Source organism: Schistocerca americana, chromosome 8, assembly GCF_021461395.2.
Source record: "Schistocerca americana isolate TAMUIC-IGC-003095 chromosome 8, iqSchAmer2.1, whole genome shotgun sequence".
Lineage (NCBI taxonomy): Eukaryota > Metazoa > Arthropoda > Insecta > Orthoptera > Acrididae > Schistocerca > Schistocerca americana.
This window is the reverse complement of record NC_060126.1, coordinates 396,100,370-396,172,458: the sequence shown is the minus strand read 5'-3', so window position 1 is coordinate 396,172,458 and position 72,089 is coordinate 396,100,370. Positions and strand designations below refer to the sequence as shown.

Here is a 72,089-nt window from a genome sequence, read left to right as displayed (position 1 = left end):
ATTTTTATGACTATCTGAGCAATCCTGCATGATAATCTATTATTGATACTTTGAATGTGTGTGAAATCTTATGGGACTTAACTGCTAAGGTCATCAGTCCCTAAGCTTACACACTACTTAACCTAAATTATCCTAAGGACAAACACACACACCCATGCCCGAGGGAGGACTCGAACCTCTGCCGGGACCAGCCGCACACTCCACGACTGCAGCTTATTGATACTTTATCAATATGATCTTATTCATTAGGTATCCAATATCATGTACTCTTCCATATGGTTCCCCTGAATGGTACAGAATGTACTCTGGGTTTAGTGTTATAGGCTGTTCCCTTTTAAGACGTACTTCACTCAAATCAACAACAAATGTCTGCGCCTGCCTACTCTTGGATGACCTGTCGCAGGCAGCAAGAAAACCGCTACTGCTCTTGCTGTCGCAGAGGTTTTTTCCTCTTGGCTCTTGTTTGGAACTTTTTTCCCCTCTGCCCTTCAAACTGCTGCCCTCCGTTCAACCCAATCCGTCTCCAGATGAGCTCGTATTGATGCTTAATCATAACCAGACGTACGCGAACATCGCAGTACTCCCATCCTGCGTGACCTCACTTAGTGAAAACTAACCAAAGTGCAGAGAGTGAGCTTGGAGGGGCTCCATTCTATATTTAAAAAATAAAAACAAGCGTTACAACGGGTGGACTGTTTTCCGTGTCCCCCGACACACTTTATATCCCCTCCACTGCCAGTGCTGCCACCTGCCGTTTGTGAGTGGTTATTGTACGCTGTCGTTGATCATTGGCGGTGATCACATTAATGTTCGAAGGTTTTTGTAGTTTATCTTCGTATTTAATCTCTATTCAGAGCATGTATCACAATTCAGGACATGTCAGTCCTGTCTTACAGACGTCGAGGTGACCTCTATCAGATGGGCGAGAGGTAAGGAAAGAGAAGAGCGGCCTCTTCGTCGGCAAACCATCAGTAGCGAATTCCTTGTGGCAAACATCAACTGTCTCATTGTCAGCATTGTAAGTGTACAATGCTACTAGTTCAGCCTGGAGCGTCGACGGCAGCTGACGTACCTAAAAGCTGCTGCGACTTCTCCTGCTGAGGGGGATGACACAGTACACCTGTGTTCCGGTAGTCACTCCAGAGGGAATCTTAATGATGTTTCGAGCCATGTTCTTCGTGCAAAAAATAATTTTCGAATCTGTTCTTTAACCTTTCTTAAGATCGTTGACTTCAGAAGCTAGAAGTGTTTTAGTTAATCTTATTAATACAGTGCATACTGTTATTTTTTTGAAGGCAAAACACATTTCATTGCTTCAAACATTTTATCCCAGCTGCTGCGTAATTTAGAAGGCTGTCGCTTAACTGGGTCTTTACTTCCTCCACACAGGAGTGACCGATCGCAACAGCTCGTTGCTAGGTCACGCGATGTGTGAATACATCGCACGTATGTCGGCAAATGACAGATAACAATGACTGATCACTGTATTCGCTCGCAATTCCCAGACTGAAGAATCACATCACGAATCGGCCACGTGTGACAATCTAGCTCTATGTCCGCGACTCCTTTGTCTAGGTAGTAAGCGTGCTTACGTAATATTGTTTCGTTTCGCTGTACCGAAAGAGTAAGGATATGATGTTAGAAGTTACTTTTTTTATTGTGGAAGATGCGTGCCGAATTGGCACTTACATTAGGAAGGAATACAAATCTAAAAACACTGATTGTCCTACAGTTTGAATGGAGCCGCATTTTGAATCTTGTACAGTACATGTAGAAATTAATGGGTAGTTGTCCGCCACCGTTAGCTGAGTGGTCAACGCAGCGGAATGCCACGCCAAGGGGCCCGGGTTCGAGATTTTCTCCGCTCAGGGACTGGGTGTTGTGTTGTCCTCGTCATCATTTCATCCCCATCTCCGACGCGCAAGTCACCCAATGTGGCGTCGAATGCAATAAGTACTTGCCCTCGGCGGCCGAACTTCCCGAATGGGTGACTCCCGGCCCACAATACCGTACGCTCATTCAAAAATGCTTCAAATGGCTCTGAGCACTATGGGACTTAACATCTTAGGTCATCAGTCCCATAGAACTTAGAACTACTTACACCTAACTAACCTATGGACATCACACACATCCATGCCCGAGGCAGGATTCGAACCTGCGACCGTAGCAGTCCCACTGTTCCGGACTGCAGCGCCTAGAACCGCACGGCAACTGCGGCCGGCCATACGCTCATTTCCAATGGGAAGTACATAATAGTAATCACAATGTACAGGGCTCGAGTTGGTTATTTAGATTCGTTTATGAACCAGTTGGATGTATTATTAAAATTTCTAAACAAAATGAAGTAATACTAAATGGACATTTTAACTTAGATGTACACATAATGCAGTCAGTTCCACAAAAAAGTGTACCCCGTAATTTTAAATGTAACGTCCGCAGCGACAGCTCTGGTAGTGGTCTCGGATCTGTAATCAATGCGCTTTTTCACAGTGTATAGATAAACAGTGTGAGAGTTGAATGTTGTGCTTTGTCGGTTGCAGTTCAAAATGTCTGAAGCGTCACGAGACAACGTTCCTCGTATATCATCCAAAGGGACCAAAGCTTTCATATGGAGCTGCTGATAAAATTCTTAGAAAGTCAAAGAAAACGATATTTAGAGATTGGAAACGTGGATGATTTACCGGAGAGAGATCTAAGATGCGAAACTATAATCGATCATGACGGCGATTGGATTAACTATTAGGTAATTGCGCAATTAGTAATAACATGTATTTTCATGTAAGCATATATTTATAACAGTGTGTTTTATTTGATGCAGATAACAGCGTACATTTTTTTGTGGAGCTGACTGTACTTCTTTTACAGCTATTGTGTACATAAGTCCTTTGATATCTGATAATATATAACTGCCCTTCATACAACAACAATAGTTATGAAAAACCCGGAAATTCTGCTATTGATAACATTTCTGTTGACTCATCGAGATCGCAAAATCATTGTGCAAATACTTATAGTTTTTTATTTGTTTATTTAATCGTATGGCTGGGGCCCCCCCGTCGGGCAGGCCGTTCGCCGGTTGCCGGTCTTTCAATGTGACGCAACTTCGGCGACCTGCTGTTGATGAGGATGATAGGATGATGATGAGGACAGCACAGCACCCAGTCCCTGGGTGGAGAAAACTCTCCGACCCAGCCGGGGATCGAACCCGGGCACAGAGGACTGACATCCGTCACGCTGACCATTCAGCTACCGGGGGCGGACAGCATCCCAAAGCCCCCTATATGACGAAGGATGACAACGACAGGTGACTCTTCAGCATCGCACAGAATTAAAGGTGAGACTAGAAATCGAACACTGTGAAGAAGTTATGAAAACTGTTGTCAACAATCGAATACAGTTCGAAAAAATCATTTACACTGGTAACAAAAATATTAGATAAAGCTTACCTCCACCATTCACGACATAAGACGAGTCCCACTTATAAAGAGGCAAATCATGAGATCAAAAATTATTTTACTATTTTTGCAGCGAATTTTTGAACAGTTTTCATTTATGTGAGCGTGTTTGTGTGTGTGACTGTACGTGTTTAACTACCATTTACAAACAGCTTCAGAATAAATATGAGCGAATCATGGAGCCATTAACGAAATTTACGGAGAAACTACGTTTTTTGTCTAGTATAAAATGATCAGATTCAATCTACCTGTTCACCTTTGTTAAATTAAGGTTTCGTCATAAATACTAGATTCAAATTGTAAATTCATCTTATTTCTCATCTGTTGTTAAATGTACCTCCACGTGAAAACTTTGTTTGGCCACTTTCTTAGTTAACGTGAGTATTTCTATATGGCAAAAATGTAATGTATCCCTGTGTAAACACTCTTCCGTTTGTGTATCTTTTGTACAAATAATATCTATGTAAGTCGCACATCGTGTTTATGTGTGTTTGCGACATTCAGTTGTCACCCTTTTCTCTAATCCTGACTTTATTGTAGTTCTTTCTTGTTTTCATTTGTGTTAACCATAGAACGGATCCGTGTTGTTAAGCGGACAGCGTGCTATCAGAATTAAAAGTTCGGAAAGCGACAAAGGCTAGGAGATCGAATGCGGATCTCTTGCTCTCCATAAAGCATCCCAATGACCCGCCCTATGACGAAGAATGACAACGGCAGGCGACTCTTCAGCATCGCGCGGAATAAAATTTAAGGTGAGACTAGAAACGGAACACTGTGAAGAAGTTATGAAAACTGTTGTCAACAATCGAATACAGTTTGAAAAAATCATTTACGTTCGTAACTAAAACATTAGATAAAGCTTACCTCCACCATTCACGACATAAGACGAGTCCCACTTACAAAGAGGCAAATCATGAGATCAAAATTTATTTTATTATTTTTGCAGCGAATTTTTGAATAGTTTTCTTAGCTGCCGTATTACCCATCATCGCGAAAAATCGCGAGTGTGTGTAAATAACTTACTAACTTGTATACTTCGACTCAAACAGAGAGAAGACAATGTTTCTGGCAGCCTCTAACGCACAGCAGAAAGCATACAGGAAACCGCGGTTGTAGTTACTACGGACGCAAATGACGTTGATGATTTGACGACTGTGACGTAGTGATAATCGGTACGGACAGCAGCGTGCCTGTGAATCAGAGCAATGGAATGAGGTGCTCTTCTATAAATAAAGCCAGACGGTCTGCTCGTCGCCTTTATAAGAATAGCAGCGCTGACTCGAAGCCTCACCTCCCGCTTTCTACGGAGTGCCACCTGGACGACAGCGGGTTGATACCGTTTATACTGCCGAAAATGAGCTCAGATTCATGGAACTTAAACTACAAGACTAAGAAATCGAAAAGGAACTGACGACTTCAACATGTACACTACTGGCCGTTAAAATTGCTACACCACGAAGATGACGTGCTACAGACGCGAAATTTAACCGACAGGAAGAAGATGCTGTGATATGCAAACGATTAGCTTTTCAGAGCATTCACACAAGGTTAGCACTGGTAGCGAGTGTGTGCTGACATGAGGAAAGTTTCCAACCGATTTCTCATACACAAACAGCAGTTGACCGGCGTTGCCTGGTGAAACGTTGTTGTGTTGCCTCGTGTAAGGAGGAGAAATGCGTACCATCACGTTTCCGACTTTGATAAATGTAGGGTTGTAGCCTATCGCGATTGCGGTTTATCGTATCGCGACATTGCTGCTCGCGTTGGTCGAGATCCAATGACTGTTAGCAGAATATGGAATCGGTGGGTTCAGGAGGGTAATACGGATCACCGTGCAGGATCCCAACGGCTTCGTATCACTAGTAGTCGAGATGACAGGCATCTTATCCGCATGGCTGTAACGGATCGTGCAGCCACGTCTCGATCCCTGAGTCAACAGAAGGGGACGTTTGCAAGACGACAACCACCTGCACGAACAGTTCGACGACGTTTGCAGCAACATGGACTATCAGCTCGGAGACCATGGCTGCGTTTACCCTTGGCGCTGCATCACAGACAGGAGCGCCTGTGATGGTGTACTCAACGACGAACCTGTGTGCACGAATGGCAAAACGTCATTTTTTCGGATGAATCCAGGTTCTGTTTACAGCATCATGATGGTAGCATCCGTGTTTGGCGACATCGCGGTGAACGCACATTGGAAGCGTGTTTTCGTCATCACCATACTGTCGTATCACCCGGGGTGATGGTATGGGGTGCCACTGCTTACCCGTCTCGGTCACCTCTTGTTCGCATTGACGGCACTTTGATCAGTGGACGTTACATTTTAGATGTGCTACGACCCGTGGCTCTACCCTTCATTTGAACCCTGCGAAACCCTACATTTCAGCAGGATAATGCACGACCGCATGTTGCAGGTCCTGTGCGGGCCTTTCTGGATAGAGAAAATGTTCGACTGCTGCCCTGGCCAGCACATTCTCCAGATCTCTCACCAACTGAAAACGTCTGGTCAATGGTGGCCGAGCAACAGGCTCGTCACAATACGCCAGTCACTACTCTTGATGAACTGAGGTATCTTGTTGAAGCTGCATGGGCAGCTGTACCTGTACACGCCATCCAAGCTCTGTTTGATTCAATGCCCAGGCGTATCAAGGCCGTTATTACGGCCAGAGATGGTTGTTCTGGATACTGATTTCTCAGGATCTATGCACCCAAATTGCGTGAAAATATAATCACATGCCAGTTCTAGTATAATATATTTGTCCAATGAATACCCGTTTATCATCTGCATTTCTTCTTGGTGTAGCAATTTTAATGGCCAGTAGTGTATTTGTGTAATACAGACTGGGGTGTTGTCCGGAACACACCCATCAGCGAAAAATTTAATGTATTCTGTAACAAAGAGTGCCATTTTTTAAATTTTTTTGCTCGTATAACTGAATGTGCGAAATTCAACTGTCCAACTGGCTCTGCTGCCAAACTTAGCAGCCCATTTTCTATAGCAGAAATTGACGACACAGTGTCGTTCGAAACAGTGGTTGAAATTGCGTGGTAAATCGCTCATGTGTAACTTTATTGAAACGAGAGACCGATTCAGCGATATATTGCTAACGTGTAGGACCCTTAATTGTGCAAAGATTAGCTGCACTTCAACTGTCGTTTGCTTTCTTTCGATGCGAATGTACGTGCGTTGTATGTGAAAGATGGTGATTTTCAGTGCGCTGTCATTTAGTTATGACGTTATGTAATGCATAATACCTATTTCTTCGTCCATAACTATTTCGACCCTAATTGCATTAAAACTATTACCAACGTATCAAAAATAATAAAAAATAACCTGGATGCAATCAAAAAATCTGCAAGGGCAACCTACTTTCAGAAGGGTTCTGCTGATTAGCATTTGCTTCACAACTTACGATTCGTGCGGTGGTGCATGTACAAAAAAGCGAAGAAATAAAGAATTCTTAAGCAACTCACTCACCGATCAGTCTCCTGCTGCTGCTCTGGAGATAAAAATGCTTGTTTCTACAGAGATTTGGCAAAGCCACAGCCACTGGAAAAATATCTGACAAGAAAAGCCGAAAATCTCAATGAGTTTATCAACAATGTTATTTGGCCATGACTTCCAAAACGTATTTTTGGAAATTAGACCATTTTTAATGACGGAAATAAAGAAAATAAAAAAGTTTTGGCTGAACTAATAGTAAATGTCGTCCAGAATACAGGAAATTTCGTACGCCTTTTGGCAGACAATAAACAGCAAAATCAAAGCTCAAATCTACGAGGGGCGATCAATAAGTAATGTAACACTTTTTTCTGAAAGCAGGTTGGTGTTATTCAGGATTCCAATACACCATATTATTGCGTAATCTTTCGGTCACAAAAGCCTGTTTTTCGACATAATCTCAGTTCAGTGTGACGGCTTGATGCTACATTACTGGAAGGGCCCACTCTACTGGTAGACGTCGTGGACAACGTCTTGCTACACGAGCAACCTCCCCATCATCTACATCTGCATCTACCTCTACATTTATACTCTAGCTAGCCACCAAGCGGTGTGTGGCGGAGGGCACAATTCGCACCAAGTCATATTTCCCTCCTTCTGTTCCACTCGCGGATCGCACGAGGGAAAAACGACTGTCTGAACGCCTCAGTACGGTCTCTAACTTCCCTTATCTTTGAATGGTGATAATTGCGCGGTTTGAAAGTTGGTGGAAATAATATATGCTCTACATCCTCGGCGAAGATCCACGTACTGTTTCGCGCCGAGTGCATCCTTCATTGGGCCAAACAGATGGAAAACGATGGTACGTAATCCGGGAACGCAACTGGTGGACTTGTATGTCGGCGCTACCAACAGAGACGTCTAATTGCGCAACGCGGTCTGTGAGTGTGATCAGTCGATCACCTCGAATGAGAACGTTTGCACGTTCCAACACTGCAGGAGTCAAACCCAGTGTGCGGCCTGCCGGCACTCTGGAGATCGGACAGTTTTGCACTACCGTGTCGCGGTGATAACAAACGTTTCCCCCCAACGACTCACCGTGCTTTTGTGCACTGTCAGGTTTTTGTTCACTGCCAAGTCTCCGTAGACATTCTGCGAGCGCCTATGAATATCTGCGATGTTCTGGTTTTCCCCCAAAAGAAACTCACTGACACCGCTCTGCTATGGATCACTTCCGTTACAGACGCCACTTGGAAGGGTGCGTATAGCGCCATCACCAATTAGGACTTCATGAAACTGTAGGGGCTGAAGCGGGAATATCCCACGATGTTCCACAACAAATACCACATTTTTTCAACCGAAATTGGCCGAGAATAATGTATTGCGTTACTTATTGAATTACCCTCGTAGTAATATGATCCGAGAGGCAATATCCCTGAAGAGAAGAAGTTGATTGAGGGGAGGTTTACTATATTTTGGTTCAAAAAATCTAGTTTTTTTTAAATTGCATTTTTGGATCTATAACTGTGTTTAGAATCCACCCCTGAAACGGTTTTTCCGAATACGGAACGGAAATGTTTGTTATTCGCGGTTGAACAAAAAAATCCACCTGCCTGAAACTGACCTTTTCTACGCACCAGTTTTTTTTTATTTTTGGGAATTTCAACTTTGCAGCCGCGGAAAATTATTCTATGTGCTTGCCTATGACTAAAACTGATAAAGTGATCAAGGAGCTTACGACGTACGACGGCTCGGCGTTCCAACGGCATTCCAATTCGGTGGAACAGATGAAGAAGGCAATTTGGGCAACGTGCTTCCACAAGTGTTCGACGGATGACCACCCACAACACCAAAGTTGTCCAGCTGGGGAAACTAGTTGGTGCAAGTGGCGCATTGCAGAGGCTACCGGACATCTGGACGAATATCAACACGACCAGCCGCTATCCAAAGAAGTTCAAAACGTGATTCATCCGATCTACGAGGCCCTTTCGGAGGACGAATTATTGTATCGGTACTTGGGAGGAAACACACAAAATTCAAATGAAAGTTTGAATGCGTGTGTTTGGAAGGTAGCCCCCATACATTTGCATTCTGGCGCGAAGACTGTGGAAATTGGGACTTTCCTGGCAGTGAGTAGCTTCAACGAAGGGTATTCAGCAATTCGGAAGACCATGACAACGATGAACGTCACCCTGGGACTCTATTCGACGCAGTTCACCAAACATTCGGACGACCATCGGATTCAAGCGGCCGAAAACCTCTTGTCACCGGCCGTACGAGCGGCTCTGGAGCAGCGCAGTATGGCCCAGATCGAGCAGAACGCCCTCTATGAGGAAGAACTAGTTTATGGACCCGGAATAGCAGATTGAACGTACGTTGCATAATATTGCATTTATATGTAGTCAAAACTTCAAACGCGTATTTCTCGACATGACCTTTTTTTTTTTATCGCGCGGTATGGTAACTAACGTCAACTCAATTTTGATTTCAGACGAGCCAGCTGACCTGTGACATACCGCGCGTGGAGGTCTACATTCGACGGAACTTCCGCCTTTGCTCTTCGGCATTTCCGGTCGAAAAAATTCCAGTTTGTATAGGAAATATCAATAAACATTTTGACCAAATTTGACATTGATATCTATAACACATCCGGAGAAAACAATTCTCAAAGAACATGCTTTTTTCGGACCAAGGGTAGTAAATCTCCCCTTAAATTTCGACAGCACTGCAGATGATAATAATTAAAGTACTTGCGCATTTTAGCCGTTTCTGGCAATTTTAACTACATTTTATTGGTTCTTTCTGTGTGTAGCTTTTGGAAAAATGCATAGTTTTGTATTAAATGACTCTTCTTCTAGAAAACGTTTTGAGCTAGGCATTTGAATATTTATATCACGCTCACATTATCATGATATAACGGATGTACAATAATAAATTCAGTTCCTCTAGCTCCCTTGTACGACACCAAAGATTAACAAAAAAAATAGCTAAAACATTAAAGCTTGTTTAAAACATTAATATCACATTTTCTAGCATGTATTGTTAACATACATAGATCAGAAAAAACAATAAGCTTTCCTGAGAATTATATAGATGTTTCGAACCTCTAAGTCTAAAAGTTCCTGATGCACGAGAAGCGTTTGACAGGTCCGTGCAAAAATAAAAACTATTTACGTGTTTGGGGTAAACCGTTTTTATTCTTCGACATAGTCTCCGTTTAGATTTATACACTTCGTCCAGTGCTGTTCTAATTTGTTGATCCCTTCCGAATAACAGGAATTGTCCAAGTATGCAAAACAGCTATTAGTTGCTATTGTTACAATCACCTCCTCGTTTGAATAAAATCTTTCTCGCGTCAGCCATTTCTTCAAATTGGGGAACAAATAGTAGTCCGAGGGAGCCAAGTCTGGAGAATAGGGAGGTTGTGAAACGAATTGGAATCCTATTTCCATTAATTTTGTGACCACAACTGCTGAGGTGTGTGCTGGTGCATTGTCGTGATGGAAAATGACTTTTTTGCGGCCCAATCGCCGGTGTTTTTCTTGCAGCTCGGTTTTCAAACGGTCCAATAACGATGAATAATATTCACCTGTAATAGTTTTACCCTTTCCCAGATAGCCGATGAGGATTATCCCTTACGAATTCCAAAAGCACTATAACCGTTCCGGCCGAAGGAATTGTCTTCGCCTTTTTCGGTGCAGATTCTCCCTTGGCAACCCATTGTTTAGATTGTTGTTTGGTCTCAGGAGTATAGTAATGTCTCCATGTTTCATTTTCATCCACAGTGACGAAACAAAGCTTAAAGTCCTGGGGATTCTATCTGAACAGCTGTAAACCATCCTTGCAACATTTCACACGATTCCGTTTTTGGTCAAGCATGAGCAATCGCAGAACCCATATTGCGGAAAGCTTTCTCATGTCCAAATGTTTATGCAAAATATTATGTACCGCTTCATTCGAGATGCCCACAGCACTAGCAATCTAACACACCTTAACTCTTCCGTCATCCATCACCGTATCATGGATTTTATCAACGATTTCTGGAGTTGTAACGTCCACAGGGCGTCCAGAACGTTCAGCATCACTTGTGCTCATATGGCCACTCCGAAAATTTTGAAACCACTTATAAACTGTTCTAATCGAAGGTGCAGAGTCACCGTAATGTTTATCATGCTTCTCTTTAGTCTCCTGAGGCGTTTTGCCTTTCATAAACTAATGTTTAATCACCACACGAAATTCTTCTTTGTCCATTTTTTGACAATCACTCGACTTCCTTGATTCACACGAATGTCAAACACAAAGAAATAGACCAATATGGCTGAAATTTGGTGTGCGTTCTTTCCAAAGATGCTACTAACTAAACATGGCCTCGATACCACTTTTCATTCTCTACTCAGAGGGGGCAGAGCGGGCTGTTTTAGGGCTTGCTATTTGCCCTTTCCAGCCATAGGTTTTAACAATTTTATATTTAACATTTATTACATTTTTCTTGCTACATAGAGCAAGTTTTCTTTAGATCGTTAACAATTAACAATGATATTTTTAGGTAATATTACAATACAGTTTGTTCTTTTTAACTAATTTTACAATGTAATTTGTTCTTTACCATTGATAGTTCATATTTATACATAGTTTAACAATACAGGTAATATCTTAATGTTACTATACAGATATTTTACAGATTTAATTTTTACATAGGAAGCTAGGTGGGGAACATAACATAGGAAACTGGGGTCATCAAGAGGAATAGTAAGAACAATAACAGTAATAAGAAAATTTTCTTCATTGTTATTAATTAGAGTGCAGAGCGAGGGAGAGGGAGAGGAAGGGAGTCGGGATTTTATTTGGTATGTCTTGGTGGTTCCTTTTTGTGGGCCATGTTCTTGTGTGTATGGTAGTGTTTGTGATTTACTCGTGTGTTCTTTCGTCTAGGTGCGGCAGGATGGTGGTATTTGTTGTGAGTGGTGACAGGATGGGAGCGAGATCGGGGTATGTCTTTGCTGTGTTGTGTGGGATTGTGTTGGAGGGTGTTGTGTATTTAAATTTAAGTTTTCTGTGTGTTTTTGGTTGACTGTGATAATACCTTCCATGTCTAGTCTTTCGTTTAGGATATGATTTCCGTATCGGGCTCTCAGTGTGGCTAGTCTGATTTGTAGTGGCTCCATTCTGGTTGCCTCATAGACTTCGTCGCTGGGTGTCATATATGGTAGCCTTGCGATACTGCGTAGGAGTCTGCGTTCTGTGCTAAACAGTCTTTTCGCGATCGGTGCATGTATGCCTCCCAGGGGGGCTGCTGCATACTCTAAAACTGGACGAATGAACTTTTTGTATGTGTGTAGTGCGGTTTGAGTGTTACCGCCATGGAAGCGTCCCTGCACCTGTCGTATTAGGTTTTGTCTGATTCGGATTTTGTTAAGGAGGTGCGTCAGGATGAAGGCCACTTTGGACATCTGTTGTGACGTGAATGCGATGCAGCTCTGTACTGTGTTCCAGACGCATGTTCATACGACTTTTTTCCTCCATTTACCGTCAGGATTCCGTTCCCGCAGTTTGTCAGTTTTAGTAACGTTAAACGTGTATATAAAGGGCAGTGAAATGAAAACGAGGCAGATTGAAAAACAGTAAGTAAACTGTTTTATCTCCACAGCCGTTACTACGCTTCCCCAACTGTAAGACAAGACGATCAGTACCTTCCTAGAAAACTGTTTACGATTGCCTGCGGAACCATGAGCCTACCGAGGCGAGCAGCTCTTAGTCCGAAGCAAATGGACGCCGAAGAATGTCTTTCTTCAGAACTCAAAAAATATGGAAATCGCGTGGGGAGAGATCCAGATTGTATGGAGGATGCGTAACGGATTTCCAGCGAAAATTCTGTAGCTTAGTGGAAATAACAGGCACGCGAGCCCTGGGAATGTCATGATGACCTTTTTCTTCGACTGTAAAGGCCCGCTACTCATTGACGATCTTGATCACGGAGCCACAATTAACGCATAGCGGTACGTGGGTACTTTGCAAAACTGTAAGCGCGCCAATTCCAAACGCCCAGGAATGTTGACGGACGGCATCGTTCTGTTGCAGGATAATCCTCGTGCACACATGTTGCCAGTGTTGTTTCGACTACGCTGCACAAGTTTCGCTTGGAAGCCGTTACACATCCTCTATACAGTCCCGATCTCTCCCTATGCGTTTCCAATATTTTTGGATCACCGAAGAAAGACATTCAGGTGCGTCGATTTGCTTCAGGTGAAGAGGTGCGCGCTTGGATACGATCATAGTTCCAAAGACAACCACAAACATGAAACATCCAGGCAGATTAAAACCGTGTGCAGGACCGACACTCGAACTCGGGACCTTTGCCTTTCACGGGCAAGTGCTCTACCATCTGAGCTACCCAAGCACGACTCACGCTCCGTCCTCACGGCTTTACTTCTGCCAGTACCTCGTCTCCTACCATATCAGCGCACACTCCGCTGCAGAGTGAAAATCTCATTCTGGAAACATCCCCCAAGACTGCGACTAAGCCATGTCTCCGCAATAGCCTTTCTTTCAGGAGTACTAGTTCTGCAAGGTTAGCAGGAGAGCTTCTGTAAAGTTTGCAAAGTAGGAGACGAGGTACTGGCAGAAGTAAAGCTGTGAGGACGGGGCGTGAGTCGTGCTTCGGTAGCTCAGATGGATGTCGGCACGGTAGCTCGGCGTGTTCGCTGCTCTCTGTAATAATAAAAAAAAACTGAGTTAATCGATCAACAACGAACTAAAACGGATTTCTTACGACGTCCGCCCCGAGCAGATGCAACGAACAAAATAGAAAACATGACATAAAAAAAAGATGGTAGAGCACTTGCCCGCGAAAGGCAAAGGTCCCGAGTTCGAGCGTCGGTCCTGCACACGGTTTTAATCTGCCAGGAAGTTTCATATCAGCGCACACTCCGCTGCAGAGTGAAAATCTCATTCTGGAACCGCAAGCATTTTCCCATGAAGCCATTCACCGTCTTGTCTCAGAGTGGGCTAAATGTATGTTATGGCGGTTACTTCTGAAATAACAAATATTTTACTTATTTTTTCAATCTGCCTCGTTTTCATTTGACTGCCTCTTACGATAATTGCGCTATATTTTGATTGCAGAGAAGTTCCAGTATTTTTCTTTTATTATTCTCATATTGTTAAGAAGAAAACAACTTTCTGGGAGTCCCTGTTTCATAACGTTCAATCACTACACTGAAGTGCCAAAGAAACTGACATAGGCATGCATATTCAAATACAGAGATATGTAAACAGGCAGTATACGGCACTTTCGTCGGCAACACGTATATAAAATAACAAGTGTCTGGCGCAGTTGTTAGATCGGTTACTGCTGCTACAATAGCAGGTTATCAAGATTTAAGTGAGTTTTAGCGTGGTGTTATAGTCGGCGCACCAGCGAAGGGACACAGCCTCTCCAAGGTAGCGATGAAATAGGGATTTTCCCGTACAGCCATTTCACGAGTGTACCGTGAATACCAGGAATCCGGTAAAACATCAGATCTCCAACATTGTTGCCGCCGGAAAAATTCCTGCAAGAATGGGACCAACGACGACTGAAGAGAATCGTTCAACGTGACGGAAGCGCAACCCTTCTGCAATTTGCTGCGGATTTCAGTGCTGGGCCATCAACAAGTGTCAACGTGCGAATCATTCAACGAATCATCATCGATATGGGCTTTCGGAGCCGAAAGCCCACTCTTGTACCCTTGATGACTGCGCCGCACAAAGCTTTACGCCTCGCCTGGGCCCGTCAACACCGACATTGCGCTGTTGATGACTGGAAACGTGTTGCCTGGTCGGATAAGTCTCGTTTCAAATTGTATCGAGCGCATGGACGTGTGCGGGTATGGAGACAACCTTATGAATCCATGGACTCTGCATGTCAGCAGGGAACTGTTCAAGCTGGTGGAGGCTCTGTAATGGTGTGGGGCGTGTGGAGTAATATGGGACACCTGATAGTCTAGATACGACTCTGACAGGTGACACGTACGTCAGCATCCTTTCTGATCACCTGCACCCATTTATGTCCATTTTGTATTCCGACGGCCTTTCGCAGTTCCAGCAGGGCAATTCAACACTCCGCACGTCCAAATTGCTACAGAGTGGCTCCAGGAACACTCTTCCGAGTTTAAACACTTCCGCTGGCCACCAAACTCCCCAGACACGAACGTTATTGAGCATACCTGGAACGCCTTGCAATATGCTGTTCAGAAGAGATCTCAACCTCCTCGTACTCTTATGGTTTTATGAACAGCCATGCAGGATTCATGGTGTAAGTTCTCTAGCACTACTTCAGACTTTAAACGAGTGGGTGCCACGTCGTGTTGCGGCACTTCTGCGTGATCGCGAGGGCGCTACCCGATATTAGGTAGGTGTACCAGTTCCTTTAGCTCTTCAGTGTATTTCGTTCTACTCACGGTTTTTTAATCTTATGATTCCACATGCCTCGTCCTAGAGTTGTACTTGGTTTGCCTGCATACACCAGCTGTCTACGCACAGGTCACGAAATTCCCGTAAATTAACGGTCGATGATTCGTGGGTGCGGAAGTGTTTCAGACGAATGTAGTGGTCAAGACAACGTGAGTACACTATCATGCTCCTCAAACCAATGTAGCACAATTCTGCCCTTGTGACTCAGACAGTTATCCTGCCGGAAGATACCATCGCAGTAAGGAAATATAGCATGCATGAAGGGATGTAGGTGATCCATTTGATGGTCACATAGTCCACAGCTGTCAGGGTTTTTTCGACTACTACCACGGGTCCTTCGGAAGCCCAGGTAAATGTCCCTCACACTAGAGTAGTGTACCCACTAGTCTGTATATGTAGAGTGGTGTATGTTTCGAGCAGCCGGTCACCTGAATAATGGAGTATATGGACACGAGCATCAACCTACTTTAAGAAGTAACGTGAGTCGTTCGACTGGATGACACGGTTCAATCTCGATGATCCCGTGCCTACAGGAACCGCAACTGGCGATGTCATTGGGTCAACATTAGAACACGTAGGGTTCGTCGCTGCGGAGGCCTCTGTTCAACAGTTTTCACTGAACGATATGTTCCGAAATTCTTGTGCCTCCGCCACCATTGTATTTTGTCATCAGATCTGCCACAGATCGCCTACTCTGCCTTACAAAGGGAGGAAGCCTCCGATGTCCGTGTTCACTGAGTACCCAACACACTGAATCACGCTCGAGATTCCACTATCCTTCTGTCGCTTTGCATACATGTTCACGACAGTAGGATCCGAACAGCCGATCAGCTTTACCACTTCCGTGATGCTCATTCCTATGCGCCAAACCATAACAATCTGCCCTTTGTAAAAGTCGCTTATATCAAAGGATTTTCCCAATTTTTTGCTCCGTATCGTCGCTAGGATCCTTATTCATTTCTGCTCCGCGTACATACTTTCTTTACCGCGTCGTGCGTCTGCAACGTCATCACGGGGCACTCAGTCTGGCAGTGGGCAGGGGTCACGATGTTTTGGTTCATCGCTATGGTTCTGAGGTCCAGAGCTTCATTAGGGGCTTCCAATACAAAGAATATGAAGATCTATCCAATGACCGCGATGCCTCAACGGAAGTAAATCCACATCAACGTCGCAGTGTATGTGAGGACGTGACACACGACCATAACGTGAGAATTCACCAAACGAAGAACCATTGACCAGATGCATATCTAGAAAGATACAGTCTTTCCTGAAACAGCAGCTCGTTGCCTTGCGAGGAGGTTGAGCAATGCCTTGTGGTTAGAGTAGCGCTCTACCAACACTATGGTTGGGTAATTTTGGTACAGTAAATAAATGAAGTAGTAAATGGTGCGATTACCGATAATACTGGTAGCATTTATAGGGAAGGAAAAATAACAATGTGTTAGAGGAAACTCGGAGCCATCGACATCTCTTTGTTGTATTGCTTGTTTTGCATATAATTAAAACCGCACATCGTTCAGTGTTAGCCCATTGGTATTTTATATTCTTAACTGTGCTGTGTCTACTATCGCCAGAACGAATACTCTTGAAGAAAATTGGTTCTGGTGTCGTGACGGTGAAATTAATCACTTGGTATCCGGACACATCTATCCATCCATTGGCGACAGCATTTGAGCATTTAATCTCATTTATGACAACAGTGTGAACACGTTGATATTTAGCATTGAACAACGTGGTACCCTTAGCATGGTGGTTAGATGGCTCTTAGTCAGGGTCCGCAGCTCGTGGTCTTGCGGTCGCGTTCTCGCTTCCCGAGCACGGGGTCACGGGTGCGCTTCCCGGTGGGGTCAGGGATTTTCACCTGCTTCGAGATTACTGGGTGTTTGTGTTGTCCTCATCATTTCATCATCATTCACGTAAGTGGCGCGATTGTACTGAGTAAAGGTTGGGAATTTGTACGGGCGCTGATAACCGTGCAGTTGAGCGCCCAACAAACCAAATATTATCATCATCATCTTAGCCAGGACAAAATAAACGAAAAGCTCTGCACCAGTACTGGGGCGCTGCCACCAATAACAAGGCTCTTGAAGCATAAACCGATCTACTGACGACTTCGTTTACGACTATAAGAAATTGTTGAAGGAGTGCCCGATGAAACTGATGATGTTGCGTCCGAGAGACTATATTGCTCATTAGATGAGGTCGCAGACACTGTAGACATCGACGTCTCATCAGTTATTCCAGAAGTAGTGCCGGCCGCTGTGGCCGAGCGGTTCTAGGCGCTTCAGTCCGGAACCGCGCTGCTGCTACAGTCGCAGGTTCGAATCCTGCTTCAGGCAAGGATGTGTGTGATGTCCTTAGGTTAGTTAGATTTAAATAGTTCTAATTCTAGGAGACTGATGACCTCAGATGTTAAGTCCCATATTGCTTAGAGGCATTTGAACCGTTTTTTGAAACACACCGCCGCTTTCTGCAGATAGACAAATTACCAGAATCTCAGCAGCAAACTATTTTGTACCGATTGAGAAACATATTGCACTGAAAGCTAATCCCTGTAAAAGGGGTCTACAGATCACGAATGGGATTAAGTGCCACCGTTTGGAGTCTCCCGTGCGTGTGTCTATCGTCAGGGCAGCAGTACGAACGACAAACCCCACCCACAATGTCCTAGTTACAGATCACATTACTAAATTAGACCGACCACCGACCGCATATTGGCCTCCTCTGATCTCGCGGACCCCAAATCATTCTGTTGATCGGGAAATTCCAGACTTGCTTCCTGTCTCTGTCTTTCTCAAGAGGCCACTCGCTGTTTCTCTGTGTGAACAAACATCCCGAAACGTGCAGACAGGGGTTTGCGTCTCTTCTCAGAATACAATGTTCCTATTGGCTAATGCTGGAGGCAAAGGGAGAACTGACGCCATTTCGATATCAAAATAGAGTGAAATAAACCATTTGCACTACCATATCAAATTAACTGTTCAACAATTTACAGGAGTCTTAAAGATTGCTTAAAACACTCACCTGCGCCTTAGAATGATGCTTCGAAATAAAACATATTTTCGACATTTGAGTGCCACACATAAACATTACTCAAAGCAAGTAATGAAATTTGCTTCAAAAATAGATCGCAGTGCTAAATATATATGAGGTCTTGTATGCACCAACGTTTGAGAGCACAAACACCACCCTCCACCACAGCGTTCCACATAACATATCTGGTGACAAAATATTCTACCGATCACACAAACTAGCGATCGCGAGGCGCGCGCCGTTCGCCTGCCCGTACCGAATGCATGCGTCCACTCAGTATAACTACTGGAAACAATAAATTGATCAATCGGGAATTTGATTCCGCGACTGGGGTTTTAAAAGCTTCTCTATAATACATTCCGAAGGAGGGGGAGGAGGAAGGTCCTACTATGTGATGCAATGGAGACAACAGCAAATACCAGTCAAGACAGAGTCCACTGCGATGTACTGAGAAGCACTGAACATGACACAGTTAAACGACGATACAGTCTGTAGCAGTAGTTGTCATGGCTAGATGTCGGAGACTGCTGAAACACTCGCACATTCAGATCACTCATGTCCCGAGGTCCATTGCAGTTCGTCACGGCCATGGCGAGCATCCGTGTATGATTGGAGTGGTAGGAACTCCGATGTTATCAATACGTCCAGTGCAAACATCTCCTCTCATGCAACACACGCATGTCTACTTCTGTAGCGTTCACCCAGCACACTGGTCACTTCGCGAGCCCTCGCTGACATGGACAAGATCAGACAGGTTGGCGTACTCTTTGTACACCTCACAGGCTGAGCTAATCCGTTACTTCCGGTTGCCGTCTTCTAGTGACCCCCGCTGCAGCCAGTCACAGTGCATTGCAAAACAAGCAGCTGCAGCTTGGATGCATGTAGTAGTTCTAATCAATTCCGCTCCAATAGACCCCGCAGTTTAAAAAAATCCACTTTACCCAATACAAGGCAGCAAAGTTGTCGATCATACAGCTCGAATTTCTCACGTGAAATGTAGATTTCCCCCTTTTATACAAGTCATTTTCGACAACAGAAAAATTCGGGGCATACACGCTTTTTCACATCGCTGAAGTATCTGTACTTGTGAAAATTATGTAACAGTATGGTATAGACTACATTTCCTCTACATATTTTCTCATCAGGTAGGAAAAAATTTTTTCTTATCTGTCACGTCACGCATCACAGGACTAGAATATTAAACTCATTTTTGGCTCATGATGGAGTGCTAAAACTACCACTGTCACTGGACGTATCCTCACTTTCGGTCTCTCTCTTAAGGTAATCAAATGTCTTGTAACATACAAAGTCTCTAAGGTAACAGCACAGAGGAGCTGTAAATGTTAAGGTCTATTCTACGTATCACTTTATAAATTCGGCAATAGACCTACTACGACGGTCGTCTCTTCCTGTGTAGTTGAGAGATTCAAATATCGTTAAAACATATTGCTGTGACGAAAAAAAAAAAAAAAAGTCAAGAATCATATCCTTGGTGTCCTAGCCATCGCCTCCCCCGCCAGGCGAAATGTCACTGATATTAAATTGATAGGCTAATTAACTGAATTGATCGTGAGTGTCACTTTCATGGCAAATAATTTTTCATTTTCAGTCGGATGAGATTCATCAGGTAGTTCAAATGGGAATCCCCACAGGGATGACGTTCTTTTCGGGGAACTGACATTTAAAGATGGCCACAGAAGGATTTTATCGCCAGCAACATACATTTCACATAAGGACCACGCTATCAAAAACATGATCACAACGACTATGTTACCATCACCCTGCTTAAAAAGCAGTCTTGGATCTACAGGCACACACAAGAGTCACTAATAGCGTTATGCTTTCTCGTAGAAATGCTGTCTGAGGTTTGGAATCAAGTCTCTCCCTTCAACCACATACTAGCTTCTGATCCTATGGAAAAGTCTTTTAATCATTACAGCCACTGGTGAATCATATTCGTACTACACTCGTACCTCGAAACGTGTCACCTCTTTAGAACCCATCTACTACTGCTAAACTCCAGTGTGGCTTTAGACAGTCCCTCTGAATCTTGTAACTCTTCTTCAGTCTGTGCCCCACCCTCCCTGCAGCTTCCTCCATGTGATCATCCCAATTTAAGTCGGAACTGAACACAAGACGGATAGCGCTATGTCTACCACCTTCTGCACTCTGTGGAGAAACAGGTTGAGCTGAGTTAATGCGACAGGACCGTCTCTTTTAACCACTGGTGGAAATGGGGACATTTTTTCATAGCTCTGCCAACTCTGAACGATCTGTAAGGCCGGTGCCAAAATGAAGCTCTCTCCTTTATCACGAGGTAGTACAAAAGACACGGGGAACAGAAAGAAGAAAAAGCATTTTGCTACTGCATGGCCATGTGTCAGCAAACTACTTGCAGACACTACAGTCCGAAGGAGATCTGTGTCCCTCAGGGTCCGATCACATCTGTCACCTAAAAATTCTCTCTATCATCGTTATTTTGTACCATACAACAGAGAAAAACTATGAACAATAAAAGCTCCGCTGACTTCATCTGATAGAGAACTTGATAAGATTTTACCACATCTGTCTTTTCCAATATATCAAAAACAAATTATGTCTGTGTGCTGGCGATGAGCATATCTGATGATCCTATTAAATATACAGGTATAGATTCATTGGAGCAGGTGGCTACTGATCAAAGTCGCTTACACAGACCAGTGTAAAATTTCATGGCCTGTACTGTAGGAGGACTATATCCCACAGACTATCAGTCGCAAGAGATAGTCTCTGTTTTGTTGGCTCATATATCGTTCTTTCTGCTGTGAAACGTCCAAGCGGTGTATTATTACACCTTTGTACACTGCCATACATTTTGTTTTTTCCACCATAACTTCGAAGTCTGTGTCAGGTTCGTCTGGAACCGCGAGACCGCTGCGGTCGCAGGTTCGTATCCTACCTCGGGCATGGATGTGTGTGATGTCCTTATGTTAGTTAGGTTTAAGTACTTCTAAGTTCTAGGGGACTGATGACCTTAGCAGTTAAGTCCCATAGTGCTCAGAGCCATTCTGTGTCAGGTTCTAAATTGACGTTAACGTGTTTCGATCCATTGGCTCTGACTGGAAGTTGGACATCACATAGTGTAAATGATGTTGTTGCTGCTCCCACAACACACAGATAGGATGATTTTAAAAGAAAAACAGTCATAACGTAAGGAAACTACCAACCGAGGTGGCACAGTGGTTAGTACACTGGACCCGCATTTCAGAGGACGACGGTTCAATCCCGCGTCCGGCCATCCTGATTTAGGCTTTCCGTGATTTCCCTAAATCGCTCCAGGAAAATGCTGGAATGGTTCCTTTGAAAGGGCGTGGCCGACTTCCTTCCCCATCAAAATGGTTCAAATGGCTCTGAGCACTATGGGACTCAACTGCTGTGGTCATCAGTCCCCTAGAACTTAGAACTACTTAAACCTAACTAACCTAAGGACATCACACACATCCATGCCCGAAGCAGGATTCGAACCTGCGACCGTATCAGCAGCGCGGCTCCGGACTGGAGCGCCTAGAACCGCACGGCCACCGCGGCCGGCCCTTCCCCATCCTTCCCTAATCTGATGAGACCTATAACCTCACTGTTTGGTCGTCTTCGCCAAACAACCCAACCCGTAAGGAAACAGGAAGAGATTTGTGGCATTGTGGAGTGTTTCCAAACAGCTGTTCAAAGGTGATTGAGAGCCTCTACATTTAAATTCATCTTTCACAGAGAAGGGTAGCAGATGGCTTGGTGTTCCATTTCGATTGATGGTTCAAATGGCTCTGAGCACTATGGGACTCAACTGCTGAGGTCATTAGTCCCCTAGAACTTAGAACTAGTTAAACCTAACTAACCTAAGGACATCACAAACATCCATGCCCGAGGCAGGATTCGAACCTGCGACCGTAGCGGTCGTGCGGTTCCAGACTGCAGCGCCTTTAACCGCACGGCCACTTCGGCCGGCCATTTCGATTGATCCCTTATATTTTAATCATGTACGCGATCACTGTTTCGGTGCTGGCCATCCCCGGGAATTGTTGCCCCTCCACCAAGATTCTTTCTCCACCTTAAACAAGTGATGTCAGTCAGTCATTATTGGTAATCTACAGTGTACTAGTGTACGGATGTGGTGGAAAAGACACCGTCAATGTACTGTAATAAGCACCACAGTTGATAGTGCAATCAGTTTTACCAAGCGATGACACGGCAGCATGCTTCCCAATTCCTGTATCATCGATAAACTGCCCCTCCACTACTTTGCGAGTACCATATACTACATTGCGAATGTAGATAGATGATTGTGCAGTACATCCATTCATTGTTGATTCTCGAACATGTACACCGAAGTATACCAGTCTGTGATCTACATGTTCTAGCACTTTGATCATTGGGCGTAATTTAAGATTGGCACTCGTAAGTGCCCATCTTACCCTATTTGGGTGGGTGTCACAGAGGACTCTTGCATTCTTAAGATAAAGTTGCAGATGGAAAGGTCTCCTCGCACTGTCTTCGACCAACGATTAATGCAACGCTGTAGCCGATTTAATTTGCAGCTGACCAGAAGCAGACCGTTACATTCCATGTCTCGTGAAGGAACAGAGTGAGTTCAGTCCCTAACTGCCTCTCAGCGAAAATTGTTTCGCACCAACCTTACTCACGGCACCGACCAAAGTGCACATGATCTCTCCAGATGCGTACATGTTGAGGTGGTTGCCAGTGTATAGATGACAGTGTTGTGACGATGTAGCAGACGGTTATGAGGAAGAACCGTGTGGTTTATGTTGTGACTTGGCAAGACAGCCAAGCCACTATGAGGTAGCCGAAAGGCACGCGTTTAAGCTCACGCAGGCTGGCGTGAGGTCTGGAACAGTTAAAGGAGTTGAGTCTAGTAAAAGAAGTACGTAGCTTCTGGAATACTTAACTTTAATCCACAATTGGTAAACATCGGTCTGACGGTACATGCATCACAAGATAAATAGCAAATGATAATGGCGCCTTGCTAGGTCGTAGCAAATGACGTAGCTGAAGGCTATGCTAACTATCGTCTCGGCAAATGAGAGCGTAATTTGTCAGTGAACCATCGCTAGCAAAGTCGGCTGTACAACTGGGGCGAGTGCTAGGAAGACTCTCTAGACCTGCCGTGTGGCGGCGCTCGGTCTGCGATCACTGATAGTGGCGACACGCGGGTCCGACGTATACTAACGGACCGCGGCCGATTTGAAGGCTACCACCTAGCAAGTGTGGTGTCTGGCGGTGACACCACAGTTTATGCATGATGGAACTACAGGCGGACGTAATTTAAGCATATAACGTAAATCACCTGTGCTATCAATTCAGATGTATTGTTCTAGTGTCTGTGGTCAGTGCCAAGAAGTTACTGGCGAGAGAAAAATGATATTGAAACATAAACACATGCATTCCCAAAGCTACACGGTTCTGCGTTTAAAACACGATAAACTAGAGTGGTGCGGCTTCCAACCTATTAGTAACGTGGAATGCAACGCTGTTAATATTCCAATGTAAGAAATATATCCCGAGGGTATGACATACACTCTTCATCCAAGTTTCTGTACTGTAAACTATGGTGACAAACTGTAAAGTAATAAAAACCACTACCTTGCACATCAAAGAAAACATCAATTCTATGTGGCACAAACACTGCATAGGGTTCAAATGGCTCTGGGCACTATGGGACTTCACTTCTGAGGTCATCAGTCCCCTAGAACTTAGAACTACTTAAACCTAACTAACCTAAGGACATCACACACATCCATGCCCAAGGCAGGATTCGAACCTGCGACCGCACTGCATAGGGTTCCAGAGGTGTATGGCACCTGTTGTTAATGAAGTTTGTGCCCGATTACCGTTTGGAAATAATGTTATGCTCACAACAGCCCTATAAAGTGATCGTCGACAGCCGAAATTGCATATGAAGAAACAGTGCCATCTTACAACGATGATCAGTAGTCAGAAGAGATGTAACAATTTTATCGCAGTTTACCACCACCGCTGGTAACTTTCCTCTTGCACACAGAACTCCTGGTCCTATGTTAGGGTGTTTTGCTCATGTATCCTCTCTCCACTATTAAGGTGTGTATATGCAGCATCAGACAACTCCACTCCTCCAGAACACAGAATTTCATTGATTTTGCTCGGTACTCTGTTCATGGTATTTGTCTCGTCGTGGTATTTGTCTCTAATTCTATGCATTCTCAGTCAGTTTCTGTAATTTTACTAGGTTTTCGCGATTTTACATATTTCATGCTATTTCTGTCAGTTTTTACGTATCTGTCATCATTTTTCGTGGTTACACCGGGTTTCCGTCATGTTGCTGACATACCCATGTGCCGTTTGATTTTCTACGAGAATATCTGCGCTTCTTACGCACCAGCCTACTAAAACATCCTGACTTGCCCTCTCCCCGATGATCCACTTGCATGCATCTACGATAGAATGAACATGAAAAGTATAGTAACAGTCGTTTCGTACTTATACGAAACTGAAGTCTCGATTTACGTCCAGGATGTGGCAGAGAAATGGGCTATTTCACATACATCTTTGTTTGTCTAGAGGAGGGTGCCGAATCAGGTTTTCCATCGATGGACATGTTTCATCACACTTGAGTTGGAAGTCCTCTGACGACTGTGGGTTGGAGAGGTCTGCTGTTAAAGATCGCAGATAGATAGTGCTCCAAGTAATTTGCTACACAATTCTATGTATGTATATTATAGCAGCATTCTCTGCTGAAGCAGCCACTTCAGCTGCTTGTATACTTTCATGTCTGATTAACACACTGCCTGCGACGAAGCCGCCAGTGGGCGCAGCACAGCCATAATTCTTGTTAATAAACCTACTCCCTGTGTGAAGTGTTACATCTTATTGACAAACCTGCTATTGGAACTGGTACTTGCTTCTCGTTTTTGCATGATATGATGAACGTTTTGTCACCTCAGAATCTTCAACGTCCTCGAGTTGTGGACCTGACGACCAACATAAATCTCAAAAACTGGTTCAAATGGCTCTGAGCACTATGGGACTCAACTGCTGTGGTCATAAGTCCCCTAGAACTTAGAACTACTTAAACCTAACTAACCTAAGGACATCACACACATCCATGCCCGAGGCAGGATTCGAACCTGCGACCGTAGCGGTCGTGCGGTTCCAGACTGTAGCGCCTTTAACCGCTCGGCCACTCCGGCCGGCATAAATCTCAGATTTCCACACTGATTAGAAATACAAATTAAAAATTTTTTGTTACTGACATCCATTATGAAAACAATTTTTTACGGCTTTTGCATGCACCCTATAGTGATTTTCAAGGTACAGTTGTTAATACATACAAATATTTCACTAATGTTTCCAAATGCCTAAACTAAGTTTCTAGCTTGTGCCACTGTGTGAAGGTATTTCTGTCTACAGTTCATACTTCTACGTGTATTCTTATCTCCAATACAGTGAATCAGCTGTTCAGCCACTAGTGAAAACGACATTCCCTGATGAAGACACGTTTTTGTTCCTGAAACGTTTGGTCACAGTGCTATTACAATTTTGTAACAAAAAAATGTAATTTCTGTAAGATAATGCTTCAAAAGCTATAGAGGTATATTCCACCTGTACTGCTCATGTAGTGTTTTCATCGTCAAGATGACATAAATTTTCGTATTTTTGTGCAACTGTTGCTCCCAATGTCAACGTAAAGAAAGATCTGACAAGAAGCGAAAGATGGAGATGTACTTGAAAAGGGCATCTACTAAAGTAACTGTGGAACATGAAGTATGATTTGTAGAAACCGGCTCCGGCTGTGACACCCTACAAACACAGTTCCTTCTAAATTTTAAAGGGTTAGTTATCATTTGGAGCTTGTCTCCCAAAATTACAACAAACGTGAAGGCTAAAGAATTATATGTGATAGCAAAATTCTGTTGTCAATGAACTTCACTTTCTAGGCACTTTTGGTTCCATTTCCTGATAATTTTGGCGATACTCTGAAACGGTTTAACAGGTTAAGTCCCTTGTTTCTTGCAGAACAAAATTAATTCTGTCTAGAATCAATGCGAAATCGCTGTTTGAACATTGATTGTTTTTTATTAGTGTAATTAGCTTCATACATTTACATTGCAATACAGGATTTGCTTAAGCACACATATATGAAAACCAAAAAAAAGCACCGTCTGTAGAGCTATGAAAGCCCAACAATACGACCGGCCGCCGTGTCATCCTCAGCTCTTAGGCATCACCAGATGTTGATACAGAGGGATGTGTGTTCACCACACTGCTCTCTCACAGACATTGTCAGTTTTCGTGACCAGTGTTGTTACTTATCAATCAAGTAGCTCCTCAATTGGCCTCACAAGGGCTGGGTGACCCCACTTCCCAGCAGCATTCAGCAGACCCATCCAAGTGCTAGCCAAGCCTGACAGCAGTTAACTTCAGTGATCTGATGGGAACTGGTGTTACCACTGTGGTAAGGCCACTGGTGCGTGTATATAAAGCTACAGTTAAATGAACTAACATGATAACAATCTATATCTTTAAATGACACGTGATAAAAAGTTTGAGATCATTTTATTGCAACTTTAATACATTACAGTCTATATCAATGTACAGATAATAACCAACATACATATAACAACATTTTCAGTCTTTTTCATCTATAAAACAACTATTTTTCATATAATTTATGAAATTCAGGAACTAAAAGCAGTGTGCAAAATGTAAGTGCATTAGAATCATCATTTTAGCCAATATGGCGAAAGGATATGCAATTTGAGATTTCTAGTAGCTGTTACATTTTCAAAATACACTTTCAAAAAAGATAACATAATGCATTACTAAATGAATTTTTCACTTAGTTTCATTAAAAACTCATATTTTATGCATGATCGATTTCACACTTTATCCATCCTCTGAAATTATCTGATTCCCAATCACCTAAAGGTGATTGGGAATTAGAAGTTCAGATAGAGGGGGGGGGGGGGCGGGGGCGGTCGCATAATTTAATGACCTATAGTAGTAAATCTTCTATTTCGTAAGTTGAAAATAATACTGCATAACATACTGGAGATGAACTTCCCTGACGTGAGTGGACAGATGTAGCGGGAAATCTGATATTTGGATGAATGCAGCTCTGTGTCACTATTAAGATTGATCATTTAACTTCATCTTCATTTCAAAGAGAAGATTGTCGATTCTGTTCATTGCAATATCTCTACTCCTTTCGTCCATCTTTTTTAACTTTGTTGCAATCAGTTGGCCATACAGGTCGCATTCGTCTGCCTCACCAACATACCTTTCATACTGTGTGGCATAAGCAGCATCGTTTCTCTCTTTGCATTCCTCTGTTTCATATTTTCTTTTCTTCGCTTGTGGTACATAGTCAGAAGTGCTAACTCGTGATGTGTACCAATGATCTGTTTAGAGAAAAACGAAATATATTGTCAGCCTTATCAGTTTTCTTACTTTACTAGTCTCTTTCACTCAAAACATAGCCCAATTAAAACATCTTACCTCTGTTCTCATTTCCTATAAACACAGTGTTTCCTTCCTCAATGACATCTTCTTCACTAACGGTTTCTTGGACACTTTCAACACTTTGCTCAGTTATAAATTCCTGAAACAAGCACAGACCACTTCATCATAAATTAAATTCACTACCTGTTGCAGGTTCCACACAGTGGACATCACAAAAGCAGTTCAGAATTCTGGAAGTGTGTAAAATAGTTACTCCAATCATCCACCAATGGAAAAGATGTTACTACACATCGACATCTTCCTACAAATACAGTTGGGAACTTGGACCACATGCATGTAGCAGCAGTCAATTTTTCTATGTGACAAAGAGGAAATCCCTTCATAAACAAATAATTAACAGTGTAGCACTCGCACAGACATGACTGTTCCCAAATATTTATAAGAATGCTCTTGGAGACTGCTATGTGTTATTCCTATGTATTTTGACTTCTAGCCATCCTCAGCACAATCTCTGCATCTAGTTAGGCACATCTCTGGTGTAATATACAGGCAGTACAGCACAAAGCCTATCTTCGATGAAAGCTTTTGATGAAGTTTTGCATTGAACTATCACAATTAGATGGTACTAATTTTATTTGAAGTTTTTGGATTGGAGGTGTATTATGTAGATAATTCATCACACCATTATGGTTTGGCAACCATTCACCCATCTTCAGATGGTCAACTGAAATATATGGCTAGATGTAGGCATCATCGAGTTGATACTTCTTACACCAGAAAAACTTCAAGGATCATTATTAATACTTTTAATTCGTTTATATTGAGGAACTGATCCATAATAGTGGCAAACATAACAGCACAATGAATTTGAAGGTGCTTGGGTTTTATGAGACATTACATTATATATATTTTGCATGAAAAAATTCCGAAGTCAGCCTGTGGGGAACTGATAAGGCTGAACAGTTAATGGATTGCAATTGATAAATAGGAAGATGCTTTAATATAAGAAATCAAAATTAATACTGGAAAAATTTTTGGTGTTGTTTTGTTCTCTAAATTGAGAACCCTCAGGTTCTAATTGTTCATTATCTCTTCTTTGATTAATTTATATGATGCTTGTATTTTCAAAAAATCTGTAATTGCAAGAACAGTAATGAAGATTAGATACTTTTTTAATCACATAAATCCAAAATCATGAGACCTCCTGAATGAGGAACATTAAGAATAACGAAATATAGAATACATATTTCACAGAAGAATTAAAATACTTCAGTATCAGATTACTGTACTTATGATGTGCAAAAATCAAATATAATGAACTCAGATTATACCTAATATTAATAATGTATGTGTTACTTAGTTATTTTAAAAATCCACTGATTTATTTCATTATCAGTTTGTCACCCACAAATATTCCACACTCCTTGTAATCTGTACTTTATTAGTGGATAAACTTTTACAACTTCCAGTAAGTTACAGAAAATGTGTGTTGCTGAATACGTGATGCCATTCTGAACAACAGTAAATTACTTCAAGTCCATATGTAGAAAGTCTATATTTTATTCAGCATCAAGACGCATGCTTTGCATCCATCATGACTGACTTATTGTCGGTATACAACAAATAATTTGCCCACAGGCACCTTCATTAACTAATTTTTATTTTCTAGTGCAATGTATTACAAATTACGAGATCAAATCATTATCATATTCAACATAATCCATAGGATAAATGAGCAAAATAACTAAAACTCATCAATTACTACAAGCCATTGGATAGTCTTCTGTCGGACTTCTTAATTCACTCCATATGTTATCTATATTACATGCTTTTGAATCCACACAGTGGTAACTTAACTTGAGATGTTGTCCCAAAATAGGATACAGCGCTATATCACAGGATAAAAGTATATTTTCTAGTTTTATACTCTGAATGTCTGACAACATAACAACATTCAGATTTGGGAATTCAGTAGTTCTGTAGTATGCTCTTCCCATCCGAATTTATTATTACTCTGTAATCTTAAGAAGCTTGTCTTCATATAAAGAAGAACGAGAAAGAAACAAACATTTACAATTTGCATAGTTTTTAAATTAGTTGATTTCTGTTATTTCACAAATGCTCTTTTCGACAATGGCACATTTTTATGTTTATTTTTATATGTATGTATTAAGTAATTCGATAGAGGAAGACAGTACTTGAAGTATAAAAAATTTTCTCTTTAAACTTCGCTAGCTAGCAGAAGCCACTAAACACTCTTAGACCTCACTGCACCAATGTCGATCAAAAGTTAATCATGGCTAAGTCAACATTTAATCCTGGTCAACGCAAAATTCGACTGCACCTGCCACAGTTAAAATTACACAAGGGAGCTGATCACAATTACAAGTGACTGAGGTCAGAGGAACGTTTATCTTCAACTGATCATGGTCAGAATAAAGAAAACCCATACTGCACCAAGCTGGCGACGCGTTTTGATGTTTTAGATGGCACTGAAGTCGAAAAATTTAATCTTGATCATATAAGTTGTCGCAGAAACTATATTGGTGGGCTTGTGAAAAGGGGAAATCATTTTGAAGATTATGGGGACAGGAAATTTGAATAAAGATTTTGTTACTTTTGAATGCTTTACGGGAACAGCAGTGATCAATGTCTTATAAATATTTACTATTAAAAACAATCTTGATCACGATTTATTTCTCAAGGTGACCAGTTTCGACCACTACTGTGGTCATCTTCAGACCATTGAGTAGGAACCTCTTTCTGTTGGAGAATCACTAGTGTGGTCATCTTCAGACCATTGAGTAGGAACCTCTTTCTGTTGGAGAATAGTGATTCTCCAACAGAAAGAGGTTCTTACTCAATGGTCTGAAGATGACCACAGCAGTGGTCGAAACCGGTCACCTTGAGAAACAAATCGTGATCAAGACTGTTTTTAATAGTAAATAAAGATTTTGTTGTTCAGGAGAAACAATGTGGTGATTATTAGACCAAATCAACGAGAGCTTAGAATTTCCTGCTTATCGTAATAACCCCATCTCACCAATTAACAGACATCTAATGACATTACAGGCATATGCAAATGGTGCATCTAATATAGTTTTGATACAGTTTGTCATAGTTAATATCGAACAGCGACATTTGAAGATACGGTCTTTACACAATGTGTAACAAAATGCAGATGTAACTGGTTTGTTGAAACCATACTGTAACCGAAAGCGTCGAGTGCTGGGAAGAGAGAACCAGCAGGTTTGCATCCATCTTCTTTCATTTTTGTTTCACCTTCTGCTTTCTAAAAGATTTTGAGTCTTTCTTCTTTATTTAATAGAAGCATTACACGCAATAGTCGATATTATTTATTATAAGTAATGTATTTGCTACAATTCTTGTTGCAAAGGCCATCCTCAGGAATGTTACGCCAGTGCACAGAAATCTTAACGTAGCTGTGAATCTATGTTAGCAAATAAACAATTTACAGATTGGAAATTTTTGCTATGACACTTCGTTTAAAATGTATATCCGAATCTCTTAAGTTTAAGAACCACCTCACATTTCTATCTTGTTAGTAAATATCTTTTTCAGTGATGATAAGGAGCTTCGAAAAAAAGTCTTCCATTCTAAATAAATTACGAAACTAATCTCGATCCAGAAATTATATGATGAAGCACGTTTCTTCAGAGTTGTGGTAGTCAATATCACATATACGAGTATTATTCATGTGCAAAATTTTATTAGTCACTATACTTTAACTATATTCAATTTAAACCCGAAAATGGGATGAAGATTCAACTAATTTAATACCGGAAATGGGATGAAGATTCAACTGAGTGAACGAGTAACTTGCACTAGTATAGACGTCAGATCTTTGTACAGCTTTAGCCTCTGTTCCAGCCATCGACAAGTCCAGAATCTTCTGAACACTACACCTACCTTCTTTTGGCAATATAAAATTTTCGCTTCACAGCCGACCAACTCTAAAAGGATATCATTTTCAAATTTTGAGAAATGATTGTTTAAACTTCCGAGCATGGAAATCCCATTACATGCAGCACCTGACACCAGATGGCTGGCACGAAGGTCGGCCTCAAATGTTTTACAACATCCTCAAATCATGAGGCCGTATTCCATGTGGAAGGTTTCGTTAATCGGCACAACTGCCATTACTGGGCGGCACAAGAGCCCGGAGTTACGGTGAAGAAGATGCATTCTCATCCAAAAGTGACCATGTGGTGTGGAATAACGGCTACAAATATCATCGGCGCACATCTTCTCCGTGACTCAATAAACAGGGATCGCTACCTTCAAATGCTTCAGGATTAAGTTTGGCGAAAATGTCGACGAAATTATCTTCATGCAAGACGGTGCACCGCTTCACAATCCAAACTTCGTGTGGAACCGGTTGATTGTGAAGATCCCAGGACATTGGCTACAGAGACATGGACCTCATGAATGGCCTGAAAGATGCCCAGATCGGAAACGCTGTGACCTTTTTTATGGGGCTGAGCAAAAGAGGAGATGTACCAGACGAAAGCTCGCACAGTGAACGAATTGGAAGCACGGATTCGGGAAGTTCTTATCAACATCCAACACAACTTCCTCCAGAAACCTGCATTTCATTCCAGATCGTTTTTCGAGACTGGTCGACCAACAGGTTCCTACATCGAAATTTAATGGACTTTTAACGTATGCAGTCATATTCCCATATGAAGGGCTTATTTCAATAGTGGTACAAGTCCATTTATGTTCATTTTGAGATACAGAGTCCTAAAGTTAAATGAGCGCTGAAAAATCTGCAGTTGAGATACCAGAAATATTCAAGCATATGGCTTCTTGCTAGAGATGAACCTTTCTTTCTGTTTGTTTGGATCATTAATTTCAGAAGTATTATAGGCAGAAAAGTGGAGGTAATGGATTTGTACCACTATTGAAATAAGCCCTTCATATAACAGTGTACATGCTGTATTAATTTGAAATAAATAGCTCTGCGAGGATAAAAGTTATATGTCAATTTCAATGCCTAATTACTTCCCGTCTACCCTGTATTAACAGAGACATTAAAAACAAGAAGAATCTACAATATATGTATATCTGTCTGTTCCACGATTCAGTCCGCTAGTCGTTTGAAGATATTCGTATGTAAACCTTGGTGCGGCTCCACATTTCTTCAGCAAAAACATTCTGATGTATTTTTGCGAGCGACACTAAATGACCTCGACCAGGAAGTATATGGTGTTTCGCAGAGTGTGTGTGTTCTAAAAGTTTTGGGAGAGATGTCATGATCACGCGATCAACTTATAAGCATACAGCAAGCTAGAGTTCGAGCCGGCATTAACCTTTTCGCTGGTACAAATGTGCTCTCTGCATTCAGTGCTGAGGATGGCCTTTGTTATGACTGCACTGCTCGTGAAATTCTGGTGCCTCTCCTGGAAGACGGCGTCCGGCTAATACGAAACACTTATCATCCGATTTTTCCAAAACTATTGCGTGAAAAATTTTTATTTTTGCACATCTTACAGTTTGATATCTTGACTCGATAAAGAACTGAATTTCTTTTCGTTATCTGTCATACTTACCGCACACCATCAAATTAAGTAAAACATTGCATGTAATTTTAAACAGTTTGCGGAGGTAGAAATGCACTGCATGAATTATTATTTGTATGGTTGATTTTAGCTCGTACATTGCGGTGAGTGAAATGTAGAGAAGATATGGAAACTTCATTTAAAATTAAGAGCAGAATGATACCTCATGTCGTTCTCGAGCTACTGGGCTTTACACCAGACAGACTGTCGTGTCTAATACACCCATTCACATCCTTGTTGTATTGCGAGGCATGTGGTCATAACAATCGCCATTTCTTATCAGCGATTCAGGATATTGAAACAAGGTTTTGTACAAATGATAACAAGCAACGAGCCACATATGTTGTATAATAAATATTCGAAACTTTTTTATTCTTCAAGATATGGAAGTAACTCATCCGCAGCAATGAGAAGTTGGCAGCGCAGGACTCAAACAGACGTCCACAGTGTCGTATGGAAACCCAAGCGGTGCGTGTACGCACGTGCGCAGCAGCGAAGAGTGATTAAAACAGTATCAAAAAATTTGTGACGTCAGCAGAATTAGCGAGCGTTTCTGTCTGATAGTTGTTCGGGCATACACAATTTTAACCATGGACTGGCTTCAAAGTTCTTGTGAAATTGTGCTGGCTAATTTTTTTACGGAACATATGTTTAAGGTAGCTTTCATGCTAATTATATACCGCGTCTACTAATCCAACCTGGTAATGGTCTCAGGCAGACTAACAAATCTCGTTAACCAATTTTTTTATGTAACACAACACCAAAATCCTAATCATTTCCTGGGACATGGTGTGTAAGCGATAAATAATTGTACATAAGATTAATCGTGATGGGGCTTTGACGCACTTACAGGTATAATGTTATCAGTTGTTAAGTTAGAGCAGCGTCAAACACAAATCGAAAACAACATAAACCAACTAATCATGTTAAGTGATTTCTTTTTTACCCTTAGAGTCAATATGTATTCTCATTTTTTGGAGTCATGACCGGAAATGACACATCTTGATCACATGATCAACTTATAAGCTACTGTTACTCGCCAACGGACAATCTGCAGAACTACATACACAACGTGTCTCTCCTAAGAGTCATCTGGTGCATTTTCTCTGGTGATTCGGCAGATATTTTGAATTTCGTTCTTGTAATGAGTAACTGGAGTCATCCCAAACAAACACTGTTCATCGTGTCTTTCGCGCGATGCCCAGTGTCGATGAAGAGCGACGGTTGTTTCCCATTCCAAACAAAATGATTTTTAAAGAGTAATTTTACGAGCCCTTTTTGATCACTTAGCCAGTGATATAAGATATCTGACAGACGGCAAAGTAAAATTTGGTAAGAAACTGAGAAAGTTTGTCCTTGACAACTCCTTCTATTCTATTAGTGTAACGTGTAAAAGGTGGTGGATAGGGATTACTAACTCACATCTGTATTTTTTTTCTTTTCGTAAAAAAACGTAAGTCCTCAGAATGTAGCCGTATGACAAATTATCTTGCGATTTGAATGTAAAATGATACATTCCACAACATTACCATCTACTATGCAAAATGATCCAGTCATCCAGATGAACACCATAGAATTCTGCCAAGATATAGTCTACAATACAACTATCAGTAGTGCTGTTTGGTAGTTTGTGTAATCGATCTCGACACAAAATAATTAAAACTATAGACATACAGAGTATAGTTTTATAACCCACTATCGGCCCTGATCAGCTGGAATGTGTGTACTTCCCACATGTCAGCCATTCTCACTTTAATTCTCCGGAAGATGCTGGGTTAGGTTCCACGTCAGTCTGTCTTTGTATATGTGTAGGACAAACTAATACATAAGAAACTATCAGCATCGACTGCGGTAATGAAACCAACCTTTGCCTAGGTTTCAGCCCAAATAATTGAGCCTCCTACAGAAGATATACCTGAATCTATAATATGGCTAAGAGGGCATGGTCTAGAAATAAAACTAAAACAGCCTGAGTAGGCGTAGTCACATTTTAAAAATGCGGTACATGAGTACTAGACCATGCCTTGTTAGACAAATTATGGATTCAGGTATATCTTCTGGAGGAGGCTAATTATCTGGGCTGAAACCTAGGTAAAAGTTGGTTTCATTACCGCAATCGAGGCTGATAGTTTCTTATGTACTAGATTATCGCGATTGCTGACTGCTGCAATATTGAAAGTGTAGGACAAAGAGTGGAATGCGTTTTAGCATAGCAATATGATCAGAATAGCTACTTTGTAAATCTGAACACTATTTGATATGCTGTGACGTGGATACCCCACAACCATGGGTAGAGTGTGGGAGTTGATCCAGCAACCACAAGGAACAAAATTTCTTTTTTTTTTGTGTGCAATGTGCTACTCTGGGCAACAAAAATGCATATTCAGCGCTATGTGTTTATTAATGTACCAAGCCAGTGGTATGTATTTATTAACGTATCAAGCTAGCGGTATGTGTTTATTAATGTACCACGCCAGCGATATGTATTTATCAGTGTACCAAGCCCCATGCCCACAAGACATCTGAGATGTCAATCCCAAGCAAACATAACAGTCCAGCTCTGACCTGTATGGAAAAATGTGATAACGTTACCCTAACATGAGCGGTTGTCATACTGAACTGATGACTCCGATATCATCTTAGGTAGAACTAAGACGTGTATATTGACAAAATAATATGGACAATCTAGACTTGCGCCTTCCATATGCTTATACAATCACTGAAGCAGTTAATGTCTCAGAATACATTATTTTATGTGAGTACATTAACAACATAAGTTTGTGTAATCGACTTCCACGTCAGATAAGAATTAAAACTGTAGACAGTCAGATAATAGTTTGCAGCGGATCCCCATCTGTCAAAGACAGTCTAGTCATGTGCAGTAACCGCACTACAAACTGTAGCGTGTTATAGACGGAACTTAAAATGTGTTTAAGGAACCTTTTTAATAATAATATGACACTCATTGCTAATACGTGTATCGTCCACGCCAGTGATGGTCCGTGTCTTTTGCTCAACAGCCAGTACTGACGTGGTGGGGCAGCACCTAAGCGGCATATACATCGATCTTACTTTTATTTGGTAACCTACGTAAATTAGTACGTTAATGAGCCCCCATCAGCCGAGCTATAGCAAAGGCGCGAAAAGTTGGCCATTGGCCAAGTACTGATAGTTAAAAGTCGGCACGATTCGAAACACTTCGTGTCGCCTACTCTCCGTTTCATGTTGCTGCCATCCTCCACAACGCCTAATTCCTTGACGAAGTGCTCCTGTCTATGGGAGCAGATGATTAACTGATCTATAACAGTAATGTACTTATATTTGAATGAGTTACACAATATGAGACATGATGACAGATGTTCACTAAATATTTTGAATGTCGTTTTTCTCCTACTTATTGCTTCGTACTACGACAGCCTTAATTTAATTTCATATTCCTTGTAATTCTGTCAGAGACAGCAAAGGACTTGGAAGAGCAGTTGAATGGAATGGACAGTGTCTTGAAAGGAGGATATAAGATGAACATCAACAAAAGCAAAACAAGGATAATGGAATGTAGTCTAATTAAGTCGGGTGATGCTGAGGGAATTAGATTAGGAAATGAGGCACTTAAAGTAGTAAAGGAGTTTTGCTATTTGGGAAGCAAAATAACTGATGATGGTCGAAGTAGAGAGGATATAAAATGTAGGCTGGCAATGGCAAGGAAAGCGTTTCTGAAGAAGAGAAATTTGTTAACATCTAGTATTGATTTAAGTGTCAGGAAGTCATTTCTGAAAGTATTCGTATGGAGTGTAGCCATGTATGGAAGTGAAACATGGACGATAAATAGTTTGGACAAGAAGAGAATAGAAGCTTTCGAAATGTGGTGCTACAGAAGAATGCTGAAGATTAGATGGGTAGATCACATAACTAATGAGGAAGTATTGAATAGGATTGGGGAGAAGAGAAGTTTGTGGCACAACTTGACCAGAAGAAGGGATTGGTTGGTAGGACATGTTCTGAGGCATCAAGGGATCACCAATTTAGTATTGGAGGGCAGCGTGGAGGGTAAAAATCGTAGAGGGAGACCAAGAGATGAATACACTAAGCAGATTCAGAAGGATGTAGGTTGCAGTAGGTACTGGGAGATGAAAAAGCTTGCACAGGATAGAGTAGCATGGAGAGCTGCATCAAACCAGTCTCAGGACTGAAGACCACAACAACAACAACATTCCTTGTTACAAATACACTATGTGATCAGAAGTATCCGGACACCCGGCTGAAAAAGACAAGTTCGTGGCGCCCTCCACCGGTAATGCTGGAATTCAATATAGTGTTGGCCCACCCTTAGCCTTGATGACAGCTTCCACTCTCGCAGGCATACTTTCAATCAGGTGTTGGAAAGTTTCTTGGGGAATGGCAGCCCATTCTTCAAGGAGTGCTGCACTGAGGAGAGGTATCGATGTCAGTCGGTGAGGCTTGGCACGAAATCGGCGTTCCGAAACATCCCAAAGGTGTTCTATAGAATTCAGGTCAGGACTCTATGCAGGCCCGTCCATTACAGGAATGCTATTGTTGTGTAACCACTCGACCACAGGCCGTACATTATGAACGGGTGCTCGATCGTGTTTAAAGATGCAGTCGCCATCCCTGAATTTCTCTTCAACAGTGGGAAGCAAGTAGGTGCTTAAAACATCAATGTAGGCCTGCGCTGTGATAGTGCCACGCAAAACAAAAAGGAGTGCAAGACTCCTCCATGAAAAACACGGTTCTAGGCGCTTCAGTCCGGAACGGCGCTGCTGCTACGATCGCAGGTTCGAATGCTGCCTCGGGCATGTATGTATGTGATGTCCTTGGGGTAGTTAGGTTTAAGTACTTCTAAGTCTAGGGGACTGATCACCTCAGATGTTAAGTTCCATAGTGCTTAGAGCCATTTAAAAAAAAAAAAAAAAAAAAAAAAACACGACCACACCGTAACACCACCGCTTCCGAATTTTATTGTTGGCACTAGACACGCTGGCAGATGACGTTCACCGGGCATTTGCCACACCCACATACCGCCATCGGATAGCCAACCGAGGCGTTATTTGGCATTTACCGGCGTGAAGTGTGGCTTACGAGCAGTCGCTCGACCATTAAATCCAAGTTTTCTCACGTCCCGCCTAACTGTCATAGTTCGTGCATTGGATTGTGATGCAGTTTGCAATTCCTGTGTGATGGTCTGGATAGATGTCTACCTATTACACATTGCGACACTCTTCAACTGTCGGCGGTCTCTGTCAGTCAACACACGAGCTCGGCCTGTACGCTTTTGTGCTGTACGCGTCCCTTCACGTTTCCACTTCAGTATCACATCGGAAACAGGGATAAAAACGTTGCAGTCAGTGAGACTGGAACTGCAAACCATAACAGACGCTTTTCCACAGGTCAGCACGTTACCACAGAGCTGGTGAAGAGGTATGGGTCTGAGCTTCCTGTTACGACGGCAATAGTGCCTAGAACTCGTAAACCGCTATTTAAAGGTCGAGATTAGTTGCGATTTCCACCTGCAACGACTTTCCTGGGCTGAAAACCGTAAATTTACAATCTTTTGTTACCCTTCAAGCGATAATAACTCAGATTATTCAATGGAAATGACAGGTAAAATCAAGTGAACTTTGAGGCTTAATTCCGTGCACACCAGGAAGTAACTCGTCGATCACAGAGTTGCCAAACATACGTTGCCTTGTTGCCAAATCTCAGTTACAGTACCAGCAGGAAGAAGACGAACCGATGTGATCCTACAGCGGGCTGGGAAGTGACCATAGCTGGTGTCTCCAAGTCGCGGCTGCTACGGCCTGGAATACGTAATGCGTCTGACTCGCTTACTGTAACTAGGTTTAGGGACTGGAGCGTAGTTACTAATAATACTCAGAACTGACTGAAAACTAAGCATCATAAATCAGTAACTCTCATTGTTGTTTTTACATTTCTTTAGTAAGTGTACTCAAAACTAAGAAACTCATTCACAGGCGTTTTCGTGCCTCGCCGATAGTCGAGCACAACAAGCAAATAAAAATAAAAAAGAATGTTTATATGTGTGTGTGTGTGTGTGTGTGTGTGTGTGTGTGAGAGAGAGAGAGAGAGAGAGAGAGAGAGAGAGAGAGAGATAAAAAAGAATGAGAGTGTAAAAAATTGTTGTAAAGAAATTGAATCATGGTATTTAAAGAAATCTTTCATTGTAATGACACGTTCCACATCATTACGAAATGTCGTATTCATGATCTATGGAACAAGAAGTAATCTAATGTAATGTAATCTAATCTAATCACATCATACTGATGACTAGCCATAAAGAGTCATGAATTACCGAAATTTTTGCCAATACCAGTAACCAAATCTAAACTTGAAAATAAAAGACGACAAGTTTTGTAATAAACCGTAACTCCTATCAAGACTCTTTCGTCCCTGTTATCTAACCACGAAAGATGTCTGATATACCTCCATTCTGAAGTAACAAAGTGTGCATGCATTTAAAGATGAAGTGCATGATGTGAAGTTCTGTGACGGAGATACAAACCCAACACGTAATCGGGTTGTTAACTAAGAAAAATCAAATGTTACGTATCGGTTTTTCTTACGAGCCGCTAGGTGTCTGAACCTAAAATAAGGATACAAACTTTTGTACCTAAGGGACAATCGAACTGCACACCTACCGTGCATCCACGAACGTAGCTTAAGTATCAGTTTCTTACTCACGAACAGTAAGATGTGTGCGTGTTTGACCAGAAATAACGACACCTGTTGCGATTGTTGACAACACATGAACAGATATTAAAAATGCCCGTTAATTTTCACTAGCAGGTGGGTGTGCACTTGATAGAGCTGGAAATGAAATTATGAATATTTTTGTACTGGATCAGGATTCGGACCCACATATTTACCTTTGGAGGAGACCTAGAGAAGACTGCAGTCTTGGGAAAAGGAACGAAATGATTGAACTATACTGTTCCGAGAGATTCAGATCCTCGAAAGGGGAGATACGAATGCGAATCACAGTCCAGCACCAAATTTTTCAACGTCTCTAGTTCAATCAAGTACAAGTAAACTAAGAGCCCTGTCCCTTTAAATGGCTATCGGTTCATCAAATAAAATAAAATTTGCTAATGTAAGTAAGTTTACTGGCGACTGTATTTCTGTTTACAATGACTTCCACTATGTCATTTCCCAACGTAAAGCGGCTCTGCCCAGTTGGTAATGAAGGAACGTGATGCTTAATGCTGATTCTGGATTATAACGTCTTTCTCTTGAGGTTACCAGAGGTAAAATAAATCTGTTTGTGCCTCTTAAAAGCAGATGTTACGCATTGCTCCTGTGATAGTTCGTTCCACCAGACCATTGTGGCCACATTTCCCAGCCCCTGGAGTGTGCTGTAACGGATGATGTGCTTAGCTTACAAAATTAATCACGGTGGAAAAAATGCGAGTCTATTAAATGGTTAAGTAGAAGCAAGCTTCTGACGCAGAGATTATGCTATTCTCATGTCAGCAGGATGTTAAGACTCTTCTAGGCATCATAGGCTGGATGTGAAGCCCTTTTTGATTTTTCACAAATTCAGCAAATTTCTTAGTTCGAGAAAATCCACCGTGAAGTGTGAAGTTGCCGGATAATTCGATTATTACTGTTATTATTACTATCATTTTATTCATACCGCTGCTGGAACACAAGTGCTTGAAGATCATTTAATGCCTTTTGGTTACTATAGAAGTAGTTTCCCAAGAACCGGTTCTTTCCCTGTCTACGGAATCCTTTTCATGTTAATATCAAACATCAGCAATTACTCTGAGATTACATTAAAACTAAAGTAATTGACGAAGACGTTACTTGATGACAAAAACGCGCTGCCTTTCGTCATTTACTTACACCTAGAAATGGCTATCGAGTACAGACAAACCAAAAGGCAAGAGATCTTACTGCCTTCCGATATACGTCGCTGTCAGTTCTTCCACATGATTTGGTCGACATGACCTGTTTCAAGTTGTGTATGACAGACGATGTTTTAGAAAATCTATTGTTTCCCTTTGAAATAAACAGAAGTATTTTCGTTCTAAGCTGTCCAAGTACAAAATTTTCGCAATATTAGTTCAAATTTAATATTCGCTTCTATAATGTAGGAAAGTATTTCACAGTTGCAAAACTCGCATCCGAAACATTGACCTGACCATAAACTCTAGCTCAGAGTGACACCAGTTTAAATAACCTCATGTAGCGAAGACTGTTTGCCAGTGCACTTTCTCACCGGAAAATACGCAATCCACTCATTTGGCTCCATAAGTACACTGTAACAGTAATTTCTGTCTGAAATTTGTCAGTAAGCATTTGCCTTCCAACCGGCGAAATACGGCAGAGTGCGGCCGGTAAACAATTCACAAATCACGAGTTAGTGCCGATAAGAAGATTTCTTTAAACATTATCGAAGCTGAGGGAATTTAGTTTCTGCTTAAGTCGTCTTAAGCAGCAACGTTCACAGATATCTCAAATAGCAAAAAGGTCATTATCCAGGTACGAAGGTTGTGAAACAAACTTCCCACAATTTGTGTCAGGTTGATCTTTTCGTCTGATAACACTGCTTAAGTATTTTGTCTAAGAGGTATCACGAGTAGTGATTCTGTAGCTATGGGAATCATTGGTTGAAAACGAGTTTAACACCAATTGGTACAGTGCTGCTAAATATTCAAAATTATTATCAACCTAAGTCTGAGTTCATCCACAAACTGAAGCGTATTTATAATATTGAAGCTATACTGTGTATCCTTGTCTTCCTTGAGTGGTCATTGGAAGGCGTTTACACACACGTATACAATACTATGAATACTTCGAACGCTATGGTTAACGTTGCTCTCATAAACTACATTTGTTTTTTTTAATTCTTCTGGGTCTTCAGCGTGCAATATGTGTTGTAGATACAATCCTAGACCAAAATATTGACCGCCGAGTCGTTCACGAAAGGTGGACAATACAGTCGTGCTCCTCTCAGAATTCTATGTCTGGCAACATGCTCGATCTGGCAACATGTAGACTGCGGCACTTCCCAGAGGAAGTCTTGACTCCAGTCTTAGTACATTACTCTTCACTACGACCGTAGTCTTGAGGTAAAACGCGAGACCAGATAATATTATATAGTAGATTCGCTTGAATTACACTCATGGCTTCAGCACCGAGAGGAAAGGGGCGATAAAATTTTTGTCGATATGTGCTTTCGATCGCCAGACGTCATATTAGCTGGTCTCGCGTGTTACCTCAAGACTACGGTCGTGTTCCAGCAGCGGTATGAATTAAATGATAGTAATAATAACAGTAATAATCGAATTACCCGGCAACTTCACACATCACAGTGGATTTTCTCGAACTACGAAATTTGCTGAATTTGTGAAAAATCAAAATGGCTTCGCATCCAGCCTATGATGCCTAGAAGAATCTTTACATCCTGCTGACATGAGAATAGCATAATCTCTGCGTCAGAAGCTTGCTTCTACTTACCATTTAATAGACTCGCATTTTTTCCACCGTGATTAATTTTGTAAGCTAAGCACATCATCCGTTACAGCACACTCCAGGGGCTGGGAAATGTGGCCACAATGGTCTGGTGGAACGAACTATCACAGGTGCAATGCGTGGGTTCAGGCATCTGCTTTTAAGAGGCACAAACAGATTTATTTTACCTCTGGTAACCTCAAGAGAAAGACGTTATAATCCAGAATCAGCATTAAGCATCACGTTCCTTCATTACCAACTGGGCAGAGCCGCTTTACGTTGGGAAATGATATAGCGGAAGTCATTGTAAACAGAAATACAGTCGCCAGTAAACTTACTTACAGTAGCAAATTTTATTTTATTTGATGAACCGATAGCCATTTAAAGGGACAGGGCTCTTAGTTTACTTGTACTTGATTGAACTAGAGACGTTGAAAAATTTGGTGCTGGACTGTGATTCGCATTCGTATCTCCTCTTTCGAGGATCTGAATCTCTCGGAACAGTATAGTTCAATCATTTCGTTCCTTTTCCCAAGACTGCAGTCTTCTCTAGGTCTCCTCCAAAGGTAAATATGTGGGTCCGAATCCTGATCCAGTACAAAAATATTCATAATTTCATTTCCAGCTCTATCAAGTGCACACCCACCTGCTAGTGAAAATTCTACATCTACATCTACATTGATACTCCGCAAGCCACCCAACGGTGTGTGGCGGAGGGCACTTTACGTGCCACTGTCATTACCTCCCTTTCCTGTTCCAGTCGCGTACGGTTCGCGGGAAGAACGACTGTCTGAAAGCCTCCGTGCGCGCTCTAATCTCTCTAATTTTACATTCGTGATCTCCTCGGGAGGTATAAGTAGGGGGAAGCAATATATTCGATACCTCATCCAGAAACGCACCCTCTCGAAACCTGGCGAGCAAGCTACACCGCGATGCAGAGCGCCTCTCTTGCAGAGTCTGCCACTTGAGTTTATTAAACATCTCCGTAACGCTATCACGGTTACCAAATAACCCTGTGACGAAACGCGCCGCTCTTCTTTGGATCTTCTCTATCTCCTCCGTCAGACCGATCTGGTACGGATCCCACACTGATGAGCAATACTCAAGTATAGGTCGAACGAGTGTTTTGTAAGCCACCTCCTTTGTTGATGGACTACATTTTCTAAGCACTCTCCCAATGAATCTCAACCTGGTACCCGACTTACCAACAATTAATTTTATATGATCATTCCACTTCAAATTGTTCCGCACGCATAGTCCCAGATATTTTACAGAAGTAACTGCTACCAGTGTTTGTTCCGCTATCATATAATCATACAATAAAGGATCCTTCTTTCTATGTATTCGCAATACATTACATTTGTCTATGTTAAGGGTCAGTTGCCACTCCCTGCACCAAGTGCCTATCCGCTGCAGATCTTCCTGCATTTCGCTACAATTTTCTAATGCTGCAACTTCTCTGTATACTACAGCATCATCCGCGAAAAGCCGCATGGAACTTCCGACACTATCTACTAAGTCATTTATACATATTGTGAAAAGCAATGGTCCCATAACACTCCCCTGTGGCACGCCAGAGGTCACTTTAACGTCTGTAGACGTCTCTCCATTGATAACAACATGCTGTGTTCTGTTTGCTAAAAACTCTTCAATCCAGCCACACAGCTGATCTGATATTCCGTAGGCTCTTACTTTGTTTATCAGGCGACAGTGCGGAACTGTATCGAACGCCTTCCGGAAGTCAAGAAAAATAGCATCTACCTGGGAGCCTGTATCTAATATTTTCTGGGTCTCATGAACAAATAAGGCGAGTTGGGTCTCACACGATCGCTGTTTCCGGAATCCATGTTGATTCCTACATAGTAGATTCTGGGTTTCCAGAAATGACATGATACGCGAGCAAAAAACATGTTCTAAAATTCTACAAGAGATCGACGTAAGAGATATAGGTCTATAGTTTTGCGCATCTGCTCGACGACCCTTCTTGAAGACAGGGACTATCTGTGCTCTTTTCCAATCATTTGGAGCCCTCCGTTCCTCTAGAGACTTGCGGTACACGGCTGTTAGAAGGGGGGCAAGTTCTTTCGCGTACTCTGTGTAGAATGGAATTGGTATCCCGTCAGGTCCAGTGGACTTTCCTCTATTGAGTGATTCCAGTTGCTTTTCTATTCCTTGGACACTTATTTCGATGTCAGCCATTTTTTCGTTTGTGCGAGGATTTAGAGAAGGAACTGCAGTGCGGTCTTCCTCTGTGAAACAGCTTTGGAAAAAGGTGTTTAGCATTTTTAATGTCTGTTCATGTGTTGCCAACAATCGCAACAGGTGTCGTTATTTCTGGTCAAACACGCACACATCTTACTGTTCGTGAGTAAGAAACTGATACTTAAGCTACGTTCGTGGATGCACGGTAGGTGTGCAGTTCGATTGTCCCTTAGGCACAAAAGTTTGTATCCTTATTTTAGATTCAGACACCTAGCGGCTCGTAAGAAAAACCGATACGTAACATTTGATTTTTCTTAGTTAACAACCCGATTACGTGTTGGGTTTGTATCTCCGTCACAGAACTTCACATCATGCACTTCATCTTTAAATGCATGCACACTTTGTTACTTCAGAATGGAGGTATATCAGACATCTTTCGTGGTTAGATAACAGGGACGAAAGAGTCTTGATAGGAGTTACGGTTTATTACAAAACTTGTCGTCTTTTATTTTCAAGTTTAGATTTGGTTACTGGTATTGGCAAAAATTTCGGTAATTCATGACTCTTTATGGCTAGTCATCAGTATGATGTGATTAGATTAGATTACATTACATTAGATTACTTCTTGTTCCATAGATCATGAATACGACATTTCGTAATGATGTGGAACGTGTCATTACAATGAAAGATTTCTTTAAATACCATGATTCAATTTCTTTACAACAATTTTTTACACTCTCATTCTTTTTTATCTCTCTCTCTCTCTCTCTCTCTCTCTCTCTCACACACACACACACACACACACACACACACACACATATAAACATTCTTTTTTATTTTTATTTGCTTGTTGTGCTCGACTATCGGCGAGGCACGAAAACGCCTGTGAATGAGTTTCTTAATTTTGAGTACACTTACTAAAGAAATGTAAAAACAACAATGAGAGTTACTGATTTATGATGCTTAGTTTTCAGTCAGTTCTGAGTATTATTAGTAACTACGCTCCAGTCCCTAAACCTAGTTACAGTAAGCGAGTCAGACGCATTACGTATTCCAGGCCGTAGCAGCCGCGACTTGGAGACACCAGCTATGGTCACTTCCCAGCCCGCTGTAGGATCACATCGGTTCGTCTTCTTCCTGCTGGTACTGTAACTGAGATTTGGCAACAAGGCAACGTATGTTTGGCAACTCTGTGATCGACGAGTTACTTCCTGGTGTGCACGGAATTAAGCCTCAAAGTTCACTTGATTTTACCTGTCATTTCCATTGAATAATCTGAGTTATTATCGCTTGAAGGGTAACAAAAGATTGTAAATTTACGGTTTTCAGCCCAGGAAAGTCGTTGCAGGTGGAAATCGCAACTAATCTCGACCTTTAAATAGCGGTTTACGAGTTCTAGGCACTATTGCCGTCGTAAGAGGACGCTCAGACCCATACCTCTTCGCCAGCTCTGTGGTAACGTGCTGACCTGTGGAAAAGCGTCTGTTATGGTTTGCAGTTCCAGTCTCACTGACTGCAACGTTTTTATCCCTTCTGTGAAAGAGCTACAAGCAGTCGGATCAAACATCAATAAGGAAATCGCAAGTAAATACTTTCGGCTCATAGTGCAATGTTGATAAACTTACAATGCTGCACAACAGGCAAAGCCTCTTTCCGCTGCTGACAAGCGAATTTTGGGTTTTTAGGAATACGTAACTGTATTTATGAAATGCCACATTTGCATACCTCTTGAGTACGACACAGCACACCAATGAAACACAGACCCATTCTAAATCTAAGTGAGTAGTATTTTACTAATTCGTGTCGATGAGGAACATTTGTGTACAGATACTCGGTTTTATTAAAACATACTTTCGTCGTAAGGTTATCGTGGTTACTTTTATTTCACTTCTTATAATACAGTGCACAATTTTCGTAAGGTTTCCTTTAGTGTTGTTAAAACAATAGTAAACATGAGAGAGAAATTAATCATCAACGATATATGCGAATTCTCTGATGTTATCTATGACAGTATGACGATGCACGTGCAGTTTATTGATTACATGCATGTTGAAAACTTGTTCTGAGTTAAAGCTGTCAAACAAAGTTTGAAGAAGAATAAAATCTCACTACCACACGACAGCTAATGTAGAAAATACTTTTCTGACACATTATTGCACGATGCGCTCTTCCTACACATCTTCGAGATGCATCTGCTGCCTGCTGTCTATTAAACCTGAACAGAACAAAATGTCACAGTAGTTAGCCCTTTTTCCACATGCGACTACTTTGGGTTGAGAAGTGAAGGGAAGTATGTTCAAAGTTCCATTAGATTGACAACTTCAGCAGACAGCAGAATTGCGTTTTAAAAAATGTAGCACTGAATGTATTCGAACTCGCGACATCTTATCTACGCTACTAGCTGACACGTAGCTACAACAGCTCCAGAGCTCGACAACTATTCCTCCAGAACTTTTTGATTCCACAGCACTGTGAGATTATGCATATGGCCAGGTCTTGACTTCTGAGAGACAAACACTTACAGCTATTCCTTTTTTTTTTTTTTTTTTTTTTTACTGAACGACGTTTTCTACAAACAGATAGCGCAATAGAATAGCTCAAGTGGAAAGGAGCACTTCCTATTTAAACTTCTGCATCCTACACTGTTGGCAGTTCTGTGTAGGTGGCAGTTACGTGATTTTATTTCGGTGATTACAAAATATAGAGTGGAATGTATGCACTGGGTAGCCGAGGCAGCTAGTTCATGGTGATTCGGTCAACCAAGTAAATGAATTTACTGAACATGGTGCAAATTACTACAGGACGCCTGTGTGTCAGAATTCTCATCCAGTGTGGCGCAACGGCGTTACGATAGAAAAATGAGAGAAGAGGATTTCGTGGCCTGTTGGACGGATGGTAGGTTGTTATACCTATGGTCTGGGTTGGATTCCCACTTTTGTCAATGATTTTAGATAGGGAGAGACAGAGTCCATTCTCTCCTGGCTACACCAAGTGAAGAAGATGTAATGGCAGTGTGGTCTGAACATTCACATTAAAGATGATTTTCCTTCTCTACCAAGTAGACGGTAGGTTGAACCACAATAAAGTCTGGAGTGGCGACATGTAGAAACTCTATCACCAGTAACCTTTCTTATACTAGTTATTCATTTCAAGTGACGAAACAAACGCTATGTATGGTCACAAGACACTTATTCCATCTTTTATCTGAGCTTCTGTATGTCGATAAGATTGGTTCTGAACTCGGAATGCAACTCAGACCGCCCTTAACGCGGAATTTGATCCCTTCGTGACAATACAGCTCGGCTACAATTTGTTGTTTGTTCAAAACTGCAGATTAGTTACAATAAGTTTACGCTGCAAGAGAACTAGCTTGTATTTTTCAATATGTGGTCTGTTGTCGGTTTGAAGGCCTTACATTGCAACGGCAACTTAGTGCAACTTCACCGAGGGCTGTTTGGAGTAGGGTGGAGATAGCAATGTGAAAGTTGCGAGCTGTCGAAGACGATCTTCATATTCCTAATGCGATTAGGCCATCGTATACTCTTGACGACGTTTAGCACCTGTCCGGTCAGTCAACCTATTTCAGAATTCATGTTGAGTAATCCTGCTAAATTCCCATAATATTGTCTTTTTATATTGATGAGTAATATGGATAGTCGTCACGTTCATGTGCCGTCTACAACGCAAATTTAATGTTACTATCCTAGGAACTAACCTGCAATACGTTTTGTATTTCATAATCGGAACTATCTGCATTAACCGTCATCAGAGCAATGTCAGGGAACAGAATGCAGCAGTGCCTTGGTACCTACTTGGGGACCTGCTTGAGTCGTCTTCTAAGGAAAGGGTAGTTGCTGGTTCACATTATATTACACTAGCGAGAAGTACCGACTTTTCCTTTTCTCTGCAAACATCCCGAACTAAATTCAGTAACTAAATGCTAAGAATATATTTGCATTGTGCCAACTCAAAGATCAACAGATATGGATATAGATATAGATTTTTGTATTTAAAGCCATTCTCGTTCTGCATTGGAATAAACATTATTCATTATTTGATTGTTCTTGTTACGATTGTTATTGTCATTCTCTCACTCGCAAGAGTTTTCACATTCCTATTTGGTATCGATGCACATGAAGAGTGGCTATGAAAGAAGGGAATACCGAATGTTACGTCATGCAGAATACACTCATTTACTTCTGCTCCTTGTGATCAACGCTACAGGAGAAGTGAGATACATAAAGTTGACAGTGTGAGGACAGACATGCTGGCACAACTCTGCAACTACACTGTGTTACCAGATAAAATGGTGCTGCGGAATCGAAAGTGTAGTACGGACTTTGCCACAGTAGCAGAGAGCTGCTAATTTCGGACCATGACCGTGGATTACACTTCGGTCAGTGCTGGTTAGAGTGTTGCAACTGTAAATGGAAGGCTTTGTTTGACAGTCTTGTGCTGATGCTGTCTGAATAAATTATGCCACTGGATAAAAAGCGGTTTAGTTTTGAGACCTAACCCACAAGGGGAGAAGGCACAGTGGTCTGCTTCAGGAATTCCAAGCAATAAAACACAGAAAGCAACCCAAGAAGGGTTCGAACAGCTACTTTCATGCAGAGACTTGCATTTGGAATCTGTTCATCGTTACGGGGTCAAACAAGAGGGTAACATTACTGAAACAATGATCAGGCTACTTAGTATATAAGAGAGCATACAGATTTCAAGGAGGAAACGTATGAAGACGCAGACTTCCTCGTTATCAATATGTGCGGCATATCTTTCGTGTTACCGAAAGTAATATCCCACTTTAACTCTTCTTACGTCTCAAATGAAATGAATGCCATGAGGAATCGAATGTTTGTTGACTGCGTCCCTTCTTGCTTCCATCCGTACCAACATATTTCTTCATTCTCGTGGTAATCATGACATTCTTTTTGTATGCTGCAAAAGATTGCACGTGGACAAATTCGACATCGAGGTGCGAAGCGTTTGGTATCTTACATTATATTCAATTCGAATAAGCTTCAGATGTATTTTTACTTCGTTTGTATTTTTAGATGATTATGAACGTTACAGAAAATTATCTCACATGCTTTATGTTGAATGAGAAACATTGAATGACCCGTTTTGCTTTCCCTACGTTGAAATGAAATAATGTCGGCGTCAACAGCCTTCTTCCACGCCGGAAGCTGAAACTTGTATCATTCTGGATTAATGATAATTGAATGTCTCAAATGTAGACATAGCCCACAAGGCGACGTCAGAAACCATCAGGGGAGAACGCCGCATAAAAACCAAACGTGCGCGCGCGTCTCCACTCTGAAGGACCGTATCGGAGAATCACGGCAAGCATTTCGCTGAAGAGCTGCCTCGTAAGAGAACCGAGAAATGGCAGCGTCGTAGCAAGTATTTGTCAACACTCTGATAGTGCATTTACTTCCGGGTGTAGGCCGGCGTTACCTCGCTAAATTCACTTGACATTCGTTTTCCACATCGAAGACTCGTACGATAGAATCCACTGTAAGATGAGACACTTAGAAAGTATAATTAATTTCTGGACTCCAAGAACGGCGTTCTTCACATAAGTAACACCTGTTTGTGTGTTTTAAGGTTGCGTTTTGAGGCTCAGGTAACATCGCAGTGACTATAGTCCGTCTGTGGTCGCCAGTGTGTCGTTAGCTCAGAGGTTATTCGTCATATTGTGGCTTTTCTAACGCGGGACATTCTGAATCGGAATACTCCCCTTTCATTATTAGTTCCGGGACGTGACTATTTTTCTCGGACAAAGACCAATGCTGTGAATTGGATTCGCGGACATGCCATTCACTACCTAGTTGGACAAACTGTAGACTCTGTACTCGATTTTTGGACATACTTCAACGACCGTCATTATGTCGTTGTCCGCCACCCAAAATACAGACAATTTTTCTCGAACTTCCTTGGGAGTGCTTTCCACGACCCGTCTCGCAGCTGGAATGTGTTAAGCCAAGAGTGAAGGTTTCCAGTTTGACCCAATGAACATTTCTGAACTACTGAACGGAACACACCAATTTCGAGAAGACGTGACTCAACATATTACCAGCGGGGCGCAGAAGGCGTCTGATCAATTACACAACAAAAATAAACAAAATAAAAATAAAAATAAAATCAGAAAAAGGAAGATTTTTTTTTTTTTTTCGTAATGATAGCCCTAACCTTGAATTCCCATATTTCCCCTGGTATATAGGCAGCTCTTGGGGTAGGTTTAGTCAGGAGCCAACGCCTGAAGTGGACCAGATTTTTTTTTTTTTTGTTATAGGATGAAAAGTGGCGGTGGCATTTAGTTTCTTTTTTTATTGCCATTTTCCTAAGGGGCTTTAAAATAAGAGAGAAAAAAAGGGGTAATCGTCAAGAGAAGTAAAAGAAAAAAAGCAAAATTAAAAAAAAAGAGGTTCCCTTGTGCGTTGCGGTGGTCGTACTGTATGACATAGCGGTTCCAATCTCGGTGGAAGCCGCTGACTACAACCTTTTACTTTCCATTTTAATTAATGGAGTTGCAAACGGCTAGTAAAAATTCTTTATACGAAATCTGAAGAATGCCTTTCAACATCAATCTTCGTCCGATTAGACTTAGTAAATTAAGTTAATATCATGGATGTCTGCTTTGCAAATGCCAACGTGCTTCACTGTAAAATAGATCCTGAAAAGATTCAAAGCGACTGTCAATGATATAAATTTGAGTTTTGTTCGTCATATAGGTCTAACATGTCGTAAGGTTGTATATGAAGTCCATATGTTGATTAATATAGTTCCCCTCTTATAAATTTTTGCAATAGCATTTAGCTGTAGACGTTTTCTAACACCGGCGTTAGCAATTCCTTTCCGTTCTCTGAAACCTCCAAAACGACAAATTTTTCTGGTCTAAATCTGATGACTTTAACTATCACTTCCGATCAACATTACATACTTCATGAACCCATACATGGAACTCCAAATGTGCAGTGTTCCTGCACTGCTACAGAGCATGCATTGCAAGGTATTCACACAGTTTATCGCATAGAGTTACCATAAGGAATGAAACAAGAACTGTAATACACTTTACACCACAGACGCTCATCCCGGCTTGACGAAAACATCCGAACATTGACCAAAAGTTGCACAAATAATTGAGTTTGAAAGGAAAAGAAACGAGGTATGAAGCATTTATAAATTCATCGAATGTAGCGAGGTGGTTTAATTTCGTCCCAGTCTATAAAATTAATTTCGGGTCATACTCAGCTCTTGCCGATTAATGTAATATAATACCCGCCTACTAATCAGGGCGTCTGTCTCCGTTGCTTTTGAGCGTAAATGGAAATCATAGAAATTTTCTGTGGAGCAACATTTAATAATAAAGCGTTTTAAATCATCAAAAGCGATGAGCGGGAGCAGGCGCTTTCGATAAAGAACGGGGGAGTGCAGCGCCGCTGCTGTCGCCACGGCCGCTGCCGGTAGCCAGCAAATGGATCCCGGAGCTTTGCCGCATACGGCGTCCAGAGGAGGACAGTCTGCAGGAAATCTGCCGCAAAATCGTTACTGAATAAAATTTTGATATCGGTGTGTCAGAAAGCGAAATAGATTGAATCTGCGCTACCATTACATTCACGTCTTCAGCATTCAGACAGAAGAGGCTATAAAAATATTTTATGCCAGCTGCTCTCGATCCACTGACATTACGAACGGAAACAACGCACGCTACCGCTAGACCACAGGCGTAATCAGCTTAGTGTTTCTCTATCATGGGACAAGTTTTCCTCCAGGAAGTGCCGCAGTCTACAGTGTTGCCAGATTGTGCAGATAACCGGACTTAGAGAATTAGCGAGTTGGCCAGTTTTATTGTCCCATGTCGCGATCGGCGCGGACTTAGCCTCTGAAGCGGCCGGTCGCCGGTCGAGTTTTATGTCAAAGAGTGTACATAGGAACCCATCTCTGGAAACGTTATCCAGTGACGCTACAGAGCTTCAGAGCTATAAGCACCGGCATCTGTAAATGTGTGTGAATACGGGGTAATTTCGTGATGATGTAACAAACTTTTAAGGATGATGGAGAAGCATGAATGTATCAATTTGAGGTAGAAATCCTTGTACCAGAAACGAGCGAATCGAAATGTTACAAGCAGAAACAGTTGTGATGCCTCCGACATCGGAATACGTGCGTCGGTACTGTTGTTGCTAAGAATGTAGGGTAGGCAACTTTCAGAGGTGCTAGTACGAACCAAAACTAGAAAAAATGTCTAGTAAACATGGGCTCTAAAAGAGCTATGAGGAGATGTGTTTTGCAATAGCGAAGATGAAAAAATGCTCATAGCTCCTCAGGTATGCATTTTAGAGCACCTGTTTTTGGGCGTTTCTTTCTTAATTTGATCCATGCTACCATGTCTGAAAGTTGCTTACCCTGCGTTCTTAGCAACAACAGTACCCGTACATGTATTCCACTGTCAGAGGTATCAGAATGCGTTTCGTGTATAACTTTTGATACATTCCTTTCAAAACGAGGGGCCCCTACCTCAAATTAATTCATTTATCCGTCTCCATCATCCCAGAAAGTTTGTAACATCATCACGGAATCGCCTGCATATACATACATTTACAGGTGCCAGCGCCTGTAACTTTGACGCTCTGTAGCGTCGTTGTATGACGTTTCCGGACATGGGTTCCTACGTAAAACTTGATCTACTAAAAGTACAACCTCTATCGGATCTAATAGCTATAAATATTTTGTGATTATTTTCACAGTAACGTCCCAGCCTCATGGGAGGCAGATCTGATAAAAAGAAAACTTTTCTCATATGGAGAGGAGAATCAACAAGCCATGGCCCTATATGAAGTTCTCCAAGACACGGCACTTTGTGAAATTATGAGCCAACGAACGACGACTGCGGCAACTGTAAGATCACCAATAGGAAGATGCTTCTTTTACCCACATTTATAAGACAGAAGAGCGGTCAACCCTTTTCCAAATACTATACATGCGAAGAAGATAGTGACACTATTTAGGAAGAGTATTCATTTAATGAGCAAATATTCTGTTGTGAATCAGTAAAATTGACAGTTAGTTATTTAACTCTGGAAAATTCTAACATAATTTATAATATCATATTTCATATTATACTGAGATATATTCACAACAACATAATAAATACTTTCTTACTCTTTCTGCCTCAAAAACCGCTCAAACCTATACAATATTTCTTTAATACCTACCTATAGAACTTGTTTTGAGCCAGGCGTCTCTCAAATACTTCTCATCATTCTATGCTTGTCCAACACCTCGTGGGCTAATTCAATTCTTAGTAGGTTCAGCTATTACTGAATAACTCGGGATACCTTGCGTAGAAAGAGATTGAGAATAATTTCGTGATTTTTGGAATGTATAGCAGCGTTTTCATGTGCTCTATAACTTTGGGATTCTGGGGCATGAGCCCACGTGGCTCTATTGCTGTGACTAGATTCCTGAATAAATCGTGTACCAGATTATCACCAGTGCATATGGCTTTAACAATCCGTAGTTATATTAATAAAAGGCCAGTGTGTTTTGTGCAGATTTGAATAAGTTGTCTTTGTGCGTGGTTGGTAGCCTTCGTTTGTGAGATTGTGCTTTACTAATCTATGCATGTAAATGAACCAGTTTCCCTGCTTAAATAAATTCTCGAGCTTTATTGCTTGATTATTGATTTTTATATATTTTATCGCTTTTTCTCTGCAGTGGGTAGCCACGTGGTTACTAGTGATATTCGGTGTCTCCTATCTTTTGGAAGAACTGTTTACATAACATAGTTTCCATTCATTGTTCTTCATTCCAATCCTGTGTGATTTCTTTATAAATTTGGGAATGATTTTCTGTTAAAGTATCCGACCACAGAAGCTAGTCTCTCTCTAACAGAATTTAGATCTTATTCTCTTTACTAAAACATAGAACAACTTCTTTCCCTGTGATGAATGGTTAGTCAATGTGAGCATGGGTAATCCATCTCGCCCAAGGCACTCCTGATTTCAAACGATAGTGGTATTCACGTATCGATTTCAGTTCATGATACCAGCAATATTCAGTATCAACACTCCATGGTAGGTTAAGGTTTTTCTGTTAAATATAAGTTTGTTCGTGCGCTTCTATTTTTAAATTTAACCTTGAAATAAATGTATAGTAAAACGCAGTCCTGATGTTTTATAACTCACCCGCTATTTATCCAATTTCCTATCGAGAATCTTCCAGGCCATACATGTATGAATATTTGTGTATCTAAGAGCATTTCCCAAGCTGATTCTCGTACAGAATTAATCAAGAATTATCAAGGTTCATCAAGATTACATTAATTTGTCCTGAATTGAGGCCTAGTCACAAACTGTTTTTTTGTTGAAGCATGTGTTCAGGGTTAATAAGTAGTTGACTAATTCAGGTGGCGACCCGAGATATGTTCTGCTACAAATTCCCAATTGAAATTCACATAAAAATGTACCATTCTACTTAAAAGAATAATTTTCCATCAGCAAGCTAATTACATAATTAACCAAGTACGTTACACTCAGCGAGCCTGGGTTCAGAGAAGTAAGATTCCCATTCGTTACCCGATAGCCTAGTACCTCTATTATCGTTGGAATTTTCTAGTGGAGTAGTTAGATCGTACGTTAGATCGAGAGAAAATTTTTGTACTAATCCAAATCGTTTCTGGCTGCGCATGATTTCCGTATCGTTGCGCGTGAAGAGTTAAGTTTTTGTGTGCTTATAATAGGACAGGGAAAGAAGATTTGTTTTTGTCTGAAATACGTTAGAAGTCGTATACCTTTTTCTCTCGTTCGTCTAAAAGCCTGAGATATGGATACCCGTAGTCGATCCAAAAGCGGTGCAAGAAGGAACAACAATGAGAACAGTGGAACAATAATGGACACGGCGTGTACGGAGGAAGCTATTTCAGAAAGTATGACGAAAGAGACCAACAATGACGGAAGCGCTTAGTGGAACACAATATCCGATATAAGATAACGAAACTGAGGCGCAAACAGCAACAACAGTCCCTAGTGAGGTAGCTATTTCAGAGAGTACGATGATGAAAGAGATTTCAACATCTTCAGTATCGGAAGCGCAGATAGCGGAATAAAATACCCGATAAATGATAACGAAACTTGGGCGCAAACGGGGACAAATGTCCCTAGTGAGACGAGAAGCTCGCTAAATTTTAAATATGCTCTGCATACACTATCCACGGGAGGGTATAATTCGAGCCGAATTACACCCGCTCCACGGGCGAGTGTCGATGGGTGCACACCAGTAAGAAATGAACAAAGCTCGACAGTAACTGTGAATCTGAACCTTTATTTGTTACAGGCTGTCCGTATGATGACAAAATACGACTCAAAGGCAAGACAAGCAGAATTAGAAGAGAGGAGAACAGCAAAGGCAAAAAGTAATAAAAACCGGTAACGCACAATTAGTTTCGATACTCGAAGGAAATGAAGCAAGACTTCAAAATTTAACCAACGTAATTACGTTGAAGCGCCAACGAAACTGGTATAGGCATGCGTATTCAATACAGAGACATGTAAAGAGGCAGAATACGGCGTTGCTCCCGGCGACGGCTGCAACGGCAGGTTATCAGTATTTTAGTGAGTTTGAACGTGGTGTTAGAGTCAGCTCACGAGACCAACGACTACTGAAGAGAATCGTTCAACGTGGCAGAAGTGCAACCCTTCCGCAAATTGCTGCAGATTTCAGTGCTGGGCAATCAACAAGTGTCAGTGTGCGAAACATTCAACGAAATATCATCGATATGTGCTTTCGGAGCCGAAGACCCTCCCCCGTGTATCCTTGATGACTGCACGACACAAAGCTTTACGCCTCGCCTGGGCCAGTCAACGCCGACATTGGACTGTTGACTGGAAATATGTTGCCTGGTCGGGCGAGTCTGGTTTCAAACTGTATCGAGTGGATTGACGTGTACGGGTACGGAAATAATCTTATGAATCCATGGACCCTGCATGCCAGCAGTGGATTGATCAAGCTCGTGGAGGCTCTGTAATGGTGTGGGGCGTGTACAATTGGAGTGATATGGGACCCCTGGTGCGTCTAGATTAGGGTGACCAAATTATTTTCGGTGAAAACCGGGACACATTCACCCGGGTGCCAATGGACACCTCATTCCACATTTACCCAGGTTTCGTAATTTTAAATATTAATGTTTTGTTAATACATTTTGTTAATCCGATTATTATAACTAATAAGAGGATACAAAAGGTTGTTATAATCTAGTTTATCTGTATAATTAATGACATTAATAAACGTATACAGTAATAAAGAAATGTATTACGGTTTTACAAAATTTTACAGCCATTCTACTTTTAATCAATTAATATTAACATGAACTTTAATATTACTGAGCACTTGTAGATGGAATTGACTGTCCTTGAAGAAAAGGGTATTTTTCACTGCCTCCAGCCTTCTTAATCATGTCTTTGTTCTTTGAGACACTGATAAAACTCGGCACAATCCATTTTTTAGTTATACAGGATCTGCAGGATTGCTTCAAGAGAGTCCACCTCTATTCTATTTCTCTCATCAGTCCACTGGATATTCATGAACGAAAATATTCTTTCCACATTGGCATTATGGGCTGGGATTGCAAATAAATACCTTGCAATTATTACCAACTCAGAGTACTGCTGAAGACAGTCATAGCTTTTAAAAAAATTCACCCACTTCTCATGACATTCCAACGGTGTTTTTTTTTTTTTTCATCATTCCACTTGTGAAGACTTTCTTCAACAAAATTTGTCCGTATGCCGAACTGATCAAAGAGAATGGAATCATCGATTTCAATCTCTTTACTCTTCAAATAAGAAACTGTCTCTTCAACACTTTCCCATTTTGGCACTCTCTTCAGTAACATCCAATCAAACACCGGCGATGAGGGTAAATATGAGGCGCTCCACTTGCTGAGATATTCTACACAAGTGTCATAAAACTCATTCTGGGTCATAAAACTTGTTAACTTCTTCTCTAAAACTCTTTTCCGCTGCTTCTGATACTTCTGCTCTTTTAAGGACAGATTTAACATTAAAGGAAATGAACTGCTGTTCTCTCCTCTTAGCAACAGTTTCCAGAGTATTTTTCAAAACATCATTTACCTCTATTACACTTTTAGTGCTTCCCTCAAGTTCCTCCATCCCATGCTGCAAAGCGCTAAGCTGACTGTGAATGAACCATAAGTAGGCTTCACTTAAAGGGTTACTGAAAAACTGAACCAATATTTTGGGTGCTTTGTCTTCATTTAGGAAAAAATCTTTTAACGGTTTAAACAGGCGGATTACTCTTTCAGCTGCTGCAAACAGTGATAACCAGCGAGATTCCGAGTGACACATTACATTCATATATTCAGTTCCCACATAATCACAGAACTCCTTAACAGTATATATGTAAAAGTGTGAGTATACCTTCATGACGATAGTTTCAACATCACAGCTTAAACTGTCAGCAGATGTCTGCACGCTATTGTGTAAAACATGTGCAGGGCACCCTATGCCTTCAATGTTTTCATGCAATGTTGCCTTTAATTTGGTAAATACGTTGCATTTGTCTTGTCTTTTTAAACCACCAAAGTTTGTGTTGGTGTTGTCTCCACAAAATGCCACACATTTATTTTTCACAAGATCAAACATTTCGATAGTATTCACACAAAATCTTGAAATTTCATCAGATGTTTCATTAGGTAGGGAACACACCTTCAAAAGTTTGGTCTGAATTCCCTGATTAATATCGAAAAACTGAACAACAAACGGGAATATTTTAGTGGCCTTATGATTGCTGGCATCAGTGGATATCCCGTAGAAAGAAGATTTTTTGATGTATTCAAGGCTTTCCTTTACACTCTGGGGAGCAATAACTCCTTTCACTAAGGCTGACACTTTAGTTCTTATTGAACTAAACTTTTTTGCAATGGAAGAATCATCAAACATAATGCTGTTAAGCTTATTAGTACAATCACTAGATCTATAAGTTTTGTGATGTTTTACCGTGTGGTAGGCTAGTGTAAGCTAGGCTGCTCGAACTTTTGTCTCTTCACTTGACTGATGTTTCACAAAATAATTTTGTAGAGTTTTACTGCAGCTCAGTGCATTGTATCTGTTAATGTGTTTCTTTGACCTGATGTGATCAACTATGTCGGAACGTCCACCATGACTTATACTAATAAAACAGTTACACACGGAACACTCTGCTTCGTAATCAAAACGACCTTTCTTAATGAAATTCCATTCGTTGGAATAACAGTCACTGAACTTGCAGACACGTTTCGGCATTGCGTTTCGCAGTACTGCAGCAATAATACTATTAATATGAGAAAAAAGTATTGCAGTTTGTCTGACAAAACATAAACTACTACACTGTTCTGACAATGAGTGTGTGAGTAAGTGGCGCGACAATCGGACGGTTTCATAGCTCTGTTACAATAATACCACTTACTACTTGTTGGCCAAAGTACCGCTCAAAGTAAATTATTGCCTGAGTGTATCAATACTGATACTGTGATTACTAGTATGGGACAATGGAGGTTTTATACAAATAGCTAAAATATATTGATTTCTTGTGTTGTATTGATTACTAGTATGGGACAATGGAGGTTTTATACAAATAGCTAAAATATATTGATTTCTTGTGTTGTATTTCCTTTAATATAGCGAAATCCCAAAAATTTGAGGAAGTTTCACGAAATGTATTTAAAAACTGAATTCCGGGACTTTTGAGCGTCTCGAAACAAATTTTCGGGCCACCGGAACACAGGGATGAAAACCGGGACAATCCCGGTTTTCCGGGACGTTTGGTCACCCTAGTCTAGATACGACTCTGACAGGTGACACGTACGTAAGCGTCGTGTCTGATCACCTGCATCCATTCGTGTCCATTGTGCATTCCAAAGGACTTGAGCAATTCCAGCAGGGCTAGAGAGTGTCTCCAGAAACAGTCTTCAGAGTTTAAACACTTCCTCAGGCCATCAAACTCCGCAGACATGAACGTTATTGAGCACATCTGGGATGCCTTGCAACGTGCTGTTCAGAAGAGATCTCCACCCCCTCGTACTCTTACGGATTTATGGGCAGCCCTGCAGGATTCATGGTGTCAATTCCCTACAGCACTACTTTAGACATTATTCGAGTGCACGCCAGGTCGTGTTGCGGCACTTTGCGTGCTCGCGGGGACCCTACAAGATATTAGGCAGAAGTACTAGTTTCTTTGGCTCTTCAGTGTAAAACTGAGGTAGATGCAGCTGTTGAACAGGAGGGAGCAGGGCTAGACTGAAGACCCGATGCGCTCGAAAGAGAGCAGACGAGGATGAGTGAGGCCATTAAATTGAAAACTGACAATTTGGAAGCGGAATTTTACGCCCTGAGGACGAAGTGTGAGGTCTCTGTGGCTCAATCTGAGTGCACAGAGTCCGCAAAGGACAAGATAGACAAGAATATTGCGGCCATCCTCTAACAACACGAAGCATGTCAAGTCTTGCAAATCGAAAACAAGAACGAAAATAAAAAGCGTAAAGACGCGATAGCAACGCTCACAGAGCGCATGGGGTAATTAATGGCTCCAGCTAAAAGAAATACTGGGCGCACACGAAAATGTGCAAGTAGAGAAAATAATGAGAGTGTCGGCTGTGGCGGACGAGAGAGGTATTAGGGGTGTTCGAAGAAATACCGACAGTAGATGGGAGTGAATCACGGAACCCTACGAGCATGCGCCCCGCCAGGAAGTGGGTAGTTTCGATTACACTTTCAGTGCGGAAGGTTGAGGTTATCAAAAATTCGGTAAATGTGCTTCGTCTTCGTGTCTGTACAGAACAGTTCCAATGTCCACTTCCATCTACTTGGTCAAATACCTACAAAATCGAATTCGTATGTGGATTTCTGGAACACGAAACATTAATCCAATGAGGTCCGCGGAACGTGCGCCACAGTGCGGGAATTTCATGGCGTGTTCCCCGCGGAAGCGGCGCAAGACTCGGTGAAACATAGGATAATCAGCCTGCCTAATCTGAACAAATTATAAACCAATGTCTTTACAACCCGTTAAGCCCCGCGGAAATTATGCGAATTTGGTTGACAAATCTGTCCACACATCTTCGTCACATCATTCTTGCTGGTCGCTGTAAGGACGACATAGGTTCACTTAAATCATTATTACAAAATGATTCAGGCGAATGTGGACAAGTCGAAGTACAGGCACCACAGAATACCTACGGAGCACAACCACGAGATTCCAGTCGCTTTAGGAGCAGAACCAGTCAACGCAACCGCACGAGGAGAGATGAGAGGGCCACCCTGTCAGCATAACTGGGGGAATGCAGGTCCTTGGAACGAGGAGAGAAGCGATAGGAGGAACTTTGGGAACCGATCGAACTGCCAGGGGAACGAAGACAACAAATCGATTTGGCAGAGGAACGAAGGCAACAGGTCGAACTGGCAAAGCAGCAATAATGAGAACCAGAATTCGAGGGGAGACGAAAGAGATGACCGAGGTGATCGCGTAGTCAAAGAGCCGCTATTGAGATTAGGTCGGCAAATCCTCGAAATAAGCAATACCACAAGAAAAAAAAATATATTTTTGACAACCGTTAGCCGACTGCATGTCTGTTCGTCTGTTAAGACTCCTTTTTTTTTTCAGGAACAGCTTGACGTATCAAGCTGAAATCTATGGCACATACTAAGGTCAATGGTCCCTCGCCGTTATAATGAACGTTAGCTCCTGGAAGACCATGCAGTCAAAAGATAAGGCAATATATCACACATTTTGACCCTCGCAAACTCACTCATCAAAACCTGCAAGATTACGTTCCGTTGATCTAGAATTATTAAATTCGTTCAACAGTCTAAAGGGTCAAGACTCAAGGTTTCACAGTACAAGCAAAAGAAAAAAATCCAAAATTGTTAATTTGCAATTATATCACATACAGCGCCCTTTTTTCCCGTTAGAACTTGACATCATCCGTCAAAAGACTAATCGAAAAATATTGCTGCACGGAAATATAAGTTATAGTCAAGATTTAATACGTAAGTAACAAATATTTTATTACATCTTCTCTCTCTACATACATGAATTGAAATCCCCTGCTCGCTTCTTTTTTGTATAGAATATTAGGGCTAGCCTCAGGAACTATTTTAGAGACATTTTGGTACTGTCTTGGAATTCCCGGGACCGATGCCGAGTCAGCATCGACATCGATAACAGACAAAAATCGTCGAGGTTCGCGGAGATGTATGAAGAATCTACTAGAATGAGATTTTCACTCTGCAGCGGAGTGTGCGCTGATATGAATCTTCCTGGCAGATTAAAGCTGTGTGCCGGGCCGAGACTCGAACTCGGGACCTTTGCCTTTCGCGGGCAAGAGCTCTACCAACTGATCTACCCAAGCACGACTCACGCCCCGTCCTCACAGCTTTATTTCTGCCAGTACCTCGTCTCCTACCTTCCAAACTTAACAGAAGCTATTTTGCGAACATTGCAGAACTTGAACACCTGAAAGAAAGGATATTGCGGAGACATGGCTTAGCCACAGCCTGGGGGATGTTTCCAGAATGAGATTTTCACTCTGCAGCGGAATGTGCGCTAATATGAAACTTCCTGGCAGATTAAAACTGTGTGCCGGGCCGAGACTCGAACTAGGGACCTTTGCCTTTCGCGGGCAAGAGCTCTAACAACCGAGCTACCCAAGCACGACTCACGCCCCGTCCTCACAGCTTTATTTCTGCCAGTACCCCGTCTCCTACCTTCCAAACTTAACAGAAGCTATTCTGCGAACCTTGTAGAACTAGAACTCCTGAAAGAAAGGATATTGCGGAGACATGGCTTAGCCACAGTCTGGGGGATGTTTCCAGAATGAGATTTTCACTCTGCAGCGAAGTGTGCGCTGATATGAAACTTCCTGGCAGATTAAAACTGTGTGCCGGGCCGAGACTCGAACTCGGGACCTTTGCCTTTCGCGGGCAAGTGGTAAAGCACTTACCCGCGAAAGGCAAAGGTCCCGAGTTCGAGTCTCGGTCCGGCACACAGTTTTAATCTGCCAGGAAGTTTCAATAAAGATTGTACAGAACCCTTAGTGCGCGAGTCCTGTTCACACTTGGCGCTTTTTTTTCCTACTAGTAACACTTTTAGTCTTCTCAATGTTCTGAACTGACATTTTGGAGAATTTCTGATCAAACTGTAAAACGGCTGCGCGTTTTCGCCTGCCCTGTCGCGTCCAAGTTGCATCTGGAGCATCCCCAGCAACCGTTCTGCAGGAGTCTGCCAAAATAGCAGGAGTCCACTTCCACACTTATCTCTCCTCCATGACGGCAATATGCTGAAGATATCGCTTGCTGAAAGCAAGGGGAAACTACAGCCGTACAGTTCTAAGCAAAGAAGGGAAAGCAGAAAGGTGGAAGGAGTATATAGAGGGTTTATACCAGGGCGATGTACTTGAGGACAATATTATGGAAATGGAAGAGGATGTAGATGAAGTTGAAATGGGAGATACGATACTGCGTGAAGAGTTTGACAGAGCACTGAAAGACCTGCGTCGAAACAAGGCCCCGGGAGTAGGCAACATTCCATTAGAACTACTGACAGCCTTGGGAGAGCCAGTCCTGACAAAACTCTACCATCTGGTGAGCAGGATATATGAGACAGGCGAAATAACCTGAGAATTCAAGAAGAATATAATAATTGCAATCCCAAAGAAAGCAGGTGTTGACAGATGTGAAAATTAGCGAACTCTCAGTTTAATAAGTCACAGCTGCAAAACACTAACGCGAATTCTTTACAGACGAATGGAAAAACCGGTAGAAGCCGACCTCGGGGAAGATCAGTTCGGATTCCGCAGAAATGTTGGAACACGTGAGGCAATACTGACCCTCCGACTTATCTTAGAAAATAAGGAAAGGCAGACCTACGTTTCTAGCATTTGTAGACTTGGAGAAAGCTTTTGACAATGTTGACTGGAATACTCTCTTTCAAATTCTAAAGTTGGCAGGGGTAAAATACAGGGAGCGAAAAGCTATTTACAATTTGTACAGAAACCAGATGGCAGTTATAAGAGTCGAGGGACACGAAAGGGAAGCAGCGGTTGGTAAAGGAGTGAGACAGGGTTGTAGCCTGTCCCCCATGTTATTCAATCTGTATATTGAGCAAGCAGTAAAGGAAACAAAAGAAAAATTTGAAGACGGAATAGAATTCCAGGGAAAAGAAATAAAAACTTTGAAGTCTGCCGATGACATAGTAATTCTGTCAGAGACAGTAAAGGACTGGGAAGAGCAGTTGAACGGAATGGACGGTATCTTGAAACGAGGATATAAGATGAACATCAATAAAAGCAAAACGAGAATAACAGAATATAGCTGAATTAACTCAGATGATACTGAAGGAACGTGATTAGGAAATGAGACACTTAAAGTAGTAGACGAGTTTTGCTATTTGGGCACCAAAATAACTAGTGCTAGTCGAAGCACGGAGGATACAAAATGTAGACTGGCAATGGCAAGAAAAGTGTTTCTGAAGAGAATTTTGTTAACATCAAGTATAGATTTAAGTGTCAGGAAGCCCTTTCTGAAAGTATTTGCATGGAGTGTAGCCATGTATGGAAGTGAAACGTGGGCTTGAACAGTTAGACGAAAAGAGAATAGAAGTTTCTGAGATGTGGTGCTACGGAAGAATACTGAAGATTAGGTGGGTAGATCATGTGAGGAACGAGTAGCTACTGAATAGAATCGGCGAGAAGAGAAATTTGTGATACAACCAACTAGGAGAAGGGATCGGTTGGTAGGACACATACTGATGCATCAACAGATCACCAATTTAGTATTGGAAGGAAGTGTGGAGGGTAAAAATCGTTGAGGGAGACCAAGAGATGAATCAAGTAAGCAGATTCAGAAGGATGTAGGTTGCAGTAGTTACTCGGAGATGAAGAGGTTTGCACAGGATTGAGTAGCATGGAGAGCTGCATCAAACCAGTCTTTAGACTGAAGACCACAACAACAACAAATTATTTATCAGTCGTATTTCCACTGACTGAATGAATTGAGACCGTTGATGGGAGTTTTGTTCACACTTAAATGCCACCGTGGCGTAGCCGTAATAAAGCAACAATGGAAGTCATGCGACTGTTTTCGAGCAGTACAGTTCGAGAATACACTGGGAAGTCCGTTTAGTTCGTCGACTTTAGAAGCAAAAGATTGCAGTGTAATCAATAAAATAAATAATTAGAAAAAATTATCGTTACTTGCTGAAGTAGAGCCCAAAATTCTGTTGAAAGTGAGAATTTGCGCAAGAATGAATATAGACTGTGTATAAATTTTAGGTAATGGGTGACAACGGAGTACAGAAATAGTTCATCTACTGATTGCTACCTAACAGCGCACTGTAGTGTGGCTTTCTTGGTTACTGAACTATCATTTTTCAATTAAATAAGCTTGAGTTGTTAAAGCGCCTTGAGGTCGGGATACTTGACTTCCTGCGTTAACCTAGCTGAGACATCCAAAAATCGGGACATGCGAAGAAAACAGGGACATATGGCAACATTAGTTCCTACGGAGGTATTCGTCGTTGCCTGTATGCAGCGCAGAATACATTCTTTACTTTTTTAATGCTGGGGTAAACAGTTCCCCCCTGGAACTGATACTGAGGTAGCTGAGGAATCGAGATCCAGAAAGCTTAACAGTTATCTCGGAAGAGAGTAAGCAGCATGTTATCTTGGAGAGAAGGGCATCCAAAGATGCAGTTTCAGGTATGGTTAAAATGGCTCTGAGCACTATGGGACTTCACAGCTGAGGTCATCAGTCCCCTAGAACTCAGAACTACTTAAACCTAACTAACCTAAGGACATCACACACATCCATGCCCGAGGCAGGATTCGAACCTGCGACCATAGCGGTCGCGCAGTTCCAGAGTGAAGCGCCTAGAACCGCTCGGCCACTTTGGCCGGCTTCAGGTATCCGCCAGTGATATCTGCTGGGGCCCTTCCCGTTCATGGCGTATATTAATGATCCTGCAAGATAATATTAATAGTTTTAGCAGATTTTTCGCAGATGATGCAGTTATAATAAACTACATAAATATATAGCTTGTGGTCTTGTTAAGATTTCAAAGTGGTGCGGAGATTGGCAACTTGTTTGCAATGTTCAGAAATGAAAAAAGTTTTCATTTCACAAAGCGAGATCACGTAGTATGTTATATCTACAATACCAATGACTCACAATCCAATCGACAAACTCGTACAAATACATGGGTGTAAATTTGTAAGGATATGAACTGGAACTATCACATGGCCTCAGTCGTAGGTAAAGCAGGCGGCAGACATCTTTTCGTTGGTAGAATGCTAGGGAACTGCAGTCCAATCTACGAAGGTGACTGCATACATAACAATAGTGCAGCCCATTCCGGAATATTGCTCAAGTGTGTGGGACCTGCACCAAACAGGACTTACAATGAACAAGTGATATTGAACGTATACGAAGAAGGGTAGCACGAATGGTCACAGCTTTGTCTGGTCCATGTGAGAAAAAAAAGATGACACGTGCATTTAAGACGTAGAGAAAGCTCACAAAGTGTCAAGAACAAGCGTAAGGGAAGAAACTACGAGTATACTATAACCCTACACGTATTTTCCCCGCTTGGGTCGTGAGGGAAAGATTAGATCAGCTACAACAGGCACAGATGCTTTTAAGCAATTCTTCTTTCCTTGTTGCACACATGAATGGAACGGGAAGAGGCCCTGGTTCGATGGGAAATACCCTCTGCCATACACTTCACAGTGGTTTGCAGAGTACGTATGTTGATGTACTTTTATGCAAAACAGCCATATTTCAATTTCTGCAGCGTGTATCAGAGGAGTGGCAGTAAAACAATGCGATTCACTTCCTTTACGCGTTCACCCGCGCATAATGCCCACTGGAAACCCACCATTTTCCAAAAAAACTACTTTGAAATTATCGGTTTCACGTTGTAGAAAATACATTTGCCATTTTAGCATACATCTTCTGAACCTTAAAGGTGAATGTTTTATTGCTATTAAATGTTTGTATCATAATTTTTAAAATAAAGTTTTCATCTGTCTACACGTCAAATGGATATTTGTATATCGAAGAAACTTCAGAGGGCATACTATCAATACTGAATACAACGAAAGAGGGAGATGCTCACTTTACAATAATATGGTACAGTGCACACCCCCAGCTTTTTGTTAAAAACTCATTTTGTTCGACGTATCCCTGTCATCTGATCTGTTCGAAAAATGTAAGACCAGCTACTTGAAGATCTGATCCTTGCTAAGCACAGCAGTTTTCAACATTAGATACGAGGTTCTATCTGCTCGGGTAGTAAGCTCACCGCAAGCAACAATTCTGAGATTTCCGAAACGAAAACTAAAGCGATGGTAATCTATTGCAAACGTATTATACGCTCAACAATATCTTTAAATAACGTTACACCATATCTCATTTTACGTATCTCACAATGTTGCACATGGTTGTAGAGATCTTGAAAATAAAACCAGCCAACGTTTCAAGAATGTGCGGAACAATTACACGAGCTCTGTGGCCAACACTAGTGACAAGATACAAAAATTAAATTTCGTAAAGTTATGACGTATTCGAATTTTTTATGCAACAAAACAGATAAGAAGAAAATAAAATAAGCCGAGAGCAAATGTAGCGTCCACACGACTGAAATGAAATTTCTCAGAGCAGTTCACAGATGTACCGGACTGGACTGCACAATAAACGACTCAGTCCGAGAAAGTATTTGCAGCGAATAATAAAATTGGTGACTACAGAGCATGTGGTCATTAAATGAATGGAATACAAGCCCTTGCTAAAACTGGGTCTCGTGTACCAACTAGAAATAAGCAGCAGAACGAAAATACCAAACTGGTTCAAATGGTTTTGAGCTCTATGGGACTTAACAAAAAATGGTTCAAATGGCTCTGAGCACTATGGGACTCAACTGCTGAGGTCATTAGTCCCCTAGAACTTAGAACTAGTTAAACCTAACTAACCTAAGGACATCACAAACATCCATGCCCGAGGCAGGATTCGAACCTGCGACCGTAGCGGTCTTGCGGTTCCAGACTGCAGCGCCTTTAACCGCACGGCCACTTCGGCCGGCCTGGGACTTAACATCTGAGGCCATCAGTCCCCTAGAACTTAGAACTACTTAAACCTAACTAACCTAAGAACATCACACACATCCATGCCCGAGGCAGGATTCGAACCTGCGACCGTAGCGGTCGTGCGGTTCGAGGCTGAAGCGCCTAGAACCGCTCGGCCACGGAAATACCAAGATATTTAAAAAAAATTAACTGGAATACGCAGAAGTATCTGTGACGGAGATGGTTATAATCGTCACAATCACCAAGTTTACTAACAAGGTGTTTTGATTTAAGTGATATAGAAAAAGATCAACATTGTTTTACTTTCTAAATCACGTGAAGAAAAAGTCTGCTGATGATTTTTGTGTTAATTTCCTGTCTGTCCTAGCGATTCTCAACAAGCAGCTTTTCATTTATCTAAGCTAGACAAACAGTACAAAGTCATCTGCAAAATGATGGTTGTTCACTATGTTGCATTCACATGTACTCCTTCTGCAGCTTTGAAGTTTAGCTACCTGGAAACTCGCGCTAGGCCTGCTCAAAATAGTTTTGGCGGTAATGGGTTTTCCTTGTTTGAAATATTTCAATTTTATATCACTCGATATCCAGATGAAATCTAAAGGCAACTAACAATGACGAAGATATATTCATTATAATAATTAATGCTTCTTTCCTCGCGGGCTGACTGACGAGTTGTTGAAATCGAATCAAAAGCTTTCTCAGTAGTATATATATAGTTCCGTTTCTATAATTTAGTTCGCAACTTGCAAATAATTAGTTGTGTGATGTCCGCAACTGCGTATTATACCCACGATTTAACTTGACACTTTTCGCAGGGGTTGCTGGGAGGGTAAGCACGGAGTCGCCGCCTAGCACGTGCACTGCAGTGGGCACGAGGGAGGGTTGGGGGGAGGGGCGTGTCGCCACGTGAGGGACACAGCAGGGAGGGGGAGAGCAACCCTACCCCTCTCACCCCACCATCGCCCGGCATGCACCACAGTGGATTCTATTATTCGCGCCAACAAAATTGACACTTGGCGCGGCGGCTGATGGGAGCGACCGTAAATGGAAAGTGCCTTTATGGTCTTTCCCATCAGCCGTAGCGCTGCCTCAACTTAGTGTACCCGTATATTACATTCCATTGACATTGCTTACTACAGGGCGCTGCGCTCGCTGTGTTGTTACCTTAGGTTGGTAAGGGCGGATATACTTTAATAAGTACCGGCCCGAAATCAACCGACTCCCACCGATTCCTCTGCTCCCAGAAACAGAAACAAAACTGCCAAGTTACATTGTCCTGTGAATAAATACTATAACTTAAAACCCTTTACGTTACATACCTGTGACACTGATTCCTCATAATTTGATACTGTCATTCCATGCTGCGTTTCTTCGCCATCTAGGAATTGAAGCAGATGGTAGTACCAAAGCCTGGGAATGTGCACGTCATCCTCGCTTGCGCCAGACATCATCGACTCGTTTGTTTTCCTCTTTTCCTTGCGATAAGAACTCCGGAGTGAGTTGATTTTCTTTATTACTGAATCCCTGTCTGCGCTAGGATCCATCTGCAATCGTTTATGCGGGAAACCTTGTTATCAGTACACAAGATGCATAATAATTCTTAAGTACAATAAACACCAACAATGAAACAAAAATTCCAACACTTACTAACCTCCTTCAATTTGGCAACCATTTTACGATATGCCAAGTTTTTCTTATTTCGGTCGTTGTATTCTTTCGATTTTACCTTCCAAAGGCAAGGTAGAGATTTGTACAGTTCAATAAATTCTGTTATAAATGCCTTAGGATAACAACGCACGTCCGTCATTTTTAAACATACGCAAAAAAGTCTTCTGTCACTACAATAGTAATAGAACCAACTTCGCTAACGTTATCACCTTCACACTCGAGAGCTTCACCGTGCAAAATGAGTTTGTGCAGTTAAGGCCTTCACCAGGCCGACGGTTCCACAAGCGACACTTATCGACCTGCGCCAGCTGGGCTATTCTCGTCCGTGCGCGCGCAGCTTTTCCGTTACAAACCGGTTTGCACAGGCTATCACGCGGCGCAGTACGCGTCTCTCGGCGCACACTGAAGCGCGGTAGGCTGCTGCGCAGGCAAGTTGGCCCGCGAGGCAACGCAGCATAAGCGTGGGCAGGGGTGTACACGAGGGCAGAGGAAGCTGCCGCAGGCATCCACGTGCGGGAATCCGAGGAGGCTGTATTACAGTCCGAGCCAACGCAGCAGTGTGCAAGCTAGGGCTGTACACACGGACACAGGCAGTAGAAGCAGATAGTCTTATTCTTTGTAGGAGACTCGGCCCGTGGATAAGGCCATGCATAATATAGACCGCGCGTGATGCTTTTCTATGAAACCAACATTCATGTCAGCTCATGGCTGGAAATCGTCTGCAGGCGGCTTATTAAACAAACTTTAACGCACCGGAGTATTGAGGTTTGAAGCCAGTACCTAAGTCGCGTTGCGTAGGGTAGCTAGAATTTGTTGCTAGCAAACAGGGACATTTCTCTAAAATTAACTAACACCGGCCATTATTTGTGTATCATAAACCGGGACATATCGGGTCACTTTTCTTAACGTTAAAAAAGTGAGATATTTGTGCAAAATACTGTTGTATTCAATTGATTTGGTAAAATAAATAAATCAATGAACACTTTATACTGTAATTAATTTAATAAAACCCAAGAGAGGGCATTCAGATGGTAATAACATTTAACAATATTAGTACTGGTTACAAAAGCCTTTTTTATTTGGAAACATTAATACCAGATACAAAATTATCTACTGAAACACTGTATGTTGAAGTGAAAAGTTCACATAATTTGTTGTCTTACGCCTCATATTTATCTGAATATTGAGCTTTGGAGGAAAGATCTTTCCGCTGCTTGACGTATTCATAAACCTTAGAGCAATTCACTTGATAATTAAAAACATTTAATTATTGCTTCGACTGTTGGTAGTTGCTATTTGTTTCGTTCTTCAGTCCACTGCGCATTCATGAGAGAAAATATTCGTTCCACGTTTGCATTATGCCGTGGAATACTGAAGACGAATTCACACAGATTCAGAAACTGAGAATACTGTTCTTCGCATCCAATCTGTCGAAAGAAATAGGTCCATTTCTCCTGACATGATTTGCTAGCCCAGTTCTTTATTGATTTCTGACTCAGTGAACTGCTTGAGTAAAGAAAACTGGTCAAACAATAAACTACAACCTACTGACAACCCTCTACCTTGTACAAATGTTAATGTCCTTGTCACGTTGTGGGTGTTTCATGATCGTGGAAAAATGGACCGATGGCCTTTGCAATCGGATCCCTTCAACCCCCAAAAACCAACCAAACTTCTCACATTGCTCCACTCAGGTGCTGCGCCCAGCAACATCTATTTGAAAACAAAGAACTCATTGAGATTTGTTAACCATTTTTCTAAATAAGCTGTGCACTTTTCATAAAACTGTTCTACATCAACATGAAATTTTTGATTCTCAATAGTTAATGCAACCTCGCTGTTCCATTTTGAGTGGAACAAAACTTTTTTCTCTAAGACGTTCTGTGATTCTGCTAGCAATTTCCAAAATCGGAGCTACTTCTATAACACTGCTGTCTGCTTTCTCAAGTTTAAGTATTTGTCTCTGAAACACGCTCAACTGGCTACGCAGGAACCACGCAGATACGCTTCCGTTTCGATTCTGGAAAAGGGATGTCAGAAATATAGGTCCCTTTTCTTCTACGACGAAGAATGATTTAAGAGCATCATACAACTTCAGTACTCTCTCTACAGTAACAAAGATAACCACCTTGTTTTTGTAT

The 72,089-nt window shown here is 41.8% G+C and overlaps 1 protein-coding gene across 1 annotated transcript; it reads right to left on the bottom strand.

The window, feature by feature from the left end:
* Positions 1-26,554: 26,554 nt before the first annotated feature.
* On the bottom strand, positions 26,555-70,338 carry LOC124545284. Its single transcript, XM_047124168.1, has 4 exons — positions 69,932-70,338; positions 69,600-69,824; positions 27,907-28,009; positions 26,555-27,809 (listed from the first exon to the last, which is right to left on the bottom strand). The coding sequence occupies exons 1-4, from the start codon at positions 70,085-70,087 to the stop codon at positions 27,538-27,540; spliced, it is 756 nt and encodes a 251-aa protein (XP_046980124.1). The 5' UTR covers positions 70,088-70,338; the 3' UTR covers positions 26,555-27,537.
* Between the last annotated feature and the right edge of the window lie 1,751 nt (positions 70,339-72,089).

Bases quoted from the DNA above. Each gene is read 5' to 3' on its own strand.
- LOC124545284 (XM_047124168.1), bottom strand. From the start codon at position 70,087: ATGACGGACGTGCGTTGTTATCCTAAGGCATTTATAACAGAATTTATT. The intron at 69,825-69,931 runs GTTAGTAAGTGT...AAACGATTGCAG, and splicing joins TGGTTGCCAAATTGAAGGAG to ATGGATCCTAGCGCAGACAG. The intron at 27,810-27,906 runs GTAAGATGTTTT...TTCTCTAAACAG, and splicing joins TATAGGAAATGAGAACAGAG to ATCATTGGTACACATCACGA.